Raw genomic sequence first — 61,462 nt, 5'->3', positions numbered from 1 at the left:
TTTCAACTTGTGTCGCATGTAACTCAAAGGATTTGACCATAGAGTCATTGAACCTTACGGGATGGTTGCTCAGCATATTTAGTTTTGCACCTGGGTTTCGCTTTTGGATTTATCCAGTATTTGTAGAATTATTTCCCTTGACTTAGTAAAACCTGTTTCATTATGTTGTTATTTGTTCCTTGAGTGCTTTAGTTAGAATCAACCAACTTTACAGGAATAATAAACATCACTAAATTATAGGAATAATGATTCACATCACTGTGAAGCTATGAACCTGGGACTTTGCATGTGGATTTTTTTCAGTTTTGTAAGAGTTATTGCCCTTGACTTACAGTAGTATAAATTTGCAATTTTCAACTTGTTCATGCATAGCTCAAAAAGTATTGTAGGCCTGAGAGTTTACAAGAATGTTGGTCAGCATGTGTACTTATGCACCTTGGGGTTTGCTTGTGGATTTATTCAGTATTTGTAAAGTTCTTGCCCTTTACTTAGTAAAAGATTTTTAGTTTTCAAAAAAAATTTGACCTAGAGTCATTAGATTGACAGAACACTGGCGCGGTGGGGGCATCCGTTTCCTATGGACACATTTCTAGTATAGAGGTAGTATAGCTTACCCTCAGTGTGCAGAGAATTATGTTTGCAAGCATTTCCAATAAAATAGAGTCATACTTGCCTACAATACCTTGTCCTTAGACTAAAGTGCTTACTGTTTACTAGTCTAAAATAGGCAGTCAAAATTCACAGCAGACACTAAGTTATACTTAATTAATCATAAAATACTAAATAATTAGTAGCGTAAATGAATTCTAAACCAAATAGATTGCATTAATTGAAAAAACAAAACAAAAAAAACTTGATGTATAGTACTGTTTTTCTGGCAAAATTTGATATTTACTGTGATTATATTCTGTCAATATTTCAGGAGAGGATTCAAGAAGGTTTTCCCTCATTGTCAGTATCTGTGGGAACCAGTGTAGTTTCTATCTTACAAAATATGGCTGGTTCCCCACCTGACTATCTTCTCATACTGGAGATTTGTGACTTCCTGTTGAACGTTCACCCAGCAGCCAACACTTACATCAACCATTCTAGATCTTTTTTCTACTTTAACCTGTCCTGGGGTCAGCCCCCATCCCCATTAACCAAGTGGAAGATCGGATTAGGTCAAGGTTTGGCCTCTAGCACACCTGTCAAGATTACCTACAATATCAAGGACAGAGGTATAATCTTTATCTTGTATGTGTTACATACGAAATATGCTATGTATACAGAATAAAGTTTCTGGTTAGAAATTATTGTCTAAAACCTACCCATTTACAAAATGTTCAGTATTTAAGGTCATCAAACTCTTATGAGAATTACAGAAATATTTTCAACTTCACTTCAAACTTTAACATTTTAACATGATAAAACATGATAAATTTCCATTTTATTGATTTTTGTTTAAATTTCTTGTAATATCCGACAGTTTACATATGTGTCTTATATATGTTTTTGATGAAAATATAGTCATATTAAACTGATGTCATACATACATTCAAATCAGTTTTCTGTGCCCAATCTTTGCATTGCTTGAGTTGTGACCTCATTAATGTTACACTTGAATACCTATTAATAAAAAATCCTTTGTTGTTCATTTACCTATTAATAAAAAGATCCTTTGTTGTTGTTTTTCCAGATTTGCTATATGCATTTTTCAGGATATGGCTTTCTATAATATTTTTCATATTTTCTATGTATTTCAGTTGTTCGCAAGATGAGAAGAAATCTGTCTGACAGTTTTATAAAAGAAGAAGAAGAAACAAAGTATCCTGAAGTTAACATATCAAAACAGCATGCCTTTACTGCATCAGATAAAATTGTTAGAAACAGTAATAATAGTGCTGAAGTTATTGCGGAACAAACTGGAAGTAATGTAGCACTTACTGATGAAAACATAGTAGACGAGGCTCATCAAGAGTTGGATATGAATGAACAAACAATTGAACATGATGTAGATGATAATAGTGAGAAAATTGTGGGAGAAGTGACAGTCAGAGATAAAGAACCTTCTGACAACGAGGAAGCATTTATATCTGCTTCAACAGATCTTCATGTATCTACTGGCATACCCGACAACTTTGAAAGTTTATATAAGACAGCTATATCCTGTGATGATAGTGATAATGTGAAATTTCTAATGAGTGAAGACAGTGTAAAGAATGAAGATAAAACTAAGAGAGATGATGATATAGAATCTGAAGATACCTCTGTAGATACAGGTCTAGGTTTGAATGTAAATAGAGGAAAAACTGGTGCTATTGTGAGACTAGAAATAGACAGAGGTGTTGGTGATGATAATGATGATGATAAGGAAGCAGATGTGAATGATGATGAAAGCATTGAAACAGAGGAAGCGTCAGTGTCAAGAGATAATCTGTCCTTGAACTTTGATGATGATAATGCTGAACTGCTCAAGTTAGAGAAAGGCTTGATAGCTGTGTGTGTTGGTAAGACATGTACCATATTATTCCAATTTTTATTGACAAGTTGTTTGATTGCATTTAATTAAATTGTCAATTTCTGAAAAAGATAATTTGTTGACAATGAAATCAGTTGTACACAGTTGAAGTTAAACATTGGTTTCCATCTTTGCCTGAAAAAAAATCTTGGAGAATACTCCAATAAGTTCATGATTATTGTGAGACTGTTCTTGATGAGAAATGAGTGTAATATTGGATCATTGATTCAAATAAAACTCTTTAAATTTTGATAACAGAAAATAAATAGTTTGTCATTTTTTAACATGATAAGATAGGAAGGCAATGACTATGTTAAGAATGTATATACATGTACATTTTGTTTATGAGATTTAGATCTTTTATGCTCAATCTTTCATTGTCAAGTTAAGCTAAATTGACTGTTTATTTCAAAAGATTGACTGTTATAATGGTAATTGACAAATGGTTGATATTGGAAAATGTTCAGGACAAAGTATTAATCTGACTAGAATATTAAACCTTTTTTTATAAATTGAGCATTACAGGTAAATTCTGATGGATATTAACACAAATTTCTTTGGGCAACATCACTTATTTATCATTCATGGGAAGTAAATCATTAAATGAAAGGAATTGTACCAAAATACAAACTTTTTTAGACTGTCACTTGTTTTCTAACTATATACCCCTGGGCAGGCATAATATCATTTTAATATATTGTTGATATGATTGTAGGATTGTTGAGACTATTAGCATCTGTGATAGTTACCATGCCTGATGGACTGGTGGAGAAAACATTCCGCAAATCTATTATTAATGCTCCAACTTTTATTGTTCTTGCTCAAAATAGTTCAGCTGAAGTGAGGGAGGCAGTTATCAAGGTAAGTACTCCATAATTGCTCAAATAATATCAAAAACGACATTTTTTGTTAATTTATTGGAAGAATAGATATTTTATAAAGCAATTTGGTTGATAATGACTCAGTTTTATGTCATAAGATTACATATATACAAATAAATCAAATAAACCTTAAAATGGGTGGTATTTTCTTTACTTTAGAAATAATTTGAGTCGCATCACGACAAAACCAATATAGTGGGTTTGCGACCAGCATGGATCCAGACCAGCCTGCGCCTCCGCACAGTCTGATCAGGATCCATGCTGTTCGCTATCAGTTTCTTTACTTGTAATAGAGTTTGTAAGCGAACAGCATGGATCCTGATCAGACTGCGCGGATGTGACGCGGCTCTATTATTATTCAATTTTAAAGCACAGGCTACAAATTTTTATAATTATGCAATGGTAATGTGTAATATTTTTTAATGTAGACAAGGTTTAGAAGTATTTTGTGCATGTCCTATCTTGTTTACAGCTGATGTCTGTGTATCTTGAGAGATGTAATCATCATAATGCTGAGGAATTTTTTAAGATGGATGGTTTCCACCTGTTATCAGCGCAGTTATTTCAGTACCCCACCCACTCAGATCAGATGGAAGCTGCAGTTTCCATAGTGATGCAGAGACCGTTTAAAATAGATGAAGGGTAATGTTTACATTAATGTCACCTTGTAACAGTGTCTATTCTAGGAGGGGGCGATGGGGGGATTCACTCATATTTTTGAGAATTCCCCCCTATTTTTTCAGAGGCAGGGGGAAAATTTTACATAGAGAAAGAAGGAAAAAGATCAACAAATGTAATAAATTCTCACTTTTCGATAAAAATCCCCCCTGTTTTTCAAGTCCTAGAAAAGACACTGTTGTAATGTATAAACTTCTATATTCTCAAACCTTTAGTTATAATTCTAGAGATGCTATTTAGAAGAAACATACAAAATGTCTTAAAAATTCCATATTTTATAGAGTAAAGTACCCATATTTCGACACCTTACGATAAAATTTCGTTACAATTTAACATTTTTATGTGTATCCTTATTTCGACACCGCACTTTACAGTATCCGACATTTTCGCGCCCTTTTCAAACACTACTTCTTAAGTAGCATCTAAGGTTTTCCATGTAATAATAGTATAAGCTTTGTCCGTTGAGGGTCCGGTATTTCGACATGGTGATCCTAAATTCGACACCCTAATTAAGGTTTAAGAAATACATTAAAAATTCAAATAATATACAAATAAAATGAATTCCAACACTATTAATAACACTTTACGAGCCAAACATGATTATGAAAGAACATTGTATTAAAAACACGATTAGTTCATCTCTTGAATTAGTAAAAATGTGCATGACTTGTGTAGATACATTTTTGAAGGTCTTGCACACATAATTTGATTGTAGAGAAAAAGGTTAATTATTAATCTTTGAAGCGGGGATTTCCAATTACATTGCGTCAGCAGTGCACATCATGTTCCACGGACAGGCTGTATAGCGGAAACAGTTCATGTTTTTTAGATTAGTTTTTAGTTTAAATCATAGGTCTTCTCTGAATACATACTCGGTAGAGTTCATACTCACCATTGATTATATCTCTAATGGCCTAAATCCAAGTAAGTCTGTCACTTTACTAAGGGAGCCGGTGTAGCGTGTAGCCTACCGGTTTTAAAATAACCAATACCGGCAAATGTTTCTTTTCTAGTTAAAATGTCTCCTAAAAGTGTTTTTCTTCCATACATAATGATCTAAGACTTTTAATCTTTACTTTATAACAGATAAGTGGGTAACATGTACTGTTACAGTCAGCATGCACTGTTTGGATTCAAACTAGTTGGTGCATTTCCACTAAGCTTTAGCTTATCAGTCAGGATGCCAAATATCATTGCTGTTTTTATCTTCTTTGATATTACACCACTTTGAACCATAAAATAGTGTTGATCAATTGGATGGTGAACATCTGCAATATTTCTTTTCATTAGCTTCACTTGACATGTGTACACAATTAGGCATAAATATGTAATTTAAACTGTAAAACACTAATATACCTATTGCTGAAGTTCATTTAAACCAAATACATTGTATACCTGCTTTTCAGAATAAACAACATCACGAAACATTACCATTACATGTTACTAATGAAATGTATTTTTCTATTTGAGAATTTATTAGCGGCATCTAATTTAATATCTCAAATTTCCTTGATAACAAACATTGTTAACGGAGTAACATTTATATACTATAATTAATACTTATTCGTCCACAGCCAAATACAATATACTTGCATGGAATGCCATATTTGGTCAGTTTGATTTAAGTTAGTTCTAAATTGGTTTGATTCAGTCACATGTGTCGAAATTACGAACTTCCTTTAAAATTTGGTTCCTAAGTTCGACACTCACGCCTTGGCTGGAAATTTAACTCTAGACAAGCTGTTGATGGTCCAGTTTAATGAACAACTTCAATAAGTGTGTTTAAAAAGTTAACAATAGCATAACTTGACAAAAAATAAATAGTAGTTTTACTGTTACATAGGTCGACCTCTTACATGTTCCCTAAGAAGCGACTTTTTATGTTCGAATTTTCATGCCACACTTTTGTACTAACCAATGTCAGCGAAAACGGTGCCTATGTGGTCTGAATTTTTTTTCATGACTTCATCAAATGAATGATGAACGTAAATATCGATCAAAATATCAGTTAAAACGCATAATTCTGGGATTTCATGATGTTTGTAAAAAAAGGTGTCGAATTAATGGGTATGTCTAATTAAGGTGCTATTGCTCTATTCATATTTTAGTACTCTGTAAATAATAAGAGGATATTTTTTCGTCTGAGTGAAATATGGAATATATTTTCACGAAACATGATAAAATGCCACATATTTTCACGAGCCGGGACGGCGAGTGAAAATATGTGGCATTTTATCATGTTGAGTGAAAATATATACCATATTTCACGAAAAACGAAAAAATAACCTTTTTATTTAATTTCATTATCAAAGAAAAATGGTTACGAACCCCCTTGCTTGCTGCAATTGTACAGCGCGCAGTAATATATTATTTATAGATGCGTCTTGTTTTGCACGCGATATTTGGCGCTACATTGTGACGTCACGTAAACAACTCTTTAAACGTCTGTACAACGTTAATGACTGAATTAAAGATATTGGTGTTCGGATTTATTTTCTTAGTTAGACCATTTTCTATCATTCTAGATAGTTTTCAAAACAAAATTCAACAAAAATTGTTTTGTATTTATCAGATTTTTCAAACAAAATGGCGAAAGAAGTCCCTTAAAATAAATATGAGTTTTGACTCCTCCCACTTTCATATTTTTTTTCCATATTTATTTTTAAAAAATATGAAATATATTTGACTGATATAGCACCATATTTCATGGGTAAAATTAAATAATGCTTTACATTTCAGATTACGACCAGATGAAGTTTTAGGGGATCTAACCAGAGTCCAGCAGTCTGCTATTCCACTGATGTTATCATTACTTAGCAACACACTTACTGACCTTGCCTTATGTCATAATTCTATTCAGTTTTGTTGTAAGCTATTTGAGACATCAGATGTTGTTGCTACGGTGATGATAGAACAAGGGGTCATAGAGGTCATTTCTAATATGCTCCTCAATGTGCTGAAAACAGGGTCAAGGTACATTTATTTTGACATGTCCGGTTATTCCTCTTTGTAAATATTCATGTTGACATGTCCACACATCAGGTCTATCTTCTATGCTTATGTTTATTTTGACATATCCATACATGTGAAATCTCCCACTTTTAGCAAGAGACTTTTTCTTAAAATAAGGTGTATTTTCACAAATTAAACAAATCTACCTATTTTTGATGTCAGAACTTTTTTTTTGTTTATTGCAAATTCTAAAATCTCCCCTTTTTGAAGAAAAATCTCCCACTTGATCATCGAAAAAAGTTCACATGTATGCATATCAGGTTTATCTCTTTGTTTCTTTTTATATGCCCGAAAGAATTTCGGACATATTATGTTATACCCCCTGGCGTCCGTCCGTCCGTCCGTTAGCAATTTGGTTTCCGGAGCATAACTGAAGTTCCATTTGGCCCACAATATTCAAACTTCATAGGATGATTGTCCATATTGGGTAGAAGACCCCTATTGATTTTGGGGTCATAAGGTCAAAGGTCAAGGTCACTATGACCTTAAAACTGAAAACGTTAGCAATTTGGTTTCCGGAGCATAAAATAAGTTCCATTTGGCCCACAATATTCAAACTTCATAGGATGATTGTCCATATTGGGTAGAAGACCCCTATTGATTTTGGGGTCATAAGGTCAAAGGTCAAGGTCACTATGACCTTAAAACTGAAAACAGTTTTGGAGCATAACTTAAGTGCCATTTGGCCCATATTATTCAAACTTCATAGGATGATTGTCCATATTTGGTAGAAGACCCCTATTGATTTTGGGGTCACACGGTCAAAGGTCAACGTCACTGTTACCTTAAAACTGAAAACAGTTTCCGGAGCATAACTTAAGTTCCATGTGGCCTACAGTGTTCAAACTTCATAGGATGATTGTCCATATTTGGTAGAAGACCCCTTTAGATTTTGGGGTCACAGGTCAAAGGTCAAGGTCACTATGACCTTAAAACTGAAAACAGTTTCCGGAGCATAACTTAAGTTCCATTTGGCCCACAGTGTTCAAACTTCATAGGATGATTGACAATATTGGGTAGAAGACCCCTATTGATTTTGGGGTCACAAGGTCAAAGGTCAAGGTCACTATTACCTTAGAACTGAAAACAGTTTCCGGAGCATAACTTAAGGTCTATTTGGCCCACAGTGTTCAAACTTCATAGGATGATTGTCCATATTGGGTAGAAGACCCCTATTGATTTTGGGTCACAAGGTCAAAGGTCAAGGTCACTATTACTTAGAAATTGAAAACAGTTTCTTGAGCATAACTTTAGTTCCATTTAGCCCACAATATTCAAAAACTTCATAGTATGATTGTCCATATTGGATAAAAGACCCCTAATGATTTTTGGGTCACAAGGTCAAAGGTTAAGGTCACTTTTACCTTAGAATTGAAAACAGTTTCTGGGACATAACTTAAAGTTCCATTTGGACCACAATATTGAAACTTCAAAGAAGGATTGTTATTTGAAGGAGGTAATACTTTATTTTAGTCCCATGCCTTACAAATGCTTCATCTTTACTAAAAAAAAAAACACTTTCGGGCATATAATGCTCCGCCTAGCGGTGCTCTTGTTATTTTGATGTGTCAATTCATCTCTATGTTTTAATTAATGTTGACGTGTCAGGTTTATGTATATGTTTATGTTGACATGTTATGATTATCTTTATGTTGACATGTTATGATTATTTCTTATGTTTATGTTGACATGTTATGATTATTTTAATGTATATGTTTATGTTGACATGTTATGATTATTTTAATGTATATGTTTATGTTGACATGTTATGATTATTTATATGTATATGTTTATGTTGACATGTAATGATTATTTTTATGTATATGTTTATGTTGAAATGTTATGATTATTTATATGTTTATGTTGACATGTAATGATTATTTTTATGTATATGTTTATTGTGTCGCCTCTACAGAGTAGTGGCGACATATAGGGATCACTTCTCCGTCGTCTGTCTGTCCGTCTGTCTGTCCGTCTGTCCGTCCATCACAAAACTTGTCGGGACTACTCCTCATAAACTACTGGTGCAATTTCATCCAAACTTTACAGGAATGATCATTACCAAGTCTAGTTGTGCATATTGTCAGCATTTTCCGGTTCAATGATTTTTGTCAGAGTTATGGCCCTTTAATAATTTTTAATTTTAAAGTTTGTCCGGACTACTTCTCTTATACCACTAACGCAATTTCAATGAAACTTTACAGGATTGATTTGTAGCTCAAGTCCTTGCGCATATTGCAAGGGTTTTCCGGTTGAATGATTTTTGGCCGAGTTATGGCCCTTTGATAAAAAGGTTTCTTTTTCTGTGTGTTGCCAGATACACCAAAGCTTGTCCGGACTACTCCTCATAAACTACAGGTGCAATTTCATCCAAACTTTACAGGAATGATCAGTACCAAGTCTAGTTGTGCATATTGTCAGCATTTTCCGGTTCAATGATTTTTGTTTGAGTTATGGCCCATTAATAATTTTTATTTTTAAAGTTTGTCCGGACTACTTCTCTTATACCACTAATGCAATTTCAATGAAACTTTACAGGATTGATCTGTAGCTCAAGTCCTTGCGCATATTGCACGGGTTTTCCGGTTGAATGGTTTTTGGCTGAGTTATGGCCCTTTGATAAAAAGGTGTTTTTTTTCTGTGTGTTGCCAGATACGCAAAAGCTTGTCCGGACTACTCCTCATAAACTACTGGTGCAATTTTATCCAAACTTTACAGAAATGATCAGTACCAAGTCTAGTTGTGCACTGTCCGTCTGTCTGTCCCTCTGTCACAAAATTTGTCCCAACATGAAATTGGCCATCATGAGGCGACACATGTGATTACTGATCGCTCTTGTGTTGACATGTTATGATTATTTATATGTATATGTTTATGTTGACATGTAATGATTATTTTAATGTTTATGTTGACATGTTATGATTATGTATATGTTTATGTTGACATGTAATGATTATTTTTATGTATATGTTTATGTTGACATGTTATGATTATTTTTAGCTCGACTATTCGAAGAATATGAGAGCTATTCTAGTCGCCCCGGCGTCGGCGTCCGCGTCGGCGTCTGCGTTGGTTAAAGTTTTTTGTAAAGTCAAATATCTCAATTAATGCTTGAGATATTCAATTGAAACTTACAATACTTATTTATAGTAACAAGGTACATCAGATTGACAAGTTGGATAACTCTGCCTACAATATTGACAGAATTATGCCCCTTTTTAACTTAGAAATTTTGGTTAAAGTTTTTTGTAAAGTCAAATATCTCAGTTATTGCTTGAGATATTCAATTGAAACTTACAATACTTATTTATAGTAACAAGGTACATCAGATTGACAAGTTGGATAACTCTGCCTACAATATTGACAGAATTATGCCCCTTTTTAACTTAGAAATTTTGGTTAAAGTTTTTTGTAAAGTCAAATATCTCAGTTATTGCTTGAGATATTCAATTGAAACTTACAATACTTATTTATAGTAACAAGGTACATCAGATTGACAAGTTGGATAACTCTGCCTACAATATTGACAGAATTATGCCCCTTTTTAACTTAGAAATTTTGGTTAAAGTTTTTTGTAAAGTCAAATATCTCAATTATTGCTTGAGATATTCAATTGAAACTTACAATACTTATTTTTAGTAACAAGGTACATCAGATTGACAAGTTGGATAACTCTGCCTACAAAATTGACAGAATTATACCCCTTTGGAACTTAGAAATTTTGGTTAAAGTTTTTTTTGTAAAGTCAAATATCTTAATTATTGCTTGAGATATTCAATTGAAATTTAAAATACTCTTTTATAGTAACAATGTATATCAGTTTGCAAAATTGCATAACTCTGCCTGCAATATTTGCAGAATTATTTGCCCCTTTGAAACTTAGAAATTTTTGTTAAAGGTTAAAGGTCTTCAAAGATATTTACTTGAAACTTTACACATGCACTTAGGGTCATAATTGGAGGGTCATAATTGTATGTCACTGACCAAGTTCCATAACTCTATCTTGCATTAAGGCTGATTCATATCCCCTTTTCTACTTAGTCTCTTGGTTAATGTTAACATGATAGTTTTACATATCTCAATAACTATTAAAGATATTTATTTAAAACTTCACATATGCATTTAGGGTCATAATTGTAGGTCACTGACAATGATCCATAATTCTATCTTGCATTTAGGCTGATTTTTCTCCCCTTTTTCAACTTAAAAATTCATGGTAAAGTTTTGCTTGTAAGATGTTATCTCAATAACTACTGAAGGGTTTGTACCTTTTTTGGGACAATTTTATGCATTCATAATCATAAAGCAGTGATTTACTTGATAAAACATCTTAATAACAAGCCTTTGTACCTTTTCTGTCAAATTTATGTATTCATAGGTAATTAGTATTATTTTACTCAATTAAACACCCTTGTGACATTACCTTCCGAATAGTCAAGCCAATACTGTATAATTAGACTCTCTCTAAGGCCTATAACATGAATTTATGAAAAAAATTAGCTCTTTTGTGAACTTAAAAAATTTAACATTATAAAGACTCTTTTACTATCAAGCACTTAGAATAGTCGATCGTGCTGTCCTACCGACAGCTCTTGTTATGTATATGTTTATGTTGAAATGTTATGATTATTTCTTATGTATATGTTTATGTTGACATGTTATGATTATTTTAATGTATATGTTTATGTTGACATGTTATGATTATTTATATGTATATGTTTATGTTGACATGTAATGATTATTTTTATGTATATGTTTATGTTGACATACCAGGTTTATCTTTATGTTTATGTTGACATGTTATGATTATTTTTATGTATATGTTTATGCTGACATACCAGGTTTATGTTGACATACCTGGTTTATCTTTATGTTTATGTTGACATGTTATGATTATTTATATGTATATGTTTATGTTGACATGTAATGATTATTTTTATGTATATGTTTATGTTGACATACCAGGTTTATCTTTATGTTTATGTTGACATGTTATGATTATTTTTATGGACATGTCAGACTTGATGATAATTTTCAGCATGTACCACCATTTTTACCAGAAATGTGCAATAATCATTCTTTTTTTAAGTACAGTCAAACGTGTATTAAGTAACCATGCAAGGAAAACACCAAAATAGTCGTTTAACGAAATGGTTTTTTAAGACAAAGCATGAGAAAAAAGTAAAGATTTATAATTGACATATTTCCTCGGGTGTGGGGAAGTTTTTTTCAGATTCATTTATTGGAGGCCCATTTATATTATTGATTTAATTATTATAATGCTCTAATCATCTCAACAGATGCTCAAATAAAAATAATAATTTTGTGATATTTATTAACAAAACAGTTTTGGTGCATTTTTCATTTAAAGTTATAAACAAACTACAAATAATTTATATGCTGATCAAGTTCAAGGTCAATTCAATGCAGGTTAAAAATCAACAGGGAAGCATATACACCATCTCAGTAAGGGCGGAGCGTTGCATTGTTTTATTGATTTTATTGGATGATACACGTTACACATATAATTCACTTCATTTGCATATGCTAAAAACAGTTTGGGAAATAGAGCATTTCACACATTTACATATTGTGTTTGATTGTTGACGCTTGTGAAATCATGAGGCAGCTTTCTCTAAAAACACAAACACTTGACAGGTAAATGTGGTCGCTTGATGAAAAGATTGCTCTCAATAAGCTGACTAATTAGCAGTTTAATACATTAAAGATATATAGAGAAAATGATCAAGGGGGTTTTACAGTGGTAGCATTAGACAAGTCACTTAATACATGTGGTCGCATGAGCAAGTTAGACTGTATGTTGTTTAGCTGAACAAACACATGAATTACTAGACAATGACAACACAATATAGCTTTACATGTTTTATTATATTAGATGTATTTTCTGTAATAACGAAGATCAGCAAAATGAATTTGAAAATGAAATCAGCACAGCTTATCTCAGAATTGCTCATAGATAGCTTGTAGATAAGGAAAGGAAATATACATGTCTACATGTAGAGTTTTATAACTTTTGTATTCCTTAATGTACATTGATTTTAATGAATAGATGATCTGTCTATATATGTTATATGTTAAGGTCTTTTGTGTCTATCTGTATAATCAGTTTATATTTCAGAGACACAGATGTTGAGGGTATGGATGAGAGTGAGATATTATTAGGTGACCTTCTTCAGTTCTACAAGGTCATTGCTGTCCGAGAATTCAGGTATCTCATTACCCTGTTGTCAACTCTTATCCTTTCACAAAACTTATTATGATCATTTCAACAGTTAATAACAAAATGTTCACATAACTTGACTTATTGTGATCATTTCTATGCAAAATAACAAATGTTAACATAAAAGAATATGACTCTATGTGATTATTTCTACATAAGATAAAAAAAAATGATACCCTAATAATGCATGACTCATTGCCTTGAATTTATATTGATTCATATTCATTTTATAATAGTTCCTCTGTAAAAAATAATATGTCAAGCATGTGATTTCATTTCACTGACATATTTTGCTTTTTGACATATGTATTTCTTTTCACTATGACAGGCTGCATCATTCCAGATCCCTTTGTCTTCCACTTGAGTTGTCATACAGTCTTCATTATAATAATTGTCTGGATTACCATCCATCCAATATCTGAAATTAACAGTAGAACCTGATTTAGACCACTTCCAGTTGCCCTCCTTCTCTATGTCTGTAGCTCCTACCCAGTACACATTTTCAGATGATATTGAAAGAGCCATCTTGGCAATGTCCTGAACTTCAGCTTTATTCTTATATTCTACAAGAGAACCTCCTTTAGACTGACAGTCTGTCATTGCATTTTTCCAGGACAATTTCAAGTTACTGAAATAGTAACATGACTCTCGGTAGTTGTTCCAAGGATAAAGGCATGACACTTCATCACTTAACTTGTCTATTTCTATAAATGTTAGCTTCAGCTTATTCATCACTGTATCTATGGTCTGTACTTTTTTTTCTATTTCATCAATTTTATTTACTTTCTCAACCATATTTTTAATGTCCTGTGTAGCTTGTTGTATTTTCTCTCCAAATCCTTTCACATTATGTACAAGATGTTGTTGAGCATCTGCCATGGTTGTAATCTTTTTCTGAACATTTATTGTCTGATTTTTAATGTTTATAAACTCATCTCTGTTTACAGTGTTGGAGACAACGGTTTCCTTCAGAAATTTTAAATCACCTAAAACGTTCTCAATGCTCTCAGATTGACCACTTGAAAGAGTTTCTAAGTCTTTTTGTCCTTTTTCAAGAATTTCTATTCTGTTCACAAGTTCCTGATATTGGTTACGCGTATATTTCTTTTCTCTCTGCCATGCTGAAAGTAATCTCTTCTCTACTTCCTGTGTTTGACTGGACTGTTTGACTGTCACCTCTGTAGGCATAGTTTGAGAAGTTGGAGATTTCCTGGAGCACATTGACATGTTCATCTGTTCCATGTTATCGTATACATCTATCATGTCAAGTCTGAAGGAAGCTATATCATTGTTGATAGCATCTATCTTAACTTCAACATTTTCCATTCTTTTCTTAAGTCTTGCTGACCCATTAACTTCCCCATTAAGGTATGAAATAAAACATATTAACACAATATTTAGTTTATATTATATAAGTTCTCCATTATTGTATTATCTTTGCACAGTGTTTTATTATGAAGATATAAGCAGTTATGAAATATAACTGTAACACAAATATGTCATTACAATATATACTCACAAATTCAAGTACCATAAGTAGACACTCTGATTATGTATTTTACAAAATCCTGTTTAGTAAGTAGCCAACAACAAAAGTTTAAGTGTTCACCAGGATTTTTCAACTTCGGCATTTTGTTCTCAGATATCATTGTAAGTAGGGAGTTCAAGTACAGTATAATGTACTTTATTGTACTGTTTTCTTTATCAGCAACCTTCCAGTGACTATAGTGGATAAATGATATATTAGTTAATTAACATTTTATCACTCATAATTACATTCATATCAAGTTTATTGTTGTATTATCAAATTTTTTGAAATTATAGTTTTGTTCTACTTGTATTTTGTTCATACAGGCATTCATATACTGCTTCTATATTCTTACACAGTTATATTGTACCCCTCTCACCAAATGCTAGAATCATACACAAACAATATCATATGAATTATATAATATAGATTTCTCAGGTTATATGCCTGCCACCCATCACCCTTTACTTTTACTTAAGGTGTATAATTAACAAGGGAAGATCTGAATTTTTTCCTTTAGATTTAAATAAAAATAAGAATGTTATATTGTTTTTTGTTACAGTGCTAGTGGCCTGCAGCATTATCAACATTGTGAAGATATTGTTGTATTATTACAAGATCTAGAATCAACCCAAATACAAACACAAGGTAGGGGAAAAACATCATTTTTTAAGAGGGAAATTGAGGGCCCATTTCAGCCTAAAAAAATCCAAATGCTTTGCATTGTATAAATGTGAAGATCTCAGTTTACCTTGTTACATGTTATATTCTGTTAAAATGATGACATATGATATTTGTTTATATTTCTCAAACTTAGATATATAATGTAATTATACCTGTTTCCATGCTATTTTGTAAGACTAGTTGTACTCCCAGATTCTGTAACAAGGTTTCAAGGTGGCTATTTAAGTTTACATATAATGAGATGTGTTTGAAAAAAAAACAGTAACAACACTGTAATTATGTTCATAAATGATATATATGTTAATCAGATACGATGCTAATTTTGCAACTCCGTAAAAATGGTATTGCATGGCCGTGCATATATTTTGATGTGACGTCATTCACGTTTTACAAACATAATGTAAAGAGGCACTAAGTGTTAGCATTACACTATAGGCGCGTCAGTGAAAAATGACTTCAACAGTCTTTATTGTGCCCCCACTTTAGTGGCGGGCATTTAGATTTACCCTTGTTAGTCCGTCCGTCCTTACGTCTGTCTGTTCTCTTTTGTGTCGCACCTAACTCATTTGACCGAGAGTCATGAAACTTTACAGGAATGTTGATCAGCATGTGTAGTTGTGCACCTGGGTATTTTCATCTGGATTTTTTTATTATTTTTAGAGTAATTGCCCTTGACTTAGTAAAATTTTGTAATTTTCAACTTGTGTCGCATATAACTCAAAAACTATTTGACCTAGAGTCATGAAACTTTACAGGAATGTTGATCAGCATGTGTAGTTGAGCACCTGGGTATTTTTGTCTGGATATTTTTAGCTCGACTATTCGATAAGAATAAGTAGAGCTATTGCAGTCACCCGAGCGTCGGCGTCGGCGTAACCACTTATGTTAAAGTTTTTGTAATAGTTCAAATATTTTCAAAGTCCATTGACATATGGCTTTGAAACTTTGCACACTTGTTCACCATCATGACCCCAACCTGTAGACAGGAGGAGGTAACTCTATCAAGCATTTTGACAGAATTATGCCCCTTTTTCGACTTAGAATTTACGTTAAAGTTTTTGTAATAGTTCAAATATTTTCAAAGTCCATTGACATATGGCTTTGAAACTTTGCACACTTGTTCACCATCATGACCCCAACCTGTAGACAGGAGGAGGTAACTCTATCAAGCATTTTGACAGAATTATGCCCCTTTTTCGACTTAGAATTTACGTTAAAGTTTTTGTAATAGTTCAAATATTTTCAAAGTCCATTGACATATGGCTTTGAAACTTTGCACACTTGCCCCACCTGTAGACAGAAGGAGGTATCTCTATCAAGCATTTTGACAGAATTATGCCCCTTTTTCGACTTAGAATTTACGTTAAAGTTTTTGTAATAGTTCAAATATTTTCAAAGTCCATTGACATATGGCTTTGAAACTTTGCACACTTGTTCACCATCATGACCCCAACCTGTAGACAGGAGGAGGTAACTCTATCAAGCATTTTGACAGAATTATGCCCCTTTTTCGACTTAGAATTTACGTTAAAGTTTTTGTAATAGTTCAAATATTTTCAAAGTCCATTGACATATGGCTTTGAAACTTTGCACACTTGCCCCAACCTGTAGACAGAAGGAGGTAACTCTATCAAGCATTTTGACAGAATTATGCCCCTTTTTCGACTTAGAATTTACGTTAAAGTTTTTGTAATAGTTCAAATATTTTCAAAGTCCATTGACATATGGCTTTGAAACTTTGCACACTTGTTCACCATCATGACCCCAACCTGTAGACAGGAGGAGGTAACTCTATCAAGCATTTTGACAGAATTATGCCCCTTTTTCGACTTAGAATTTACGTTAAAGTTTTTGTAATAGTTCAAATATTTTCAAAGTCCATTGACATATGGCTTTGAAACTTTGCACACTTGTTCACCATCATGACCCCAACCTGTAAACAGGAGGAGGTAACTTTATCAAGCATTTTTTTTACTATCAAGCACTAAGAATAGTCGAGCGTTGCTGTCCTACCGACAGCTCTTGTTTTAGAGTTATTGCCCTTGACTTAGTAAAATTTTGCAATTTCAACTTGTGTCGCATGTAACTCAAATAGGATTTGACATAGAGTCATGAAACTTTACAGGAATATTGATCAGCATGTGTAGTTGTGCACCTGGGTATTTTTGTCTGGATTTATTTAGTATTTTTAGAGTTATTGCCCTTGACTTAGATTTTTTTTGCATTTTTCAACTTGTGTCGCATGTAACTCAAAAAGGATTTGACATAGAGTCATTAAACCTTAAGGGAAGGTTGCTCAGCATATGTAGTTGTGCACCTTGGGGTTTGGCTTGTAAATTTATCCAGTATTTGTAGAGTTATTGTCCCCTGCCTTTTCGAAGAAAAAAGGGGGATATAGTAATAGGCTCCGTCCGTCCGTCCGTTCGTCCGTCCATCCGTCCGTCACACTTTTGTGTCCGGTCCATAACTTTGTCATTTATCAAAGGAATCTGAAATAACTTGGCACAAATGTTTGTTATAATAAGACGATGTGTCATGCGCAACAATCAGACCCCTAACTCCAAGGTCAAGGTCACACTTGCTCATTCAAGGTCAACATTGTCTATTTGATGATATATGTCGTGTCCGGTCCATAACTTTCTTATCTATGAAGGGATTTTGTAAAAACTTGCCATAATTGTTCACAATAATCAGACGATGTGTCATGCGCAACAACCGGTCACCTACGTCCAAGGTGAAAGTCACACTTGGAGGTCAAAGATTAACATAGTCTATTACAGGGTATATTTCGTGTCAGGTCCATAACTTTTTCATTTATCAAAGGAATCTGAAATAACTTGGCACAAATGTTTGTTATAATAAGACAATGTGTCATGCGCAACAACCAGACCCCTACCTCCAGGGTCAAGGTTGCACTTGCTCATTCAAGGTCAACATTGTCTATTTGATGGTATATGTTGTGTCCGGTCCATAACTTTCTTATCTCTGAAGGGATTTTGTAAATACTTGCCACAATTGTTCACAATAATGAGACGATGTGTCATGCGCAACAACCTGTCACCTACCTCCAAGGTCAAGGTTACACTTGGAGGTCAAAGATTAACATAGTCTATTACAGGGTATATTTTGTGTCTGGTCCATATCTTTTTTATTGATGAAAGGATTTTGTAAATACTTGCCACAAATAGTCACTATGATAAGACAATGTGTCATGCGCAACACCTGCATCCCTACCTGCAGGTTCAAGGTCACACTTAGAGGTCAAAAGTTAACATAGTCTGTTTTAGAGTATATTTTGTACTTCTTCAGGATTTTGAAATAACTAGGCACAAAAAGTCACAATAATAAGACAATATGTCAGGTACAACACCTGCACCCCTACCTCCAAGGTCAAGGTCACACTTAGAGGTCAAAGGTTATCAGAGTCTGTTATATGGTTTATTTTGTGTCCTGTCTATAACTTCTTCATAGATCAAGGGATTTTGAAAATACTTGGCACAAATAGTCACATAAGATGATATGTCATGCATAACACATGTGTCCCTACCTCCAAGGTGAAGGTCACACATAGAGGTCAAAGATTTACATAGTCTGATATAGGGTATATTTTGTGTCCAGTCCATAACCTGGGATTTTAAAAATACTTTGCACAAATAATCACAATAATAAGATAATATGTCAGGCGCAAAACATGAGTCCCTACCTCCAAGGTCACACTTAGAGGTCAAAGATTGACATAGTGTGTTATAGGGTATATTTTGTGTCCAATCTATAACTTCTACATAGTTCAAGGGATTTTGAAAATACTTGGCACAAATAGTAATATTAATAAGAGGATACTGTATAGCGCATTATATCTGCGGTGTCAAATGTTGGCGTTTTTTAAAGTGTTTTGAATTGGCGGGGTCATAAATTGGCGCAAACGCTTTTAGACCGCCAAATTAAAACACTTGTTGGCATAAATATGGGGTCATGAATTGGCGATTACAAATAAAGAATAAAAAAAATAAATAAAAATAACACCGGTCACGCAGTAGTTGACTGTCCTCGTTTATTTTACGGCATACCTATGCTTGGTCACCTTTATCTTTACATCGTGCTAATTCTTATAATTAACTGGGATCAGACAGGTGTAAATATGGTACCGTGTGGTAACTGGACCATGGAAGAGAAAGGTATGCCCTAATTATCCTGCAGTCTTTAAAGCGTGAAAAATTGTTCACGGTCACCACAACTGATTGCTATATAATTACAGTTATCATTAGTTTTATTTCAAATTATGAAACATAACAGTGAAAACAAAACAAATACTAGTTTACTTAAATTCGATAATAAATGACATTTAGATTTGTTTCTTGTCGTGTGATCATCTTCGTAATAAATACAGTATATAGATATATAATTAAATGAGTTTCGTACCAAGACTTAAAAATAAACAAATTCTTTTCAGCTTACTTGTAATGTTTATTTTTATTACAAATAATCAAGGGAGATTACTCGGACAAACCAAAGCTATTTTACCATGAGTTGTCTACCTTTCAAAGAATAATGGCGATGATCTAAAATGGCGGTGTTTTAAATTGGCGGTGTTTTGAATTGGCGCTACTGACCCTGACCGCCAATATAGCCAAATATAAACCCCCGCCAAAATAAGTACTTATACAGTATGTCATGCACAACACCTGCACCCCTACCTCCAAGGTCAAGGTCACACTTAGACGTCAAAGGTTAACATGATAGAATTTTAAATTCCGTGTTTCATTTTACTAGTATTTCTTTAATAAATTTATTGTTGCATTTGCAGATCTAGCATTGATCATAATTTTGGACTGGAAGTCCTGAAATCCATAACTAAATCTTTTGAAATAGCACAATTTTATGCTTCATATAAAACTTCCCCGAGGCGGGGGACGTTGGTAACTCTGTTACAAATTCTTGTTTCCCTTGACTTAGTAAAAACCGTTTCATTATGTTGTTATTTGCTCCTTGAGTTCTTGAGTTAGAATCAACCAACTTTACAGGAATAATGATCCAACATCACTAAATTACAGGAATAATGATTCACATCACTGTGAAGCTATGAACCTGGGACTTTGCATGTGGATTTTTTTCAGTTTTGTCAGAGTTATTACCCTTGACTTACAGTAGTATAAATTTGCAATATTCAACTTGTTCATGCATAGCTCAAAAAGTATTTCACTTGTAGGCCTGAAAGTTTACAAGAATGTTGGTCAGCATGTGTACTTATGCACCTTGGGGTTTGCTTGTGGATTTATTCAGTATTTGTAAAGTTCTTGCTCTTTACTTAGTAAAAGATTTTTAGTTTTCAAAAAATATTTGACCTAGAGTCATTAGATTGACAGAACAGTGGCGCGGTGGGGGCACCCGTGTCCTATGGACACATTTCTAGTTTTGGATATGTGATAAATAAAATATTATATTTGTGTAAGTTTATTACTGAATTTATTGAACTTGTTAAATAATATAATAGTTTGCTTGCAGAATATAATTTTATAGGCTTGCATGATATTATTTTATTCAACTCGTTCAATAAATTCAGTATTGAACCTACACTCATTTAATATCTTCTATATCAGGGAGAGACAGTAAGAATGTACAGACATTACGGACACTACAGCAGTTTATATTTGTTGCTATCATGGACCTGGTAGAGAGAAGAAGTGAGGAAGTTAGTCAACAATCAACAATAAGTTTCTTCTCTAAACAAACACCTTCTAGGACAACTTCAACATCCTATGGTATGTTTCCTTTCTATGTTTATTACATATGGTATTTCAAACACCATCCCTTCCTTCATAATATATGTATTTACCATTATAATTTAGATAATATAAGTTTTACAAACTTCTGGCCCAATTCTTGTGTATTTATCTGGTAAAAGTTAAGATTGCAGTTCTTATGACAGCTTCTGTAATTTCTACAACTTAAATCAACCATAAGAAAACAATCATTGGTTTCATTCTCTTATCAGAAATTAGTTTTAAGATACATTTAATATTCATCGTAAGAAAAAATATATTTATAGGTATAGATCTTGTAGTTTACATATTGCTCATATATATACTTACAATTTTACATGTTTTTATAGCCAACAACCCCAGTTCCTTCCCATCATTCCATGCTCACAGAAACCTCTCCTTTCAACCTCAACACTTCTCTCTCAGTGGCACATTTGGTAGATTACCTTTCCGTAAGAAATCACCAGGTGGATATTTTGTCCAATCAGATAATCCGTACCATGAGGCAGCATTGACCAATAGCGGATCAGGAGATAGTGACAGTTCCCAGGATTCCTGGCTGACAGGAAGTATCTACAGCAATCGTACAGTTAACTTGCCTGTAACTAAATCATACAACAGAACAAAGTCAATAGACATTAGTTATGGAGCTAGAGCAAGGAGTAACTCACTGTTACAAACAATGTTATCTATTGGGAAGAGAAAGAAGTTAGTGACAGTTCCTATAACTCAAAATGAGCTGATAGAGAGACTGAAGAAAGTTATCACATTTGCTGTAGATTCTGCCATGTTTGCAGGTAATATGTCATATGTTTTTGTTGTTTTATATTTGATACATGACATTTATAGAAATATGTTAAATATCAGTCTTAATAAACATGAATATTAAATTCTTGTAGCAAATTCATGATAAATTTCTGATATGTAGATGTTTGAATATAAGTCTCATCTTGCTTAAATGTTACATTTCTGTCTCGTTATATATACATGATATCTGTCTTGTCATACATATATTGTATAATAATGGACAATAAATATTAGTATTATTTGTATAAGGTCCCATACTTGTGCCAATGGGGTCTGGGAGCTGTTTTGGTAACTGACTGAATCACTAACCCCTTACTGCTGTAGGTTTGAATCTCTAAAGATTCTCTCATGTTGGTTATGCAGCTAGCTAGTTTACAGAAAGTTGGTGGTTCTACCTCAGATGCTTGCTGTAAGATTTCTAATGACCTTTCATGACCTTTAATTTTGTTACCTTATAGTAATTTAGATTATTGTATACATGTAATGACTACAGATTGTATAGTGTGTTAGAGAAGATGTGTAGTGTTAGTATAGTATACATGAGGGAAGACGTGTAGTGTTAGTATAGTATACATGTTTTGACTACAGATCGTAAAGTGTGTGAGGGAAGATGTGTAGTGTTAGTATAGTATACATGTTTTGACTACAGATCGTAAAGTGTGTGAGAGAAGATGTGTAGTGTTAGTATAGTATACATGTTTTGACTACAGATCGTAAAGTGTGTGAGGGAAGACGTGTAGTGTTAGTATAGTATACATGTTTTGACTACAGATTGTAAAGTGTGTGAGAGAAGACGTGTAGTGTTAGTATAGTATACATGTTTGACTACAGATTGTAAAGTGTGTGAGAGAAGACGTGTAGTGTTAGTATAGTATACATGTTTTGACTACAGATTGTAAAGTGTGTGAGGGAAGACGTGTAGTGTTAGTATAGTATACATGTTTTGACTACAGATGGTAAAGTGTGTGAGGGAAGATGTGTAGTGTTAGTATAGTATACATGTTTTGACTACAGATCATAAAGTGTGTGAGGGAAGATGTGTAGTGTTAGTATAATATACATGTTTTGACTACAGATCATAAAGTGTGTGAGGGAAGATGTGTAGTGTTAGTATAATATACATGTTTTGACTACAGATGGTAAAGTGTGTGAGGGAAGACGTGTAGTGTTAGTATAGTATACATGTTTTGACTTCAGATCATAAAGTGTGTGAGGGAAGATGTGTAGTGTTAGTATAGTATACATGTTTTGACTACAGATCATAAAGTGTGTGAGGGAAGATGTGTAGTGTTAGTATAATATACATGTTTTGACTACAGATGGTAAAGTGTGTGAGGGAAGACGTGTAGTGTTAGTATAGTATACATGTTTTGACTACAGATCATAAAGTGTGTGAGGGAAGATGTGTAGTGTTAGTATAAAATACATGTTTTGACTACAGATGGTAAAGTGTGTGAGGGAAGACGTGTAGTGTTAGTATAGTATACATGTTTTGACTACAGATCGTAAAGTGTGTGAGGGAAGACGTGTAGTGTTAGTATAGTATACATGTTTTGACTACAGATCATAAAGTGTGTGAGGGAAGATGTGAAGTGTTAGTATAGTATACATGTTTTGACTACAGATTGGTAAAGTGTGTGAGGGAAGACGTGTAGTGTTAGTATAGTATACATGTTTTGACTACAGATTGTAAAGTGTGTGAGAGAAGACGTGTAGTGTTAGTATAGTATATATGTTTTGACTACAGATTGTAAAGTGTGTGAGGGAAGACGTGTAGTGTTAGTATAGTATACATGTTTTGACTACAGATAGTAAAGTGTGTGAGGGAAGACGTGTAGTGTTAGTATAGTATACATGTTTTGACTACAGATCGTAAAGTGTGTGAGGGAAGATGTGTAGTGTTAGTATAGTATACATGTAATGACTACAGATCGTAAAGTGTGAGGGAAGATGTGTAGTGTTAGTATAGTATACATGTTTTGACTACAGATCATAAAGTGTGAGGGAAGACGTGTAGTGTTAGTATAGTATACATGTTTTGACTACAGATCGTAAAGTGTGAGGGAAGACGTGTAGTGTTAGTATAGTATACATGTTTTGACTACAGATCGTAAAGTGTGAGGGAAGATGTGTAGTGTTAGTATAGTATACTTTGTATACATGTTTTGACTACAGATCGTAAGGTGTGTGAGGGAAGATGTGTAGTGTTAGTATAGTATACATGTTTTGACTACAGATCGTTAAGTGTGTGAGGGAAGACGTGTAGTGTTAGTATAGTATACATGTTTGACTACAGATTGTAAAGTGTGTGAGGGAAGACGTGTAGTGTTAGTATAGTATACATGTTTTGACTACAGATCGTAAAGTGTGTTAGGGAAGATGTGTAGTGTTAGTATAGTATACATGTTTTGACTACAGATCGTAAAGTGTGAGGGAAGATGTTGTAGTGGTTAGTATAGTATACATGTTTGGACTACAGATTGTAAAGTGTGTGAGGGAAGACGTGTAGTGTTAGTATAGTATACATGTTTTGACTACAGATCGTAAAGTGTGTTAGGGAAGATGTGTAGTGTTAGTATAGTATACATGTTTTGATTACAGATTGTAAAGTGTGTGAGGGAAGACGTGTAGTGTTAGTATAGTATACATGTTTTGACTACAGATCGTAAAGTGTGTGAGGGAAGACGTGTAGTGTTAGTATAGTATACATGTTTTGACAACAGATCGTAAAGTGTGTGAGGAGAACGTGTAGTGTTAGTATAGTATACATGTTTTGACTACAGATCGTAAAGTGTGTGAGGGAAGACGTGTAGTGTTAGTATAGTATACATGTTTTGACTACAGATCGTAAAGTGTGTGAGGGAAGACGTGTAGTGTTAGTATAGTATACATGTTTTGACTACAGATCGTAAAGTGTGTGAGGGAAGACGTGTAGTGTTAGTATAGTATACATGTTTTGACTACAGATCGTAAAGTGTGTGAGGGAAGACGTGTAGTGTTAGTATAGTATAACATGTTTTTGACTACAGATCGTAAAGTGTGTGAGGGAAGATGTGTAGTGTTAGTATTAGTATACATGTTTTGACTACAGATCGTAAAGTGTGTGAGGGAAGACATGTAGTGTTAGTATAGTATACATGTTTTGACTACAGATCGTAAAGTGTGTTAGAGAAGATGTGTAGTGTTAGTTTAGTATACATGTTTTGACTACAGATCGTAAAGTGTGTGAGGGAAGACATGTAGTGTTAGTATAGTATACATGAGGGAAGATGTGTAGTGTTAGTATAGTATACATGTTTTGACTACAGATCATAAAGTGTGTGAGGGAAGATGTGTAGTGTTAGTATAGTATACATGTTTTGACTACAGATCGTAAAGTGTGTGAGGGAAGACGTGTAGTGTTACTATTGGAGATGTCACCTCAATCTGTCAATGTAGAGAGAGATTACATGAGAAAACTGTTCACATTTATATACAAGGCATTTGAAGTAACTCTTCCTCAGGTAAAAAAAAAAGATTTCTATGTTTTATTTATGACCCTTCCATTAAGGTTAAAGTTGTTGCTGTAGTTCATCTTGATTTCTTGTACAAGTTGCTCTCTTGCTGTGCAATGTTACTTCAGTGATCACATGTAAGCAAAATAAACTCTGATTTATTTCAGTATTTTTTTAAGTTCAAATCTCAAGTAAAATGTCGAGAAATCAGTTAAGTTAATAATGCATGAATTAACAATTATGACATTTTAATTTGTAGGATAAAAGTTCATACAATAAAAGAAACAAAAATGTCATCATGTGGGGAGCCAAAGATGTTCTTAGAGTACAGGTATTATGCTTTAATAGTTTTCCTGTTTAAGATATAAACAGTTCTCATTTACACTGAACTCAAATATAGAGGACATACTGATATAAGGAACACTGTTATTAATTTAGGTGCCAATTTCCCTCTTTTATTTTACATTGAAATCTCAGTTAAAAGTATACTAGCTTACTAAGTTAGTTTAGTTACACTTAAGTTTTAAAGCAGCATGCCTCCAGATTCATGCTTATTTTCATGAAAGTTTGAAAATGTAATTGTATCAAAATGTAAAATATTTTAAAGTGAACAAAGAAAGTAAATAACACATTGCAAATGGCACTTTTAATCAAAGTAAATTATTAAAGGTCAAAATATGTAAAAAAATAGCACTTACTGCATTAGTCATGCAGTAGAAATATGGCGAAAATACTGCAAATCAGTCATTCATTGCTAATAAAGTGAAAATCTTTACTTGAATTGTGAATTTCTTTACTTTTCTTAAAAATCTTGAACATTTCTCTTCAGTTAATTTTCCTGAGATTTTGGCTCTTCTGAAGGCATGCAGCTTTAACACTGGAAGGAGCGTTTACTTATATCCAATTTTTGTGTTTCTGTTTTGTCTTTCTTAGAAAGTGCTAGGCTATAATTTTTACCTACCTGTAGCTTGATAGGAGTGTTTTTTTAGCTCACCTGTCACAAAGTGACAGGGTGAGCTTTTGTGATCGCTTTTCGTCCGGCGTCCGTCCGGCGTCCGTCCGTCCGTAAACTTTTGCTTTAAATGACATCTCCTCTTAAACCACTAAGCCAATTTCATCCAAACTTCACAGGAATGTTCCTTTGGTGGTCACCTTTAAAAATTGTTCAAAGAATTTAATTCCATGCAGAACTCTGGTTGCCATGGCAACCAAAAGAAAAAACTTTAAATATCTTCTTTTAAAAAACCATAAGAGCTAGAGCTTAGATATTTGGCATGAAACATCTTCTAGTGAGTGTCTACCAAGTTTGTTCAAATAAAAGCCCTGGGGTCAAAATTGGCCCCGCCCCTGGGGGTCATTGATTTTCCCTATATGCATATAGTATAAAAACTTAAAAATCTTCTTTTAAAGAACCGTAAGAGCTAAAGCTTAGATATTTTGGCATGAAACATCTTCTAGTGAATGTCTACCAAGTTTGTTCAAATAAAAGCCCTGGGGTCAAAAATTGGCCCCGACCCAGGGGGTCATTGATTTTCCCTATATGCATATAGTAAAAACTTAAAAAATCTTCTTTTAAAGAACCCAAAGAGCTAGAGCTAAGATATTAAGCATGAAACATCTTCTAGTGAGTGTCTACCAAGTTTGTTCAAATAAAAGCCCTGGGGTCAAAATTGGCCCCGCCCCGGGGGGTCATTGATTTTCCCTATATGCATATAGTAAAAACTTAAAAAAATCTTCTTTTAAAGAACCATAAGAGCTAGAGCTTAGATATTTGGCATGAAACATCTTCTAGTGAATGTCTACCAAGTTTGTTCAAATAAAAGCCCTGGGGTCAAAATTGACCCCGCCCCAGGGGGTCATAGATTTTCCCTATATGCATATAGTAAAATCTTAAAAAATTTTCTTTTAAAGAACCCAAAGAGCTAGAGCTAAGATATTAAGCATGAAACATCTTCTAGTGAGTGTCTACCAAGTTTGTTCAAATTAAAGCCCTGGGGTCAAAATTGGCCCCGCCCCAGGGGGTCATTGATTTTCCCTATATGCATATAGTAAAAACTTAAAAAATCTTCTTTTAAAGAACCATAAGAGCTAGAGCTAAGATATTTAGTATGAAACATCTTCTAATGAGTGTCTACCAAGTTTGTTCAAATAAAAACTCTGGGGTCAAAATTGGCCCCGCCCCAGGGGGTCATTGATTTTCCCTATATGCATATAGTAAAAACTTAAAAAATCTTCTTTTAAAGAACTCAAAGAGCTAGAGCTAAGATATTTAGCATGAAACATGTTCTAATGGGTGTCTACCAAGTATGTTCAAATAAAAGCCCTGGAGTCAAAACTGGCCCCGCCCGGGGGGGTGGGTCATTGATTTTCCTTATATGTGTATAGCAAAAACTTAAAAATCTTCTTTGGAAAAACCCAAATAGCTAGAGTTTAGATATTAAGCATGAAACATCTTTAAGTAAATATCTACAAAGTTTGTTAAAATAAACGCCCGGGGGTCAAAACTGGCCCTGCCCCAGGGGTGTCATTGTTTTTAAATATATGTGTAAAGAAAAAACTTAAAAAACTTCTTTTAAAAAATCCAACGAGCTAGACCTTTGATGTCTAGCATGAAACATCTTCTAATGGGTGTCTACCAAGTTTGTTCAAATAAAAGCCATGGGGTTTAAACTGGCCCCGCTCCGGGGGGCCTATATACAGGTGAGCGACTTCAGGGCCATCATGGCCCTCTTGTTTGTCCAGTTTGTCAATTTTGGAAGGAAACAATTTTAACTGATGTTGTGTTGATGTATTTTATCTAGCTTGGAAGGTTGCTGGGGTTTATGTTATCAAGCAGGCAGGAGTTTGATCAGCGAGCATTTGCTCTGTCATATATAGCAGGCGAACAACGTGGGTTTGAGGTCCTCAAGATGATTGTAACAACCCAAGATGTTGTAAGTAAATTTTTATTGCCTTTAAGAAGGTAATAAGATGAATTTAATTTAAGACATTTTCAAGCAACATATAATGGACATGATATAGATTATTTATCATTATATTTGTTTGGTTTTATGGACTTACAGTGATAACTCATATACTGAATACAGAAAGTATATTTAATTGGCTCCAGTCTTGGCAAATACATAATTCTGTACCTATTTCTTAATTCTGTACCTATTTCTTATCTGTTGGCTCACAAATTCAGCAAAAGTAACAAGAAAAACAACAAGATAACTCGTGTTATTCTTTAAAAAACATTCATTACAGGGCAATGACATTGCATATTTCATCTATGACCTAATGACCCAAGGTCAGAGTTGGTTGTCAAGGCAACAGAATGCAGATGGGTCAAAGATGATCAATCATTTAAGTAATGCAGGTTACGAGGTGTTCTCTCCCAGCAGCCATTTGTCAGCATTGGTACTGGAACGCTTGAATGAGGTAATCAGTGAAGTATTGAACCTTTTCAAGCAGACTTAGAATGAGGTTAGGTAATCAGTGAAGTACTTAACAAGCAGACTTAAAAATAAGGAAATCTGTAAGTGTTGTAAGTTTACAAGCAGACTTAGAATGAGGTTAAGCAATCAGTGATGTTATACTTGCAGACTTAGAATGAGGTAAGTACAGTCGACTCGGCTTATAACGAACTCAATAGGACATTTAAATATTGTTCTTTATACCCGAAGTTCGTTAAAGCGAAGTAGTAACAACATGCTGACTTGTTTGGGTGGGTAAATTTGCTGTGAAAAAGCCTTACCTGTCACTGGTCACCCGTGTAATCGCTATTTTACGGCAGCGGTAATTTAATGCGAGGCATTTTATGGAACAATATATTATGTACATGTATTTTGACATGTAGTACTTGTCTATAAAGTTCTTACCATTTGTATTCTTTTGCAATTTGTTAATGTTTGGTTCATATTACATACAAAAATCAATTATTTGTTAATAATTAGGTATTTACAGCAATTTATCAACTGAGGTTGCAAATACAAAATTACCGTAACAAGTAGGAAATTATGTTGTGAGGACATTATATCAAAATCTTTATTCCTGAAGTCATAACTTACATGTGCAGTCACTCGATTGAATAATTATCGGATAGAGCTATTCATGTATTTATCTTAATCAAGTGCACCCCGATATTTCAATTGTAACAGTTTGTTTTAACTGAGGACTTTTACATGTTTTTCGCCATTTTGGGGCTTAAAAAAGTTGTTCGCTTTAGCCGAAAATTCGTTTTAAGCGAGTACGTATTAAGCGATGTGATTTAATATAAAATAAAGAAGGAATCACCCGGGGATGTCAGATTAGTTTGCTATTAACAATAATTTGTTATAAGCGAGTTCTTTATAAGTGGAGTTGACTGTACCTTTTCAAGCAGACTTAGAATGAGGTTAGGTAATCAGTGAAGTATTGACCTCTAACAAGCACATACTGTATAACTTGGTTTGTATTTGCCTAACAAGAACTTATATACTTCCTGTAGGTTTGAGTTACTGAAACTTAAAAAGATTATTTACAATATGATTTCTGTAATGCAATTTGACTCCTAGTGAAAGTGCTGGTTTTTGTGTGGAAAATGTAAACTTATTAACCAGTGATCTTAGTTACAGATAATGTATGCAAATATATTTTTATTTGTCAAAACATAATTATAATTTAAATATGTTTCTTTGTCTACAGAGAAAAAAGTTCATAGAATCAAGGTATGAAAATCAGAAAACAACATGGCTAAAGAGGAAAGAGACATCATTAAATAGGTCAGTCTTTGAACTTGTTCTATTATATTTGATTTAAAATTTGATTTCATTGAAATAATAGCATTTCAACAAATGTTAAATATTGATTATGTGAACAAATTTGAGGGAATGTTTTAGTGATAATATTAATGACATAGATAAACATTATGATATATATGTCTTATCTGTAAGCTAGGAACCATTGACATTTGTATTTAAAAGTTATTGATATCTGTAAATACCAAATAAAGAGATATATAATTTAAGATATGGGTTTTTTTCAGGATATTTCATCAGTTTGACAACCAGTCTGCACGTTTAAGTGACAGTGCCATGGAGGTCACCCAGACTGTGACACATTCACAAACTTTAGAACGTAACAAATTTGTTGAATATTTGAGGCAAAAGAAGACTGATAGTATTGAAGTAAAGAAACAGTGGCAGGACATTGTACAAAATCTTACACATGAAAGGTCAGTGGCTTAAACTGCTTGTCTCAAATCAGTAAATTCATGTAATGAAAAAGTAAAATATAGATATCAGTGTCACTTGGTTAATGAAATGTAATAAGTAAACAAGCTAAGGTTATTACAATTTCAACTTCCATAGTGAAAATATTCTACACTTTTTTTTCATTTGAAAATGCCATATTGGTCTTACAGAAGAACTGATTAGAAAAATTTATTACTTAATCATCATGAAAACTAACTGTTCATTTATTTATGTTTTATAATATTAATGATTTTGTTGCACATTTTATTTTTGTTTTGTGTTGAATTAGGGCCTTGTGGTATGATGAAAAATCTTATCCCCAGTCCTGGCAACTGAACCCCACTGAGGGCCCCTGTAGAGTAAGGAAGAGGCTACAAAGGGGACATCTTGGAATATTGCCTAAATTTCTCAAAAAAGAATTCCAACACAAATTGTGTAAGTATGAGAATAGTTTATTGAATTGCAAAGTTCCCCTTGTTACTGTGATTGTTAAAAACATGTCACTAGATTTATAACTTATAGATGGTAAATGATAAATTCCACCTTGAATCCCTTGTAGATTCATAAATTATAGATTCACCTTAAATCACTTATAGATTTGTGAATGACAGATTCCGCCTTGAAACATTTACATGTATAGATTTGTGAATGATAGATTCTCATGGATTCACTCATAGATTCATGAATGAAAGATTCGCTTAAAATTACTTTTTAAATATATGATTGATAGAGGAGTTATATTTGAAGTATATTTGTTGTTTCAATTCATATATACAAATACTGTAGATGTAACATATATATATTTGTTTGTTGTTGTAATTAACAGGTACGGAGACAGTAGATCCACCATTGATTTATTTGTTTGAAGATGATCATCAAATATCAGACTCTGCAGCATTAATCTATCAGCTCCATAAAAATAAAAAAATCAGGTCAGTTCACTTATTTTGTATTCTTTTAACCAAAACAATTTGTCATTTAAAAAACTATAAAAAAAAAAGATTTCAAAGACATCAAAATAATGTTTAACAATGTTAAATATAACTGACCTACAATGATGACATGATGTCATAATAAAAGTGGCATCAATGTAATGTAATTGTCATGTATTGATTCATGGCTTGTAAGGATCTGATTAAAATAACATCAAGTGATATAATTAAGATAAGATATTATATTCCTATATTTTATTATGTGATCATATTGAGATGAGATGGTGTGAAAACATACTACATTACAGTTTATTTCTTAACTTAATTTTAAAGTTACTACATTGTCGTTTATTTTAATTTTGTATTTAAATTTTTAACTTGTGTGAAATCTATTCACATATCTATAACTGATTAGGTTTGTTTATAAAGGTTTGTTGAAAATATTTATTACAGACATACAAGTACATGTCGAGCAGTGTCTCCTGTAGGTGAAAGTAAAGGTGAATTACTGATAGGTGAAGATAGTGTCTTCTTTGTGGCAGATGAGGCTATAACTGATGCCAACTACACTCAGGTAAAATACATGGACAAAAATGTAAAATCTTACCTAAAATATTGATACTTTAAAGTAATCCTATGTTAACATATTTACACATAGGTATTTCCTTTGTATGACATTTGTATTACATTTATCAAAAGAATAGTAAACATGACTCACCATATTAGCAAGTCAAGGTAATAAATTATCATTTTTATGGAATTGTACAAATTAGTTATTAAATCTATTAAGATGGTTGTAGTTGACCAACTCTAGTTTGACAATTGTGATAATTGATATTGTATTATATGAAGTATGTAAAATTGAATTTCAAATATCTATTGTCATTTGTGTTGATTTAAGAGGTTCAGCATAGATATAGCCTATTATTAGTGTCATACCTGTTTAAACACAAGAGAGGACTTAAAGTCTGCCCTCAATCTGTCTGTCCATTCATTTCACGCACTTAGGAGGCTATAGGAACATCCAGTTTTATTTTGTAACCATTATGTGACTACAAATTCTCTTATATTTCTGAAATAACAATGTAGAGAATAAAAGGAAAATCAGCCGGTCTGTTTCTCCAGCTGTTCATCTGGTTGTCAGGAAAAAACTTGAAAACCATTTATGATATGTTAATGAAACATAGTATGTAAATAGATAGTAATATAGATATTAGAATGAGCATTCTTGTTGCTAAAGTAACAGGCATAGCAAAAGAATAAGGCTAAAAAAGTAAATCTTGGCAGTATACAAGTTTGATGGCTGAAACTTGATATGTAAAATGCATGGTAATATAAAGATTCTCAACAAAATTTTGTTATTTTTCTTCCATCAGATTAAATTCTTGTTAAAGTAATAACAGAAATCATCAAAATAAGGCCTTAAAGGATGGATCCTTGGATAACTAAAAAACTATACTAGAAAACTAATGTGATGACACATTATAATTTGATATATGAATAGCAGGCATGAATATATGTTTGTTTGTTTTCTTTTGTTATAATTATGGTCACTAAGGTAATGGAGATATTTAGAATCTAATTATATGTTTAACTCAACAGCATTTCAGCTAGTTTGATTGAATTTGTTATATCTGTGAATTTATGAGAATATTTTGCTTATAAATGAAAAGAATTTATTAATTTTCCATATGAAAGCCAATCATTGGTGCATGTATCATACATCATTCATTGTTAATGGTTGGGATGAGGGGAGGGGAGGGGGTCTGGTTTGGGGCTTGTTGCTTGCAGTCAGCATCAGTGAGTTTATGTTGTTGCCATCACCCATTATTACCCATTTAAGCAATATATATATATATGAACAACTTACAGGATGTTCAACATCCAGACAGAGTAAGTATTGTGGTCACACCTGTTATATACATTCTAACATAAATTATTGATGTGTACATTTTGAAGCTTTACTAAAATGGAATAGTATTATACTCTACTTCCTTTAAGATAAATTTTACTTTTTGAAAGGATTGTTTTAAAATAAAATAATTGATAAAAGTTTGCCTGATTAATTCAATGGTAAAACTGTAATGATTACTGCTGTCTAGTTTGATTAGTTGATATAGCACTATAATGGTAGAACAACACAATCATTGGTGCAGCTATTACTCATATCTTAATTAGATTCCTTTTAAAAATTGTTGTATTATTGATGCATTAATGATTGCTGTAGATTTATATATTCACACAGTATTGGTGCTTTTTGTATACCAGGTTGCATCATAAAATAAGCTGTCACCTAGTTAAAGAGACCTTTCTAAACTTTGATCTCAAAAAATATCAGATATTTTTTTTATAAACCCTAGATTTGTTTGATAGGTTTGTCAGATTGTATAGAGATTATAATACCCTGTCTCTTATTGCTTCTCATATGTATTCTGTCTTAAATTTGAGATGTGAACATGTCTCAAAATTCAGTATTGTAGTCAATACTCAAAGGCTGTTTCATCATGTTGTAGAGATCTTTATATCTAGTTATGACAGTGTTGTAATAACACTTTAAATTAGATAGACACTTTAAATAAGAATCATAATGCTAGGTAAATTCAATAAAAAAAAGTATCAAAGGTCTCTTTTCACAGCTTTTGCTTCAAAACAAATAGAGTGTTGATATGGATATGTAGAGATCATTTAGACATTATTGTGAAGGGTTCTTTACTATAATTATGAGTATTGGAAAGAGTGTTTGTGTGAAGTGTTGCCGATCTGAGATTTGACTGACAGGGTCATTTTTACATAGTAACAATTATAATATGTGATATAGGGTTGTACTACATGCTGATATATAATTATTTACAAGTGGTGAGCAACTAACCATGATTACTGCTGTATTAATTTTATATGAATATTTGCCTGCTTACCTCAATAGGGAGAGCATCGAATTTGTAAGCCAGGGGTTGCTGATTCAACCTGACAGGATAGGTGAAATTACTTCATGACAATTGATCTTGGACATTAATGGTCATTTGTTTCTCTCTGCTGATTGATGTGGAATTAGTAGTCTGTCTCTTGTGTAATTGTTGTGAAATTTGGTAATTATGGGTTAGTTATCCACGAAAATAGAATAGGTGGAGCCAGCACCGAGATATGACCAAAAATGTGTTATAATCAGCAGATAAAAGAACAGAAAGACAAACAAGCAAACAAACCAAATATGAATCCCTATCAAAAAAACTATGACATACACAGATTTTACTGTCTGGTCCAAGGCAATAAATATATATGAGTGAGTGTGAGCAATGTTCAAAGTTCAAATACATGTAACAAATGATCATAGCCCTTTGTAAATGTGTCAGTGAGAAATTTGTTAGAAATAAATGTAACTTACAACTTATTTTCTATTATTTGTCAGGTGTTACTAGGCAACAAAGATCAGTTATCTATGACATGGCCTTTTGAAGATGTACTAGAGATACACACAAGATGGTATGAATTGATGGACACAGCCATTGAAATCTTCCTTACCAATGGGAAAACCTGTCTACTTGCATTCAAATCTACCAAGGTAATTCTATTCTTACCTTCACATTTACTATACCCACTCTTATATATACTGTTCATTTTGTTGCAATTTTATTTACGTAGAAAAAATATAGAAAATTGAGAAGTCATTTCTGATGATATATTTGTAACAATTGTGTAGGAGAGAGATGATATACATGATATTGTGTAGGCATATATGATAATTATTGTAATTGATGAGCAGAAAGATGATATATTTATGATAATTGTGTAGGATATATTTATGATAATTGTGTAGGTATATATGATATATTTATGATAATTGTGTAGGTATATATGATATATTTATGATAATTGTGTAGGAGAGAGTTAATATATTTATAATAATTGTGTAGGCATATATGATATATTTATGATAATTGCGTAGTCATATATGATATATTTTTGATAATTGTGTAGGAGAGAGATGATATATATCATCATCTGATGGATCTTGAGCTACCAAACAGACGTTACACAGGAAATCTTCTAGATGTTGTCGATAAATGGCAGAATGGACAGATAACAAACTTTGAATATCTCACCTATCTTAACAAGAAAGCTGGCAGAACATTCAACGACTTGATGCAGTACCCTGTGATGCCTTTTATACTCCGTGACTACACCAGTGACACAATAGATCTACGTGATTTTTCAGTGTATCGAGATCTGTCAAAACCAGTGTCTGTACAAGACCCGAAAAATGAACAAAAGTTTAAGATAAATTATGAGGTATATCTTTGATTTATTAATAAACAAGAAAATTAAAGTTCTTCATGAAAAATATATTTAAAAATATATTTTTTGGAGTTTTTTTCTTGATCAGTTATTTAAACAATATATATTCTAGTTTGATTATTTGTCCAAAACCTTGCCATGATAGTGACTTTACTTAGCTTAATGAAAACTTGTATTATATCTGGAAAAAAACATGAATTTACAAATTTGTAAAGGATTTTTAGGTGTGGAATGATTATATTATTAATGATGAATAGTCAAAAGGGTTAATAATTGGCCAAAACGAACATTAACCATTATTGTGAAAATTTACCAAGTTCAAAAATATTAGAAAATATTTCTTTTTGTTTCTCTTATAAGCTCATGTTTCATTTGAGTATATGTGACACATTGTATCAGGTATTGAAGTCCGAGTATGACAAGTTTGGTAAAGAAGGGATCACAGGTCTGAGAGTAGCCCCCTATCATTATGGAAGTCATTATTCTAACAGTGGTGGCGTGCTTCACTTCCTAGTTAGAGTTCCACCATTTACTAAAATGTTCCTCAGTTTCCAAGGTAACCGATTTAATTATACATTCATATTCATTTAATAGTATAACATATGTTTGACTATATTGGCATGGTTTTTGTTTTATACATTAGAAAAGGAAAGTTAAATTTCATAGACTTAGATTTTATCCTTCACTGAAAACTTTAAGCATTTTAATTAGTCTGAAATCATGATTTGTGTTTCTTAATTACATTTGAAAATGATGACTTATAATTGTTCAGTACATTTGCTTTTGAGATTGAATATTTCAACAGATGCATATTAATATATTAAGTTATTATATACCTACATTATTATAATAAATTAGAACCAACTCAGATACAGGAAACTATCCTAAAGGTTAGAAAGCATTGGGATGATAAATCTATTTATAACATGCTTTTTGGTGGTTTATAGAAATGTATCAGTGAAATATAAAACTGATATTTTACTATTTGAAACAGTGAAAATATCAATTTGATATTTTTCACAGTTTTGAATTTAAGCCAGTTACGTTGTTTCAGTAATATACAAGCTTGCACAGTACTGGGAACCAACTTAATGATATGACGCGCTTTTCATTAAGTATCAGGTTAAAATGTCTTTTTAAACGTTTCTTTGCATATAATAAATTGAAAATTTGTTTAGTTTAGTGTAAGATCAAAATATTTTTCACCGAGTGAGCACCAAAAGTTATATAAACAATTAGGAGTGAAATATGAACTTTTGGTGTTCACACAGTGAAATGTATTTTCAAAAATCCTCTATATAAACTAAATATCCTCTATATAAAGTTATATGATTTACAGATAGTAGTTTTGACATTCCTGATAGAACCTATCACAATATTCATACATCATGGCGACTGTCCAGTGCTGAATCTAACACTGATGTGAAGGAACTGATACCAGAATTCTTCTTCATGCATGAATTTCTAGTCAATTCTGAAGGTAAAATTTACACATTTTCTTCATTAAAACACTAAACTTGAGATTTTTTTCTGAGGATATACAAGTTTTTTTTTCTATTGATAATTTATTCCCTGAATTAATAAAAAAGTGGTCTGGCAAGACCCCAATGAAAATATGGGAAAAATGTTTCACTGCAGTGAAAAATATTTTTTACAATGAAATACAGAAAATGAAAATATGCATTTTATTTCATCAATATTTCATTTATAAGTATATGTATATAATTAATGTAGGTATCATAAAGAAGAATTGATATTACAGGATTTGAGTTTGGTGCAAGACAGAATGGTGAGGAAGTGAATAATGTAGTGTTACCACCGTGGTGTGAGGGTAACCCCCGACAGTTTGTTCTCATTCACAGACAAGCATTAGAGTCAGAACATGTGACATTATCTATATGTATGTGGATAGATCTGGTGTTCGGGTATAAACAACGAGGAGAAGCTGCAGTAAAAGCAATCAATGTCTTCCATCCTGCCGTATGTCACTCTCTTTATTCTATTTATATATATGGACATTAATGATTTTAAAATTAGGTTATGGATAATTTTTCTGTTGAAATAATGATATTTTTATTATGTACATAATTATCATATGTAATGAGTGATTTTATTGAGCATACAGATTTGATTAATCTTTTAATATTTTTTAGTATTTGTAAAATAGGAAAAAATTCTTTCATAGTTTATGCGATAAGCTCAATTTTATTTTTAAAATTACTAATTTCTCTTTGTGAGCTGCATTCCATATTTTTGTTTAAAGAAACAAATGCCTGCTATATTTATGTATGGATATAACATGATTTTACTTGATTGATGATTTTTGTTTTGATACAGACATATTTTGGTCTTGATGTAAGCAGTGTAAAGAATTCGCTGGATCGTAAAGCTATACAGACGATGGTACGGACATACGGTCAGACACCGAGACAGTTATTCAAGATACCACACCCTAGACAAAACTTGGCCCTACAATCTATTTCTAACAGACAGACACAGTTTCCAAACAACAAGGTTTGTATCATTGTTTCCTATTTTGTTTAAATATGTTCATTACCATAAGAATATTTGAATGCTGCATTATATTTTATCATGATAAGTTCACAATAAAATTATTGCATTTAGATACAATTTTATAGACCAAAATTATGTTTAAATATTTATATAAAAGACTTGATATTAAAGCAAAATGTCACAGCATCATGAATACAAATGTAAGTGGTAACAGCTTACTGGTAAACATTTGTGATTTTTACAGTATGAACACTTACTATTGTTATTGTGTAGAGAAACATTGTGACATCGTATAAAGAAAATAACATAAAAAGGACATGTGATATTACAGAAATCAGTTAAGACAATTATATGTAAGACTATTGAAAAAAAACATGCAGTAAACCAGACTTATGAAGTATGTAGTATATGCTACAATGTGAATATTAGATTTAGAATTAATTATCTTTTATTTAATTGACCTCAGCATGTATTAGGTTTGAAGTGGGGCTCATACCTTGGTTCCCTGGACAAGCCCGAGCCTGTTGTTATATGGACAGAGGAGTATAAATCACAGGTTGCTAGTCTGATTGCCCTACCAACTAACACAAGTGGTACATCAACAGTGTTTGGTATCAGTAGTAACAGTTGTCTTCTTGTTCAACATAGCCAAGATAAACAGAGAGGTGACTTTTATATATCATATAACATTTTAAAAGATTTATAGTCTGGTATGCATTTCTACTGAATTTACAGTTTTCAGAACTTTTTAGATATCTGTCATCTCTCCTCCCACCTGGGATATTCTGTTTAAATTTGAAACGTTCATGTCACTTAACAAAATTTTTAATTATAGAGTAGAATTTCAATGAATTTTAATTAAGTTAGAAAATGTGTACCTTAAAGAACAGATTTTTCATATAATTTTAAATGATAATGACTCTTGAAGAATAAAAACACACGGCATCTTTGATATTGTGATGAACTTTGATAATGATACAGAACAACTTATTTATAGCTTACATATTTCAACTGAACGCTCACCCCTGGTGTTTGTCTGGGGCTGCCATATTTTAACCTGGGGGTCAACAGATTGGACTGTGTTCGGCATAATCAGATGGGACAAATAAACCCTCCCCTCTTACTTTTAATCAAAATTAAACAGTCTGATGATGGTAAAGGGGAGGAGAACACTAAATGACTGATATTGACATGAAAATGATGTGATTTTTACATATCGGTAAAAATTTTGTAGAATAGAAGGTTGGTCTTATAAACAACTTAAGGACATTATGATTAATCTTGATAACAGTGAAGTAGATTTCGTTTTTGGACATGTTAAAAAATAAGTAAGTAAATATAATAAGGTAAATAGTTCATAGTGCTTAAACAAATGGTTGTATATTTAAATAAGCTAAATTGAATAAATGTGAAATTTGAAAAGTTTTTTGATCCTTCACGGTTTTAACAATGATATTTTGTTTTTTGACACTTTGAGGATTATTTTTTTTTTGTAATCAGATAACATGCTGTGCATCAGTACCAGATCTAAGACATTTATTCTTTGGTGGATCATCAGGGGTGATAACTATATACAACACAAAACACAATCCAGCCAAGGTAAGATAACTATATACAACACAAAACGTAATCCAGCCAAGGTAAGATATCTATATACAACACAAAACCACAATCCAGCCAAGGAATAAAAGATAAACTATATACAAAACAATAAATAATCCAGCACAAGGTAAGATAACTATATACAACACAAAACATAATCCAGCCAAGGTGAATGATTAAACTATTATACAACACAAAAACACAATCCAGCCAAGGTAAGATCACTGTATACAACACAAAACCACAATCCAGCCAATAAGATTCCTATATACAACGCAAAACCATAATTCCAGCCAAGTTGACAGAGTATAAAAAGGAATCTACACCGGCCATGCCGTACAGACGGAAGTATCTAGAGCGTGGGAGGTTAACTGTTTACAATGGTTACGAGGACTCTGCCGGAGGTTTCCGCCAAAACAGTTTGTACCCGAGAGACTAAGGGGGATATTTCTCAGTCTGTACCAACAGCCGCGTGTTTGATTCTTGTTTTCTTGGCATATTTACGTGTTCAAATTATTTTTCGGAACAGGAAAATTTGATGAAAACTTGAGAATATTTCTTCATGTGACAGCAATTTAGTTTTGTATTATGAAGTAGCGTATAAAATACCAATTTCATTGCATAACATGAAAAATGACGTCCATCCTAAAAGAGGAACGCATTTTCATGCAATAAAAGGCGCGCATCAATGACTTCATTTTGTTAAAACACGCGACTTGATCTTACATGAGGGTACGTAAGACAAAGAGTTTTGCTTAGCGCACCGGTTATGTTAAACGTAGATAAATCCTAGTCTTGATATGCAAAGGGGGAAAACTATCACAACATATGTTTGACAACAATTTCAAATAGGGAAAGGTCTTAAGACTATGATACATCTGCTGAATACAATTAATAATGTGTGATAAAGTAAGATAACTCCACACAACACAACACATCCTGTGTTTTGAAATTCATGTCAGTCAGTTGTATTGTTTTGTACTATATTTATGTTATCTACTGACTGTTAATGATTTGCTGTATAAGATTTTATTGTATCAATTATTATATATTACAGGAGAGTGAGCTTCAGGTATTTGGTCACAAACGTTGCCTGTATGGTCATAAACGATCTATCAACTGTCTAGTGGTGTGTAAACCATACAGTATTATGGTCAGTGCTAGCCAAGATGCTACATGTATTATCTGGGATCTAAATAGGTATTGTACATAAATATCAATCTTAGTCACAGATGAGCTTTAGATTTATCATATCTTAGTTACAGATGACCTTTAGATGTATCATTTCTTAGTTACAGATGACCTTTAGATGTATCATTTCTTAGTTACAGATGACCTTTAGATGTATCATTTCTTAGTTACAGATGAACAAAATATGTATTATGTGATGAACTGAACGATAAATGTATTATATAATGGCTTGTTGCAAGAGATGCCCTACATAAAAAGACCAAGTTTACAATATCGAGGGGTGAAAGCGAAAGAAGTCTAAGTGCATATCTGTAAATTTTTCAGGAGAGGCAAAAACTGTCGTTTTTTTTCAGGTATATAATAGTAATTATCATTTGTGTACCCTGAATGAAAATCAGTTATTATTGTACATTAAAATAAATTACTTGAAAAAAAACTGGAAGAAAAAGATTATATTGTAAAATGTACTTAGACTTTTTTCGCACTCAAACATATTGTCAAGAATATCCACAAACTCTGGTAAATGCGAAAAAGTCTAAGTGACTGAAAATAGGAATAAAACACCTTATTTAAACCAGAAATGGTTTAATACAGAATACGTTTGATCATACTTACTATTGTCTGAATATAGAATAGGAAAGAAATAATTATAAATTTCAAAAAAAAAATCACTTGGACCTGTTTTCGATTAAATGGTCATTTAAAATTGCCTTATAAGTAAGTTGGACATTTGAACCTATATTAAACCAGATACATTTCATTCTTAAAGGAAAAGGAATATTGAAGTTTATATAATTCTAGAACTAATTTAGGTTTCTACATATATCATCACAATTAAGAGAACTGCCATTTAGTTTCTAAAATAAAATGGCATGTTTTTGTCTATTGTGATTATAAACAGAAAAGATTTAGTTGATTACCATATAGATCATCACCAAAACAGATCTGGAAGGAATTGATGTTCTTCAATTCTAATGTTTAACGCAAAATGAAAAATGGTCAATCTAAAATACAATGTAATAATGCTTAATTGTTAACGCATATGTATGTGCAATGTTTAAAGTGAATATGTTAAATAAAAACTATTGAAGGCAGTTTACAAGGCAGTTTACCATAAAATGGATTTTCAGATTAAGCACTCGCACTGGCAAGAGACTAAGTAATTAAGACTAGTAATCAAAAAGTCTTTAATTGATATATGTACAGGAAATACAACCCACTTGTTGCCAAAAAAAAAAAAAACTGTTTCAATTCTGCACCAAGTTCACCACAAAGTGCCATTTCTCTATAATTTGAAACAAAACGACTTTCAAAATCAGCAAAGGATGTTAGATTATTTTTTGGCAAGACTAAAAGAAAATCATGTTTATATTTATGCAAGCATTTTTGTACAGGGGTATAATATTGTCCACAACAAATTACGATTTACAGAAAAGTCTGAAATTTGATTGATGAACTTAATTATTTGACAGATTCATAAATTATATAAATTTAAACAAGAAATTGTTGTCTTGCAATTTTTAAGATGACATGACAGATATCAAACTGAAGCTTGAGATTGTCAAATCTCATCTCAACAATATGTAAATATTGAGACTGGTTATAACCTGTAAAATGATCCTGATTAATTTGGAATTATATAATCGATCCAAAGTCAAAAGTAGTAAAAAAGATTGGTAATAGTAGTCGTGCTTGTATTAATGGTGCGTATTGATGGAAGTGGCAATACGCAATGTGAGTTGTGGTAATGATTATATAGTCTCACACATTCAATCACTGTCACTTCTACAGTATCAACAACTTCAAGTCACTGCCTATAGGTATCAGCACAGCTGAACAATTCCACAAGTCCAACTCACAGATCACTGTCACTGCTGCAGTATCAACAGTTAACAATTCCACAAGTCCAACTCTACAATCACTGTCACTTCTACAGTATCAACAGCTAATATTCTACAAGTCCAACTCTACAATCACTGTCACTGCTTCAGTATCAACAGGTAATAACAATTCCACAACGTCCAAACTCTACAATCACTGTCACTGCTACAGTTATCAACAGTTAAATAACAATTCACAAGTACCACTCTACAATCGACTGTCACTGCTACAAGTATCACAGTTAAATAACAATTCTCACAAGTCCAACTCTAACAATCACTGTCACTGTACAGTATCAAACAGTTTATAACAATTCTCACAAGTCCAACTCTACAATCCAGTGGTCACTGCTACACGTATCCACAGTTAATATACAATGTCCCACAAGTCTAACTCTACAATCACTGTCATCTGCTACAATGTATCAATGCAGTTAATAACAATTCCTACAAGTCCAACTCTAGCAATCAGCTGGTCACTGCTACAGTATCAACAAGCAGTTATATACAAATTCCACCAAGTTCCAACTCTACAATCAGTGTCACTGCTACACTGTATCACCAGTTAATAAAATTCCACAAGTCCAACTCTAGCAATCACTGTCACTGCTACAGTATCAACATGCCAACAATTCTATCAACTCTACAATCACTGTCAACTGCTACATGTATCACAGTTAATAATCAATCCACAAGTCCAACTCTACAATCACTGTCACTGGCTACAGTATAACAGTTAATAAACAATTCCACAAGTCCAACTCTACAATCAGTCATCACTGCTACAGTATCACCAGTTAATAACAATTCCACAAGTCCAACTCTACAATCACTGTCACTGCTACAGTATCAACATGCAACAATTCTACAAGTCCAACTCTACAATCACTGTCACTGCTACAGTATCAACAGTTAATAACAATTCCACAAGTCAACTCTACACTCACTGTCACTGCTACAGTATCAACAGTTAATAACAATTCAACAAGTCCAACTCTACAATCACTGTCACTGCTACAGTATCAACATGCAACAATTCTACAAGTCCAACTCTACAATCACTGTCACTGCTACAGTATCAACAGTTAATAACAATTCCACAGTCCAACTCTACAATCACTGTCACTGCTACAGTATCAACAGTTAATAACAATTCCACAAGTCCAACTCTACAATCAGTGTCACTGCTACAGTATCACCAGTTAATAACAATTCCACAAGTCCAACTCTACAATCACTGTCACTGCTACAGTATCAACATGCAACAATTCTACAAGTCCAACTCTACAATCACTGTCACTGCTACAGTATCAACAGTTAATAACAATTCCACAAGTCCAACTCTACAATCACTGTCACTGCTACAGTATCAACAGTTAATAACAATTCCACAAGTCCAACTCTACAATCACTGTCACTGCTACAGTATCAACAGTTAATAACAATTCCACAAGTCCAACTCTACAATCACTGTTACTGCTGCAGTATCAACAGCTAAAGTCCAACTCTACAATCACTGTCACTGCTACAGTATCAACATGCAACAATTCCACAAGTCCAAATCTACAATCACTGTCACTGCTACAGTATCAACAGCTAACTATTCCACAAGTCTTGCTCTACAATCACTGTCACTGCTACAGTATCAACAGCTAACAATTCCATAAGTCAAATCTACAATCACTGTCACTGCTACAGTATCAACAGCTAACAATTCCACAAGTTTAACTCTACAATCACTGTCACTGCTACAGTATCAACATGCAACAATTCCACAAGTCCAACACTACAATCACTGTCACTGCTACAGTATCAACAGCTAACAATTCCACAAGTCTAATTCTACAATCACTGTCACTGCTACAGTATTTACAGCTAACAATTCCACAAGTCTAATTCTACAATCACTGTCACTGCTACAGTATTTACAGCTAACAATTCCACAAGTCTAATTCTACAATCACTGTCACTGCTACATGTATTTTACAGCTAACAATTCCACAAGTCTAATTCTACAATCACTGTCACTGCTACAGTATCAACATGCAACAATTCCACAAGTCTAACTCTACAATCACTGTCACTGCTACAGTATCAACAGCTAACAATTCCACAAGTCTAACTCTACAATCACTGTCACTGCTACAGTATCAACATGCAACAATGCCACAAGTCTAACTCTACAATCACTGTCACTGCTACAGTATCAACAGCTAACAATTCCATAAGTCCAAATCTACAACCACTGTCAGTCTGCTACAGTATCAACATGCAATAATTCCACAAGTTCAACTCTACAATCACTGTCACTGCTCCAATATCAACGCAAGTCTAACACTACTATTATTAACACTTCTAGGGTACCCCCTAGTCAATTGGTTAAGATAGCCAGCTTCAAAACACTTCTCCCTCACTACTGTGGGTTCAAATTACATAAGGAACTTTGTATTCTTTCATTTGAAAAAATGTATCCAGCTAGGATGGTGGTTCTACTTGGGTGCCTCAAATAGGGCATGATGGTCTTCCTTTACCATTTTATGCTGGAAAGTTGCCATGTAACCTTTACAGTGTTTATGTGACAAACAAGCAATCCAAACTATCAATGCTGAAGTGTTCACAGCTAACATTTCCACTAGTCTCTCAATACTATCAATATAACTGCTACAGTATCAACAGCAAACTACACTGAAATGTTACTTCTTTGATTACAACTTTTAATACTTTTACATTTTGTATCGACAGTATCACTGCTTTACAACCACTAAAATAGCAATAATTGACGCACCTCAATCACTATTGCTGACTACGGTATCTTCAGGCTTTATGAGTCAAACCACATAGCGTTCTCCTTTACTTAGCTACAGTAATTTTTCAGTTTACTATCACATAGTACTAGTATAACTGAAGATTCTGTAGCAAATGATAGTGAAAGTGACTACTAAGACTGGCTATTTTACCCATGCCTGAAAATTCATCTAGCATGGGGGTGCCAGATGAGTCACATGGTATACAAGTGGCATTCTTAGGATGATACACAACATCAAAAGTTCCAACTTTAATTATTTTTATTATTATTAAGATGTAACCTGAAGAAAGTAGTGATAAATGCCCGAAAATAATTTGTTAAAAAGTAGAAAAATGTAAACAAAAGTAGTATTTTGAATTCCATACAAATTCACTGTAAACTGCAGGGACCTATTGTCAAAAACGAACAGATGAAACATATGGTTCGGCCTGAGATGTTTGGATCTTATAATGTACATCAAAATTAAAATGCGTTTGAGAAATAAAAATAAAAAGCATTTCTGAGGCAAAATGGGCCCCTTTATGTTGATTAATAAAAATAAGCCAACTTTTTTTAAAAACATAGAAATTTTCAAAATCACTTTATCATTTGGCAGTTACTATTTTCTTCTTCTGAATGCAACAAAAAAAGGTTTGCTTATTTGTACATCATACATAACAAGAGCACCGCTAGGCAGGAGCATTATATGCCGAAAGTGTTTTTTTTTTAGGATCGCGAGTGAAGCAATTTGTAAAGACATTGGGAAAAAATAAAGTATTCCACTTCAAATAGAATCTCCTTTGAAGTTTAAATATTGTGGGCCTAATAGATCATCAAGTTATGCTCTTGAACTGTTTTCAGTTTGAAAGTAAAGTGACTTTGGACCTTGTGACCCAAAATCAAAGGGTCTTTCTACCCAATATGGACAATCATCCTATGAAGTTTGAACACTGTGGGCCAAATTGAACTTAAGTTTTGCTCCTGTAACTGTTTTCAGTTTTAAGGTAATAGTGACTCCAAAATAAATAATAATACCCAATATTATGAAGTTTGAACACTGTGGGACAAATGGAACTTCAGTTATGCTCCGGAAACTGTTTTCAGTCTTAAGGTAATAGTGACCTTGACCTTTGACCTTGTGACCAAAATTAATAGGGGTCTTCTACCCAGTATGGACAATCATTCTATGAAGTTTGAATATTGTGGGCCAAATGGAACTTAAGTTATGCTCCGAATACCAAATTGCTAAACGGATGGACGGGTTGAAATTCTTTCGGGCATATCAAAATGTGTAAGATGAACATTATGAAGTTGACTAAGACTGCTTTCCTTTTACAATTAACTGATTGTTAAAAGCAAATCTGCAGTAATTCATAATATGTGCTGATAACAATGTAAGGATGTGCCTAAGAAGGCTAAGATGCTATAGTACATGCATTACTTATGTGTTATTCGCGACAAATTGTGCCATATCTAGATTAGCTACATGAGATAAATTAAAGGATGCTTCTATTTGATTATAAATGTGTATTTTGGGTACCAATCTATGTTCAGGATCATGAACTATGCACTGTATTTATAAAAGTAAAACAATGATAATCATGATCATTGTCACTGATACATACTTTGCCTTTTAAATATGAGGTAATTAACAATTTTTTCTAGTATGATCGCTTATCAGTCTCTCAATTTGTATTTTGTCACAAACCCAAAATGTTCAATTATATGTGTATTATAAACAAAAACATCCTTCCTCTAACCCAAATCTGATAACATTTTGTTCTTGCATTGCTGCTGTTTACTATGTTAAACCCCAGTCATACTAGAGCTTACAATTACTTGCGACTATCGGCCATGTGTAAAACCGACGATCATCGGTGATTGTCTGCAACCAAGTCCTCTTTGAACAGATAAATTTACTTCTGCAATTATAGTACGACCAATCATCATTGACAATCGCACGACAGGTCATCAGCAAACGTACGATGGTCTCAAGATTGCCTGGGATTACTTACGACTACCCGTGACCTGTCATGTGATCACCTACAACTTGTTGTACGACCATCACACGATTACTAAAGACTACTCAAGATTATCAGTGACTTAGTGGCAATTTGTAAAGACTGTCGTAAGATTGTCTCACTTTCGAGCGACAATCATGCGACAGCCTAAGACTTTATAAGATCACTAGCAACCTGTTTGATGGCAGAGAGGTTTTTGTGCAAGCTCAAAAACCTCTCTATGAATGAAATTGGTTGTGGGACGACCATCGTAAGAGTTTTAAAGATTGTCTGCGACCAGTGGTCACTGGTGATTGTGAACTGGTCTTTACTGGTCGAAAACTCTAATGTGACTGGGGCTTTACTTGCATTAATTTATACCAATCTGTCCCTTATTAACGTTACGGATCTGACGGGCAATAACAGGAGGTCACCTTCTCATGAATCTTTAAACTGCCAATCATCGGTAAGCTTTCACAATTTTGAAAGTGTTGCAGTTTCTAATTTTAATCGCTGGAAAACCAATACAGAGTAGGTAATTTTGATGATTTCTAGAACAGGCAAGGTGTTGTCCATATAGCCGGCAGGTAAACTGGCAAAACATAATCTTGCCCAGTAAAAATTGAGTCAGTTATTTCCATTTATTTGTTTCAAATTACTTCAATCATTTTTTTTTTCGAACAAAAATGAACAATTTCTTTTTTTTGAACAAAAATGAACAATTTGTTTTACTTCCATTTTAAGCAATTAAACTGTATAGACAGAGATACTTTGTCTAATGCCTATCTGTAAAGGATGGTTTGATAACATGGCTTGAAATAACTTTTCCATGAAATGAAGGTGAAACAAATAAAGTGGCAATCAGATCTACATGCAAGAAATAACTTAAGTAGTTCTGAACTTTTTAGGTACATGCAGTTACAGTGAATTTGTTTGGGAGTCAAAATACTACTTTGTTTACATTTTTCTACTTTTATAAGCTTGACTGTTCGATATGGTTTGAATAATATATCAAATTATTTGAGACAGATCCACCTTATACATTTTAAAATACTGCTTAAATCGACTTTAGAATAACTTAAAATGTCACATTATGAAGGGTAACATTCTCTTCCAAAAGTAATGAACATTGACTTTATAACATGAAATAACACTTATATCATTCATGTTTTTAATATTTTTGTCAATAGGCAAACATTTTTTCACTTAGACTTTTTTCGCATTCAATTACTAGAGTATACACAATTTCAGCACTTAATACGAAAAAAGTCCAAGTGAAAAAAATACATGAAAATATGCAAAAATGATATTATCTTATTATCAGTACTACTTTTATCAACAGTAATCATTATAAAACATACTTTAAAACTGAAAATGAAATACTGCTTATATTTTTTGTCACTTAGACCATCACATTTTTTTTTTAAATAATTGCGAAAAAAGTCTAAGTGACAATGTCCACTTAGACCTTTTTCGCATTGACTGTTTTTCATATTTCACTTAGTCTTTTTTCGTATTTTTTAAATATATATAAAAATTAATGTGTTGTGTTCAAGATTTTTTCACAGAAGATGTATATACAGATTTTAAACACATTTATATAAAAAAGTGATTTTCTGAAAAAATGTCACTTAGACCTTTTTCGCTTTCACCCCTCGATATACCATTACTGGTCATTGTAGACAGACTGTGTATTCCTGCATTTGTACATTTATATTTTGTTTCAGCTAAAAACAGTAAATAGCGTGAAAAGCAAATGACAAATTATGGTAATACCATATGCTTTTTAATGGTAATAATTTTTTGTTTCATTAATTACTCATTGATGCCAATTTCAAATTTTACATACATGTACTTTGTTTTTCCAGACTGTCATATGTTCGCAGCATCAAAGGTCATAGGTCAGGGGTTCAAGTTCTGGCAGTAAGTGACACACTAGGAGATATAGCAAGTGCTTGCCAATATGGTAAGAACATTTTGATACAGCAACTGTTTGGTATAAATATAACCTTCAGTATAAGAATGTTTGTTTAGAAAAGTCATCAATAATTTGGCATGTAAAATTGTTATATCCTTTTTGACGGCCATAGCGTAATAAAACGTACCGAAAAATCGACTTCTCAAAAGCCGGGCGCTATAGTCATAAGAAGGCTATAAAGTAATAAACCGGTATAAAATGTTGGCTTCCTGAAAGTCACTACTGTTTTGTTGTAGGAAGGCCACCAAAATTTAGTTTTAAGTGACTTAATTCTTAAAGTTTACCTTTCATTTATTTCATTCTGTTAAATGTTGTTCAAGTAAAAACACCAAATATGTTAATTGTATAGTGCCCTTTATTGACAGATATAGTAAATGTTTAGATATACAGTACATTTTTTAATTAATGTGTTTATCAAATCGATATCAAAATTAATTGAAGAAAATCTTCTAAATGGTATAGTATTTTAAAATGCATTTATTGATACATCAAACGGAGTTTCTGTAAGCAGTTCTCTTATTTGAAACAAAAATGAGTTGAACTTACAAAATTCACGTTGAAAAGCATAATATCAATCACCCTTCCTGAGAAAAATTGATTTTCATTGATTTTCAATAATTAAGTTTTAAAAAGTTGTGGACGTTTTACTCAGTAGGGTATTCTAATGGGCTATATCGATAAATAACGTATAATTTACCGTTTTAAAACGTTCAGAACTTGTTTTAAAAAACAAGGATTGTGAGTCTGTTTATTGCAGTTGAATGTAATATTAACAGTGTTATATGGTATGGCTTTGTTGTGTATCGTATGCAGTTGAACAGCTATAGCGTAATATTTTGATTTTTCATAAACACATTAAAAAACCAGAATGTAGGAAAACAAGGTTTTTATGGGTTTGCATGACACAAAATTCAAGTTTTACGCTGGTTTATGCTACGGTTTCTAGAAAGATATATTTTTGATACGTTTTACTACGCTATGGAGGTCAGGTCGTAAAATAAGACTGGCTTTCAGAAATGTAAAAATTTGATACATTTTCTTACGCTTTGGGCGGATGGCTGTCGAAAGGATATTTGCTATATTTGCATAATTAGATTATTAACTGGCCATTGTATATTGTTTTTTGCAATTACACTCTTGTTAGAGGTGTCAGAGGAAGTGAATTTTATTTGCAAAATTTCAAATACCAGAAAGACATTTTCTTATATCTGCATTTGCTTGTAATCATTTCTTGATGTGTGGGTTTAGTTTTGAAATTTTCTGCATAGATTTCAATAGTAGTTGATGAGAGTTTAATAAAGATAGTGTGTATTAAAGTAATTGTTTTATTTCGGACAATTTTGTTATATACAGGAATGGGAAGTCAGCTATATATACATACTGTGAATGGTGAATACGTTGCCAAGGTAATGTGTGAAGAAACCATCAATTGTTTAACATATTCTACTGCAGCAGAGGGTGTGTCTATCAATGTAATAGCTGGAGGTTTGAGTTCAGGTGTTGTCAGGTGAATTATTTTATTCTACATTAATATGAAATGTTATCTTATTAACTTATGTCACAGACAGGGATTCTATGTACATGCAGCTGTAAAACATTGTATATAAAATATCTGCTGTGCTTGTGCAGATTGATTTTAAAATTGATCAAATAAGTAATAAAGTAGATGTATCGCCATATATTATTAATTATAAAGATTTTTGACAGGTTATACAACCCTATATAAACAGTTGTTTGGAAATATCAGTTTTAAGAAATAATTATAACGCATTTATAATACAACAAGCATCTTTTTTAGAGAAAAAAAAGTGAGATTTCTTCCTAAAATTACAGCAGCTGTGTATATAAATCTGTATAATTGTCACGATTATCCAATGAAAAGTGACATTACAAATGTGCAGTATTATAAACATAATTTTTCTAATTCTATTCTAACATGTTTGTATATATTTTGTGAATTGTTATTTAATCTATGCTTCGTGCACCTAGCTCTACTATACATGTATATTTTACAATATTCTAGAATGTGGAGTAGCTGGGATCTTAACCCTGTCAGAAATCTGGAACATGGCTCATCTCCTGTTATAAGGTAAGACAATACAAATCCATATTTACAAGGTTATTCTAGGTGTAAGGAGTCTAAACTAATCATACAAATGAGGGAAAGTTTCTGAATTTGTAAATAAAATATGAAACATAATGTAGTTGTGATCACTTCCTATCTTAACACTTCTTTTAACAATATTTCCTCCTGGACTTCTGAGTCTACATCACAAGTGCTTCATAAGACTGTTCACTGGATGATCAAAATAATAAAAGAATTCCTTGCAAAACCTTCAATGCCATCCCAAACAAAAGGAAAATGTTCATGAAATATTTTTGTCAGAATAACAGAAATTGTTATTGGATGAGCCTCTGGATAATTGACATTACGCCGCCTGTCAATCAAGCTGGCAGGGGTTTTACAGATAAGCCAATCGGCGATCGTTATCAGTTTCACACTAAGATGTCTTAGAAGTCCGCCATTTTCCTTAGACAAGCTTTTTGTATAAGACAATGGTGGAGCAGTATTTATAATGAAATTATTTTGATTTTTTGTCAATTAAAATCTATTAAAACGGGTTATCTAAGTTACAAAATATCCTGACATAGTGATAGATGGAGTCAGTTAGTTCATTTTACAAAAACAAAAATATCAATAACTTTCTATATATGAAGATAATAAGTTATATAGCAGGTACGAAAGTTAAAACTGGCTATACCACATTGCATTAAACAAGGAAAAAGTTTAAACAAATACTCTTTTCCTTCCTTCCTTCATTACAATTATGTAAATTCATAATCACATAATATATTATAAGGTCTCAGAATATCCAAATGATATGACATTTTTTGCTCGTTCTTAACATAGTGTCTATAAAATGCTGCAGTAGAAAGAAATACTTGCAAATAAAATGAGAGAATTTGTAATAAATATTTTAGGTGAAATTATCCTATCTAAATATTTCTATTAAAGCTATATGAATTAAGATTTAATAATAAAATACATCTGCTTCAATAACATCATATCTGATCACGGTTTTAATTAAAGACGGTTTTAATTTAAAGCCGAGGTCTGGTATATGCGAAACTTATTTTGAAGTGAATAATATTGTGTTTTATCACGAAAATATCTAATGTACAAATAAACATATAATCTTATATCATACAACAAAGTTACGCAAGGGCAATTTTCTCATTTAATTTTGACAATTTATGCACAAATGCATTACATATAAGTGATTTTGCATATAAAACCCCAAAAACATTTGTACATGTTACTGTTTCATTGATATAATTTTACTTTTATATGTTCCGCTTCATCAATTTTAACCATCTTTGAATTTGTAAACTAAAATTATATTTTGTCAGTAACATCTTCCTAGAAGTCAGCGAGAAATATAACAAAATCTTTTCCAAACGTTTTATTCATCATTAATGCGTGAATGCAGTTATTTGTTACTTTTTTTGAATACCATAATACATTGAACTATCCAATAAAAGCATTACAGTTTTATATATACCAAATTATATAAGGTTAATTCATTAGTCACTTAAAGTGTATTATGCTATATCTTTGATGTGCTATGATTGGAAATTTTTTGTTTATATTATGATCAGAATAAATACAAAATACCTAGAAAAGAAGGAAAATTGCATACCTATTTACTGACATTGAATGAAACATGCTCTATATAATCAATAAACCAAGTGAAAATAGAAGGGGAATATTTTCTCCAGGAATGTTATATTCTAATTTACCTACAATAAACATGTGTGTTTATTAAAAGAATCATTATATGTTACAACTTTTTCGAAAAATCACCATACTGTTATGAAAACAAGGTAATTTTGCTATTTTTAAATATTTACAAAATTTTTCATCAGATATAGCTTTATACACTTTAAGTGGCATGACAGTTTCGCGTAAATGTCGGCACCGTCTTTTGTCTAAGGTTCTGAATGACCGGGTCACGTGAATCAGTGGGCGGAGCAATCTCTTCTCTGGCGTAATGTCAATTTTGTTGTGTTGCCCTTAATCTATATAGAGAAAACATAGCAAATCTTCTTATAAACATTTTAGAGTAGTTATAAAGATCCATCAACATTATAACTGTAGGTCATTGACCAAGATACTTAAATCGTGTATTCTTTTAATTTCCTTTCTGAACTAAGACAATTCCTACATGGTCTTTGTTTTACTATTGAACTCTATGGAGTGTACTGTTTGTCTGAAAGTTCTTGTTTGTGGTCTATTTTAGTGCACAATATTCATTTACTCCCTTTATGACATTAACAGTGTTGCCATGGCTTAAAACCCAGCTGAAAATAAATCAATTTTGTCATATATATTTCAGTTTGACGTTCACAAAGGATTCTCAGAAGTTGTATGTGTCAAGTAGTGATGGTCGTGTGAGATTGTGGGACTACATTGGGCAGCCAAAACTAAAATCTAACAGATTGTTCAAACCCTACATCTTCTGAAAACCTCAGACATCCATTATACAAAACGAAACAGATTATATAACAGCAAACAATCAACTTTTAAATACTTCAGGACTTTAGCATGTTTTTTCTCTTCATAGATTGCAAATGTTTCAGTACAAGAAATTAGTTGAACAAGACAATAGGATATTTAAAATATAATTTACAGAAATAATAATATACCTGTTCGAGTAAGGGACCTGTGCTTTATGTTTTTAACAGGAAAGATAAAATACATACAGATTATATTCACTTTAGTATGACATAAAATATCTTAATGAATTAAGGAATTATTATTATATAAATGGTGACACTCACTTACTTAGAATAACTCTACCCTAAATGCTGTACAAACAAGGTCCAGTTGGCACTTTGATTTTTTTTTATGTTGGAAAGCTACACACTACACTGCTTCTTACTGGAGATAGGTAAGTTCTTCTCTCAAGTGGCTGCTTGTCTAGAAGGAATGCATAGTGAAGCACCCACCAATCATGACAATCCTGTGTGTTTTAGAATTTAACCAAAATAAATGTATGTTTGCTATACTTGTCTATGTTATAAGAACAAAGTTGTTTTAGCACCCCTTTTAACAAATTGACATTTTTCTGAAGTATATATATATATATATATGCATTCTTAACCTCTGTTTCTTCTGTGATTCACTCAAGTTTAAAATACATTAGAAAAAATTTTACCCAAAAACCCATTTCATTCAAGGATGTGATATGTTCAGATTACCGGGCTTGCTCTGTAGTAGTTTAAATTTTTTGAAGATTGTATACAGTAATGGTAAGGCTTCAGACATGTCAGTATTATGTCTGTTTACTTAATACAGCTCTTATTACAGCTTGTTTTGTAAGCCATTGTATTCTATAAGTATAAATTTTACTGTATTTTCCAGCATCTGAAATTTATAAATAACTGCATATCTTATGAACTACAGTCTACTAAGTGACTCATGTTTAGCAAATATATTTAAAAATGAGCATATCTAGTCATATATTTATTCTGGTCTAAACACAGAAACATTTTTGATGAACTATAAATAAATATGTATAGAAAAGTTTTCTTGTAATAAAGTTTTAAATGTAAAACTAACACTGTAATGTTTTTATGTATTATTTATACCATGAAGTTATTTTCAGTTAATTTTCTGTTAATAAGTCTTCCTTATTTCTTTATGTGTAAATTGCTGTGTTATAAGTATAAGGACAAAGTTTAAATGTTTGTAACTTATATGTAAATATAGTGTTTGTTTTATATAAATAATGCTACTGTCATGATGTTTTTATATCCTTCACAATTGTTGTAGTTGTCTAAACGATCAAAAGATTTGTTTATCAGTTAAAGATATAGCAACAGTACTGGATGTTTGATGTTTTATATATAAACTCTTTGGTTCAAATATTTAGACTGCATTGACTTATTCACTGGTAGAATATAAAGTGTGCATACACATTTCTATAGGGCAGTCTTTTAAATAAGTATATGTATATGTACATTGTTCTTTTATTTTCTTATAGAAATCTTTCTTTTAATAAGAAGTATAGTGATAAAAGGTTATACTTTGTTGTATGAATTTGTACTGACTGAGTTTGAAATTTTATTATAATGATATAAATAGTGCAATAGAGTAAAGTTAGAACAAGCTGTAGGAAGTGTTTTAGAATTGCTTTATTCAAGTGTCCACAATTTGTGCATCTGTAATGTACTTTTTATATGTTTAGATAATTCTTCTAAATGTTCAATTATTTATTATCTACATTATTAAAGAAAAAAAAGAATATTGTCATTGTGAGATATTATATCCATTATTTTCTAATATTATATCATATATAGGCCATATCTTATCTACATCTAAAATGTTCAAATTTCTTTTACTTTTGAGATGGACAATTATAAATAATCACCACATAACAAATATTGTGTTAAGAATTATGAGACATTAGTGAGTAGGGTACATTACTAGATTATAAATATGCAGGTATATACTAATTTATTTACTCATTGTCATCTATATAGCAATGCATCAAGATATATATTAACTTTTTGAAATATACCATTTTTAGAGACTTCATTATGTTTGCCTAGTTTAGGAGGCTACACAATGTTGACCTAGTTTTAGAGATTACACACTGTTGACCTAGTTTTACATGTTACACAATGTTGACCTAGTTTTAGAGGTTACACACTATTGACCTAGTTTTAGATGTTACACAATGTTTACCTAGTTTTAAATTTAGAGATTACACAATGTTGACCTACTTTTAGAGGTTATACAATGTTGACATAGTTTCTGAGGTTATACAATATTGACCTAGTTTTAGAGGTTACACGATGTTGACCTAGTTTTAGAGATTACACAATGTTGACCTACTTTCAGAGGTTACACAATGTTCACCTAGTTTCAGAGGTTATACAATGATTTAACACTTACAATGTTGACTTAGTTTTAGAGCGTGCACAATGTTGACCTAGTTATTATGTTTGTTTACCATATCATTTACCATGTTCTATGCATTTAGTTCTGTATTAATGTACAAAGTTATATTCTCTATGATTTCTCTACCCTTATATAACAAATATACCACCAATGATTGACATTGGGGCCATAACAGTGTGCAATATGTGATTTATTGTATAGGGTAATGTAGTTATAGGATAGCTCCTTAATCAATGTTGATAGTTATTCGGCTTCATGTATTTGCTATCTAATATAAGTGTTACGTGTTCTAGTGGTCATTTATTCATGACATAATGTGTATGTTTATACCAGATTAATGTACTGATTTTAAGACTGTCTTGCAAGTTTCTATACAATGAGATACAAGTTCATGCTGGACTCTAAAGTGTGTGGCTTTTAGATCAAATACATGCTTGTAAATCATAAATTGTAATTAGTTTTATTAGAGATGACCTTTATGTTTGAGTATAAACATTTGCTTGTGATATATTGAAATTATCTAAATAGATTATTTACATTTAACACCAATGCATTATAATGTTATACAGATTGATCTTATGAGTAAACAATAGGGCTATCCTAGTAACACAATGTTGCATGTGATTTGACTATAAGTTTAATAGTCAGTATAATTATATCATTCCATTTACACATTCAAAGTATTATAGTATCCAATATCTTTGTGTATAAATTCAATTTTTGATTTTGATCAAGTATTTGAATTTTTTCACTTGCCAAAAACAGAGTAAAAGAGTGACTGTGATGTAATGGCATTAAGTATGAATTCAGCAAAATGTTGTAGATTAAGCTAAGAATCGTAAAGTATTGGACACTACAATACCTAGACATAACTGTTATAGATTTTTAGAATATTTATAGTAAGGATAAGGTATACTGTTCTTTGTTATCTATTATTATGTTTATATTTGATTGAGTCATCAGTAAAATGTGTACTGATAAAATTATTTACATGTCTTTTGTTGTTTTTCCCCCTAAATCCATGTCAGTGACGGTTTTTCCTGACACTAGTGTCAGCAAAGGATGGTCCGAAATGTGTGTTCGTTAGGGTCTGTGTAAATTTTAGTCGAGGAATACTTTGTAATGAAATCAAAAACTTGTGTTGGTAAAGAAACTTTCATCATTTAGGGTTTGTCCATGGTCTTTTGTTCAAAATCCTGTATAAGTGAGGTGTTGTTCCAAAACCTTTCGGTGTAAAAAAATTATAAAAAGTTTTGAAAATAGACAATGTCATTTAAGATTATTTTTTTTGTAGCATTTAAGGTTTTTCCAAAAACTGAGTAAAGTTTATTGTTATCCGCACCATTGTCGAAAACAAGTTTAAGCTAGGATTTGTGCAACAAAAAAGATTTTGAGTAATCCTGTACCAAAGACTGCAAATAAGTCCAAACCTGACGGCTTTAAAATATCAAGCCGTTTTGGGCGTTCTAAGAATTCCCTTTTCTTTAGTAATTGCTGATATTCTGAGTCACGGAGTGATTTTTATAAAAGACTTATGTCAGTGAATGTCCAATTCTTTACCATTGCAGTATTTCAGAATCTGTTTCAGTTTGGATTTACCTTTAAACCAGCCTTGTTGGGAATCCTCAAAGTTCAAATATCTTATTCAGCGAATATTCAATTACCAGTGTCGATTTCCAAAATATCGTAGCAAAGGGTATTCAAAATTATCATATCGGTTAAGAAGGATTTTGTCCTTCGGGGTCAATGAAGTGTTGAAAATTGAGTACCGATCAAGCCGGTGCTAGGGGGCATGAGGGATGTTGCACTTTTTCATTATCCCTCATATACAGACTCAATAAAACCGAATCTGCAATTTTCATGTACATGTAATTGTGCTGTGATTAATGCTTCCAATGGATCACACATTTTCCAGATATTTATACCAAAGTTGTCAAACAATTTGTTCATGAGAGGTCTATAAAACCTGCAAAAGTCAGGAGTAGACCTAAAATATGTTTTACATCGTGTATATTCTTAAAAAATAAGTCACGAAATCTACACTCAAAAGACATAAATCAGTGAAAGTTTTCTTAAAAAGATGTCGGTAAATTATGTATATGTTCATGAACTTTTAGTAAGAAATGTCCTTCAACTGACCCAACAAGAGTTCATACAAAACTGCCTTAGTAAGGGTTTAACCTTATTCTAAATAAACTTGATTTTATTTATCAATACTCGATTAAATGGGGCTTAAGATAAACACCAAAATGTCCAAAGTTTGTATTTTTGAAAAGAGAAAGCAATCTTATTCTTTTGAATGGTTTATAAATGGTGAGAAATTAGAAATTGTAGATAGTTTTTATTATTTAGGTGTAAATTTTATTTACACTGGGAATATGAAAAGTGCTGTTAAGGTGCTCTCAAAGCATATAATTGCCCCTTGTCATTATTTACTAGTGTAGATCTTGCTTTCACTTTTTGACTCTACTGCAGTATGGTTCTACCTATGTTAGGGGTACGCCTCGGAGATTTGGGGCATTTATGAATTTAAGTAAATAGATAAACTTCATATAAAATTTTGTAAACATATTCTTGGGGTCCGAACACAATCTTCAAATTTAGCAGTTTTATGTGAATTTGATCGTTTCCCTATATCAGTTTTAATGAAAGAGAGAGCATTGAAATACTGGATAAAAATAATGAGTAACCAACACATGCCTATGTATGAAAATTTCAGAGAGCAATGTTATCCCCAGAACGTAAATTCTTGGTCAAATGAAATATATTAAAAATAACTTGATAGACTATGTTTCAGTGATATATAGTCTAATTTTGGTTTTTGTATTTTAAAACAAAGACTACGCGATCAAAATATCAAAATGCAAATGGGTTGTAAAGTAGAAACTTTTAACACTAAACAATTTAAAGTCAATTTCTGTTTTGAAAAATATAGTATTTTACAATGTAAAAAAAGAGAGACTTTATCTAAATTAAAAAATATCAGCACTAATTTTAAGAGGAGATATTGGACTGAAAGACAAAATCGTATATGCTAAACTTTGTTCATCAAAATCCGTTAAATCTGAGTACCATTTTTTATTATGCTGTAATAAATATTATGACATACGACAAAAATATTTTGCAAATAATGTTTGGCATTCAGTCCAAAAGTTCATTTATATATGATGTCATCAAAACGTAGAACTAGTATTGTAAAAAATGCAAAGTTTTTAAGAAAAGCTTATAAATTGTGAAGTTTAACCCTTGAAAATAATGCTGCTTCGTAGGACTTATTTCCTTTGTGAGTTAAAAATTTTGCTTAATGTTTGATATTTGGTGATTATTTATTATGTAAAGATTAAATGTATAGTTATTTGTGCATCTTTTATGTATACTGTATGTCTTGAACATATGTATAAGTATGTGTAAATGGTCAAAGGCATTTATTATGCCGATTTGCCAATAATTGAAATGAAATGAAAATTTTCTAAATAAATATTAATTTGTATATACACGGTTAATGTTTCAAGTTGTTGTTATACAAAAAGTCAGAACTTGGTTATTCTGTAAGATATATAATATATTTTAGAAAGAATTGTATTCAGACAGGGGAAAAGTACAAGTTTATATATTAACCTTGTCCAGTGTTTGTTACAGTTTCAATATTAAAGGCAGGTCATTATTGACCATAGTTCTACTTTTATTGACAAAAATAACTAAGACTTTTAATATGTTAGAATCCAGCTTACACCGGATTTTCTTTAATCTTGTATTGTATTTATACATGACTTTAAAACAAGCATTTCTCTTCAAGTTGTAACCACTTTGCAACTTTGTGAACGATATTTTTTACAAGAACAAAAGTATCACAGAGATTATGTCATGTATATTATGTAATATAAATGGTATGTATATGTATTTATCATTCGTATTGATTGGTCGTTTAATTGTCTTTTTTTAATCTTCATTTTCTCTTTCTTATACATATCAATTATGATTTAATTTCGTGCATACTTGTACGTTTAAGATTTCATGTTTTTATTTCTATTTTATTACAGTTGATGATTTTCTCTGGCCCCAAGCAGCAAGACACGGACATAAGTAGAGGGAATACCATAATATTATATTATTAGTGTTAAAGAAGGAACGCTGTAGTTAACACACTATCAGTGTGATGATCAATTAGGAAAATAAACTTTAAGTGGTACAATCAGGAAAGACTTTAAGCAGCTGTTGAGGACGATGGATATATACGGTGTAGATCCGAACAACATGAGTTATGTTTTTTCGTTTGAGAAAACGTAACTCTAGGAGCTCTTCTTTGGAATTTCAACAACTATGGCAGATTTCCTTCATATTCCAGCCTATATATATATTTCATTATTCGGCGGTCAGTCTTACTATGGAAGAACAGGCAAGGTTCGGAGCTTCGACTTACCTGCTATGATGGAATGATTGCCTAGCTCTTGTTCAGTAATATTAGCGAACTATAAAGAACAGTAACCGAACTGGTTTTGGTCACTCTCCGATATCACGCGGTT

At 32.3% G+C, this 61,462-nt stretch overlaps 3 protein-coding genes across 4 annotated transcripts; 2 read left to right on the top strand and 1 right to left on the bottom strand.

The window, feature by feature from the left end:
- Positions 1–918: 918 nt before the first annotated feature.
- LOC132747515 (lysosomal-trafficking regulator-like) lies at positions 919–39,244 on the top strand. 2 transcript variants are annotated; one of them, XM_060736926.1, is made up of 25 exons: positions 919–1,220; positions 1,746–2,489; positions 3,216–3,361; positions 3,854–4,023; positions 6,799–7,032; positions 13,211–13,300; positions 15,403–15,488; positions 21,122–21,283; positions 21,772–22,080; positions 25,460–25,593; positions 25,844–25,915; positions 28,386–28,517; positions 28,831–29,004; positions 30,250–30,326; positions 30,590–30,778; positions 31,087–31,232; positions 31,624–31,729; positions 32,183–32,303; positions 35,136–35,288; positions 35,705–36,016; positions 36,422–36,578; positions 37,362–37,502; positions 37,785–38,002; positions 38,360–38,536; positions 39,003–39,244. In XM_060736926.1, the coding sequence occupies exons 1-25, from the start codon at positions 995–997 to the stop codon at positions 39,240–39,242; spliced, it is 4,716 nt and encodes a 1,571-aa protein (XP_060592909.1). In that variant the 5' UTR covers positions 919–994; the 3' UTR covers positions 39,243–39,244. The 2 variants fall into 2 exon arrangements, with proteins under 2 accessions (XP_060592909.1, XP_060592902.1); XM_060736919.1 differs by having other exon boundaries at positions 21,634–22,080.
- Positions 12,942–14,804, bottom strand: LOC132747530 (CD209 antigen-like). The gene has a single exon (XM_060736937.1). It carries the CDS (start codon positions 14,636–14,638, stop codon positions 13,571–13,573), a length of 1,068 nt encoding a protein of 355 aa, XP_060592920.1. The 5' UTR covers positions 14,639–14,804; the 3' UTR covers positions 12,942–13,570.
- Positions 39,245–39,632: 388 nt separating the features above from the next.
- Positions 39,633–57,925, top strand: LOC132747285 (lysosomal-trafficking regulator-like). Its single transcript, XM_060736617.1, has 7 exons — positions 39,633–39,690; positions 40,014–40,135; positions 41,196–41,338; positions 49,863–49,960; positions 51,326–51,479; positions 51,996–52,061; positions 54,370–57,925. Exons 1-7 carry the CDS (start codon positions 39,633–39,635, stop codon positions 54,494–54,496), a joined length of 768 nt encoding a protein of 255 aa, XP_060592600.1. The 3' UTR covers positions 54,497–57,925.
- Positions 57,926–61,462: the final 3,537 nt, after the last annotated feature.

Source organism: Ruditapes philippinarum, unplaced genomic scaffold (genome assembly GCF_026571515.1).
Source record: "Ruditapes philippinarum isolate M1 unplaced genomic scaffold, ASM2657151v2 ctg1349_1_1_1_1, whole genome shotgun sequence".
Classification (NCBI taxonomy): Eukaryota; Metazoa; Mollusca; class Bivalvia; order Venerida; family Veneridae; genus Ruditapes; species Ruditapes philippinarum.
The sequence above is the reverse complement of the archived record's forward strand: the minus strand, read 5'-3'. Positions and strand labels throughout refer to the sequence as shown.

What these genes read in the sequence shown, in the direction of transcription:
- LOC132747530 (XM_060736937.1), bottom strand. Translation starts at nt 14,638, where the DNA reads ATGGAAAATGTTGAAGTTAAGATAGATGCTATCAACAATGATATAGCT.
- LOC132747515 (XM_060736919.1), top strand. Translation starts at nt 995, where the DNA reads ATGGCTGGTTCCCCACCTGACTATCTTCTCATACTGGAGATTTGTGAC. An exon ending in TTGTAACAACCCAAGATGTT is followed by an intron (nt 28,518 to 28,830) that starts GTAAGTAAATTT and finishes CATTCATTACAG; the next exon opens with GGCAATGACATTGCATATTT. An exon ending in AGTTTAAGATAAATTATGAG is followed by an intron (nt 36,017 to 36,421) that starts GTATATCTTTGA and finishes ACATTGTATCAG; the next exon opens with GTATTGAAGTCCGAGTATGA.
- LOC132747285 (XM_060736617.1), top strand. Translation starts at nt 39,633, where the DNA reads ATGGGACAAATAAACCCTCCCCTCTTACTTTTAATCAAAATTAAACAG. An exon ending in CAAAACACAATCCAGCCAAG is followed by an intron (nt 40,136 to 41,195) that starts GTAAGATAACTA and finishes TATATATTACAG; the next exon opens with GAGAGTGAGCTTCAGGTATT. An exon ending in TTGAGTTCAGGTGTTGTCAG is followed by an intron (nt 51,480 to 51,995) that starts GTGAATTATTTT and finishes ACAATATTCTAG; the next exon opens with AATGTGGAGTAGCTGGGATC.